Consider the following 72,089-nt stretch of genomic DNA (forward strand, 5'->3'; position numbering starts at 1 on the left):
CGAAATCTAAAGTTGGTTTCAAAATATTACCTGCGGAGATTCTGAAGGTGTTTGATTCCGAATTTTGGATATATCTTATATTTTAAAGTTTAATTTCTAAAAAATCAAATGGCTCATATTTTTGACGTTCTCACATTGAGATATATATCTCCTACCATAAAGGTACAAAGATGATGAACAATATTATCCTCAAAGAAAAATAAGGATGTATCTCCAAATACAGAGAATTTCGAGACATGAACGCCAATGACGTTTAAAAGAAAGCCAAGTTCTATTATGGGGACATCAATACATCATGATAAGCAAAGAACTATTTATATTGAACCGCAAAGGAAAAAAGGGACATTAATGAAAACGCATGATATAAAGTAAAACGGATAGAGTTTTCATTTCTAAGAATAGTCGCTAGTTAATCAAATACAAAAAAAAAAGAGGCAAATAAAATACTCTATATAGACTAATCTAAACACAAATTGTAATTGACCAAGTTTTTAAGGGTTGCCTATATGTGTTGTTTCTTCATCTCCACGTCTGCCAAGTAATCAGCAGTTGCCAAGGAAACATGAGAACATCTATGGTACTGCTCTTCAGCAGATGAGACTCTAGATTCAATCTCTTCAACCTTTTTCTTGGCAACACCTCGAAGAACTCTTAACTGTTTCACCTTCTCCTTGGCCTCTTTGAGAGACTGATTGGTGGCAGACAATTTCTTGACCTTCTCCCCTTTCTCAATCAAGACAAGATCAAGATGTTCCTTGGCGTTTAAAAATGACTCTGATTTTTCAACATCCACAACCTTGTCAGAAAGAGTTGATCGTTGTTGACATCCAATTTTATCCCTCCATTCTTCTAATTAATTTCCTTAAGCTTCTAAGTAATTAATACATCAAAAAAATAGTATTTTTCAATACTATTTTCCATTTACTACTACTACTACTATCATTGTTATTATTATTTTAGTACTACTGCTACTATTAATACTATTTATTAGTAGTGCTAGTAACATTATTATTAATATTATCATTAATAATATAATTATTTATTGAGTTAGTCACTTATTTAATATGTAGTATTATATATGCTCAAAGTATTTTTATTGAGTACAACTTATTAAAATATGGGAGCCTAAAAAAATTAATTAGAAGAAGGAAAAGGGAGCAGACCGTAATTTTCGGCCCAAACAAATCATTCCTAACAGCCCAAAATGCAAAGATCCAGCCCAATCGATCTCCCAACTCATTTCCAGCAGCCCCAAATATTATTTTCTAAAACTAATTTCCTCACAAGCAGCTGCCCCCACCTCTTTCCTCTCTTGAACAAAAACCCATTCTCTCTCCAGCCATGGCAGAAGCTTGCCTTCCCAATTTGGAGTAAGCTTCTTATCTCTCTTACTTTTATCTATTCAAGAATTGGTCAACACAAGGGGCCAAAGTACTTTTAGATTTTGATTTTCTATGGCAGGGACTTAATTTTCAAACGGCTCTTTTGAAGACCAAAATCCCAACCCGTGACTCCTCTGATTTTGGATTTGAATTTCAAATCAAAACCCTAGTTGTTTCACCTATAAATATACCTCTATAAGTCTCATCCGTATCCATCTGGGAATTCCAAAAACAAAACTCAGTTCATATCATACTCTGCTTTTCTTTATAATCTCAAGCTTTACAATCTGTGGAAAACCTTTTAGTCTCCATTTTTACATTCTCGACAACTAAAGAGTGGTAGGTCTGAGCCCTCAAAGTCCCAGTTTCACTGCCCAACAAGAGGTAAAATCTGATCTATCTTATTTTAGTCTTTCGCTTAAAGACATTGTGTTCCTTTGAAAAATCATGTATTAGGTTCTCTGCTTTATTAGTTGTATTAAAGAATGCGTTAGTGATATTTCGATACTGGCGTGATATGAGAAAATTCATGTTTACAGTCTGTTTTATTCGGATATGTCTAGTTAAAATTTCATGACTAAATCAGTCAAATGTTACCTGTTAATCGTGATGATCTTTTGTGCTTTACCCACTTGAGTACTATTTAAACTTTCTGTTAAAACATTGTTGTAATGAAAGGATAGCCCTAGAAATGTTTAAACATCATGTGTACAGTATTCAAAATGCATATTTTTTTTTTTTTTATAGAATGAGTTGACAGAAATGTCGTTTGAGAACCTGATTAACCATATGCTTTCATACTCGCATGAACACCGGAGCCGAAGAGTCTCACTTTGAGACTCAACGACGCCATAACACTGCAAGGAGACTGCACATCCCCGAGTCCCTTTTCCAGCTTTTACCGTGTTTAGACATCAAAAAATGCCGAAGATAAAATCTTCCGTGGGGCTTGGACATGGCTTCAGATCGCTTCACTTATCTTACTTACCTGCTATTCTGACTAACTTATATTTCAGTTATATGTGTTTACTCTTGAACGTATAATTGTTACATAATGATTGAACTGTAATTAACCATTTAGAGTCTTCGCTTTATGATATCTAGTTCTAGGACCAATAACTTAATGATTTCTCACGTATCAATATTCTTAGGATAATGAATCTTTATGACACTTTAACATTTTGGGGGCATTACTAAGTCACAATCTGGAAAGTTTTCTCTAAGTATTAATTGGTTCTTTACAATGAAGAAAGTATTTTGGGATCTCGGGTCATTTTTTTTTTTTTTTAAAGTCCAGCTCTTTAAAGTTCAAAAGTTAGATTTTCTGCTAAGTGTATTCGACTATTTTCAAGAACGTAGCTTCACTTTCTTTATTTTCACTCTTGAAGATCACGTTATAAATCTTATACAGCCTCAATCACTTTAATCAGTTAGGTTCCCATTTTGATTTAGCTAATGGGTATTTATCTTAAACTACTTGTCTTCTATAGTTTGTATTTTAAACACACGCATCTACACCCAACATTTAGCCTTAATTAACTTAAGTTTTGCCGGTTAACCGTAATTGACAGATCATATAGGGTGCTTTAATAACCTTCCCCGTAGGATTAGCTAGAACCCTTACCCATAATCTTAAGGTTAAATAGACCATATAAACAGAGTTAACTTTGGCATTAATTAGATAAAAGATGGTGTCGTAATTCATCTTAAAATAATTAGGTGGCGACTCTGTTAAAATTAATTAAACCTCAAAATTATCAATATGTTATACTCTAATTTGACTCGGTTAAAATGGGGTATAACAATCGTGTCTGGTCATATGAAGTGGCAAGCTCAAAGAAAGACGCCAATAGGTCTTTTAGAGGGAAATTATCCACACCCTTTCCGTCCATCTCCTCGAGAATCACTTGGATCTCGAATTGAAGAGAAGAAGCATTGTCTGCGGTAAGGTCCTTGAGTTTGTCATGAATTTTAACCCATGCATTCAAAATGAAATCCTTGAGAAGAGTCAAGACAACCTTTCTTCCATCAAAGATAGACATCGTTGGTGTTGATCATTGGTGAAAATTAGGCCCCGATATTTCTCCAAGACTAGGAATGGAAGTCGCCTCTAGGTATGACTTAGGTATTGGAAGTGATTTCCTCAAGTTTGGCTCCGCCACGGATTCACTACTACCTTGTGGCTTGCTTTGTGTGACGCCATTTAAATCTGAACACCATTTGGCTGCATAGATAAGGATATACGGTAAGTTAAATTACTTGGATATTATAAGATAATATGAAAGTTTTAATCATTACCTCTTTGATAGCTGTCAAAGTCCTTGAAGCATTGCCGATGCTGTCAGTAATCTCGACTACACCCAAATTAGCATCTCCTTATTTATTTGAATATGGCTTCACCCGCTTGAAATTTTGATCTCCTTGACTACTATCACTCTCGTTTTGGGACAGACATTTTTTGGAGGTAGGAACAACGGTGCCTAATGGAAAGGAACCCCCATTGGCTTGATGAGCCTGAACATTTCCCTTCTTTTTTTGAACTTCTTTATATGGAGGTCCCTTGACGTCGCATGGTACAACCGCTTTGGATTTTAAAGTAGGAGGCTTGTCCTCCTTGTCATGCTCTTGAGGCGTGATCTCTAAAGACGTAGCAGTAACTTGCCCAATGGTATTCACCAAAGATTGCAAGTGGTTTTCAAGGAAGTCTCCATGCACTCTTTCCCACCAAGACTTATAATCAGACGAGACATACTTCTTCATCTTGGGCATAATAGGGGGAAGTGTGGCCTTTGACCTACTTTTAGACAAAACACAAATTCGTAAAAGTTCCAATTGACGACTGAGGATGTCTTGATAAAAATCGAATTGACGACTGAAGCGATGAGGGCTATCAGGCTCCAAGATGAAGGTCGATCCATTTCTCAAAGGAAGGTAATTCGAGCGAATACTCATAAAATAATTTGACTTGGACTCTTCCTCATTGCCATCATCACGATAATAATACGGTTGAGAATTACTTGGCATTGTGGAAGTCCATGCGTCACTTTCTCCTCCATGAATATGCTTTCTTGCGTCTTCATTCCCAAAGTATCTCGCTGTTCCCTCACCTGAATATATGGCCATCAGAGCAGTAGCTGGCCTATTTGTTAGAGAAAAATGAGTCTTGAAGTAACAGGACAATCAACCATACACATAATGAATTGGGAAGTAAACTCTAGAAGGATCGAGTGGTGAGCCATTTGAAATTGTATTTAATTCCCTGTAGATGCTAGCTAAGACTGGAACGACGAGGTTAATTCTTTGCCCACGCGCTAGAAAGCCTACAATCTTGAAAGTCTCAGTCCGAATGAAGTCGCCTTCTTCTTAATAAAAAAGCAACCAAGTATACTTCGTCTTAATAGTGCATCTTCAACTTCCGACCAATTGACCATTTTATCTATGGCTCCAGTAGGGTTGTGTGTTGATTTGGGACGAGATGACTTTTTTTCTTTTCTCGCTGGAGGTTGTTCATACTTTAAAACTTTTTTGCACCAAAACTCTATCCATCTTCTCACATGGACGTCATGATTTTTAGTGTCCCTCTCGAAGTTGGTGATATGCATCAAATAATTGCTGACAGGCTTGTGGAAGGAACATTTTATCCTTGTCGTAAGCACCTGTAAATACTCGAGTATTTGGAATAACTTCCTCATAAGGAGACCCCATTAAAGGCAGACCCCCAATAGTGCAGTAGTCCCAAAGGTATATGGATAACTCTCCAACTGAGTTAAGCAAAGTGTTTATAAGAGGAAACCAAGCCTCACAAAAGGCTTGCATGATACTTGTAGAATGATCATAAATAAACAATGAGGCATAGACAATATCATAAATATTGGTGGCCCTCAATGTTCGATGGTTCATACTAAGGATATCTGTAACGACCCGGCCGGTCGTTTTGAGTGTATTAGCCCCGATCCCCTATTTACTGTTTTTCCCGTATATATTTCTACTTATGTGACTTATCGGGAGGTCTTGTTTTTGGTTTCGGAGTGATTTGGGACACTTAGTCCCTAAAACGAAAGTTTAAGTCTTAGAATTTTTACCGTAGTCAGAATATTATGTGAAGACAACTCTGGAATGGAGTTCCGTCAGTTCCGTTAGCCCCGTTGGGTGATTTTGGGGTTAGGAGCGTGTATGGACTGTGAATTTGAGGTCTGTAGCTAATTTAGGCTTGAAATGGCAAAAGACGAATTTTTGGGAAGTTTAACCGGGGAGGTTGACTTTTTGATATCGGGGTCGGATTTCGATTCGAAAGTTGGAGTAGGTCTGTAATGTTGAATATGACTTGTGTGCAAAATTTGAGGTCAATCAGACGTGGTTTGGTAGGTTTCGGCGTCGTTTGTGAAATTTGAAAGTTTAGAAGTTCATTAGGCTTGAAACCGAGTGTAATTCATGTTTTTGTTGTTGTTTGACGTATTTTGAGGGCTCGACTAAGTTCGTATAGTGTTTTAGGACTTGTTGGTATATTTGGTTGAGGTCCCGGGAGCCTCGGGTGTGTTTCAGATTCTTAACGGATCGGAATTTGGACTTGTGCAATTACTGAGTTTCTGGTGTTTCGCACCTGCGAGTGGGGAACCGCAGGTGCGGACACGCACGTGCGTTAGGCCAAGCGCAGAAGCGGGGGTTGAGGAGATAGTCAGGGTTCGCAGGTGCGAGGGGATTTCCGCATCTTCGAACCCGCAAATGTGCTTGAGGTTCCGCAGATGCGGAGAGTGAGCTGGAGGGTGAACGCAGAAGCGAACCATTGTCCGCAGGCGCGCACACGCAGGTGAGGCCCCTTCATCGCAGATGCGGACCCAGCCCTTTAAGTCATTTTTCCACCTATGAGGAAAATTTCGCAGGTGCGACGTCGCAGGTACGACATCACAGGTGCGACAGTGTGTCCGCAGATGCGGAAGAACTACGTAGAAAATGGGATTTCGATGGTTTGGTTTCCATTTCGATTTTGGGATTTTGAGAGCTCGGTGTGAGGCGATCTTTTGAGGTTCTTCAAAAGATTATTGGGGTAAGTGATTCTAACTCGGATTGGACTATATTTCAGGAATCTATTGCTATTTTCATCATCTAATTAAGGATTTGAGTTGTAAATTTGGGAAAAACTGGTAGAAACTTCATAGGCTAAAATTTTGAGTTTTGGAAGGTGATTTGAGGTTGGATTCGAGTAATTCTTGTATGGTTGGACTCGTGAGTGGATGAGTGTTCATATTTTGTCACTTTTGTCGGATTTCGAAACGTGGGCCCGGGGGTCGGTTTGAGCCTATTTCGGATTTTGGCTTATAGTTTCATGTTTTTCTTGTGGAATTGATTCTTTTAGCTTATATTAATTATATCGTACTGCTTGTGGCTAGATTCAGAGCGTTTGGAGATTGATTCGAGGGGAAAAGGCATTGCAGAATAGGTGTTTGTGCTGGTTGAGGTAAGTAACAGTTTAAAATCTGGTCCTGAGGGTATGAAACCCCTAATTTTTTGTATAATGTGACTATTTTGGAGGTGACGCACATGCTAGGTGACGGACGTGTAGGCGTTCACCGTGAGGGATTGTGACTTGGTCCGTCCCGTGAGACTTTAAAGTCGAATAGTCTATTGTTCATTACTTGTTCTCTCTGTGTTATAGAAATTCGACTGCAAATCATGTTAGAAATCATGCTTAAGCTATGTGATAGTACTGTTGGGAGCCTCAGAGGTCGCAGACTTGTTGAAGTATTTGCTAATTGTTGTCTTGTACTCGGTCATGGTTTTACTTACGTATCATATCTCAGTCTCTTCTTGATTCTTGTTGATACACTATGTTATTTTTGTTTGGGCTGATCTTTATGATTTCTGAGAGCTCGAGACCCTAGAGAGGTTGGTGGCTGAGTTAGGGCCTGAGTACCGAGCTGTAAGCTATATGTATGTATATGGATCGGTTTGCACGCCGCAACGAGCCTTAGGGTTGTATATGGATCGGGTTACACGCCGCAACGAGCCTTATGGCTATTTATATGGGATCGGGCTGCACGCTGCAGTGATATAGCGCTTGGGCTGAAGGAGTCCCTCCGGAGTCTGCACACCCCCAGTGAGCGCAGATACCTATTGAGTGTGAGTACTGAGGGCTGAGAGCCGAGTGATAGAGCTGTTGTGACGAGTTGAGTGACTATTATCCTGAGAGGCTGTACTTGTTTTTTCATTTGTTGATGCACTTAGTGGCTATCTGTCATTGTCGTGAAATTTCTGAAAGATTCTATATCCGGATCTACCCGCACTTTAACTGTATAAAACTGATTTGATTTGAACTGTCGGATTTGAAAGCAAGTCTATTCTTTGCTGAAATTATTGAAAATGAACTGTATTGTATAGCTCATCATACCTTCTTAGTTCCTTATTTATTTATGTTATTTGATGAGTTGGTTGTACTCATGCTATACCCTGCACTTCATGTGCAGATCCATGTGTGTTTGATCATGGAGGCCATTAAGTTCGTGCGCGATCGAGTACCAGAGACTACGAGGTAGCTGCCGGCGTCCTTAGACCTTGTCTCTCCTTCTATATTTTCTTTCTTTTCTCTACTGCTACTTAGACATTGTTTGTATTAGATTGGATATCTAGATGCTCATGACTCAGTGACACCCCGATGTCGGGCTATGTTTTCGCACTTATGCTTTAGGTTTTATCCCGTTTTTATGAAAGACTTCGGTTATTTTAAATATATTAATTCATTTATGTTAAATGTTGAAAGTGTTTGGGAGATGTCGGCTTGCCTAGTATCACGATAGGCGCCATTACGACGGGTTAGGTTTTGGGTCGTGATAAGTTGGTATCAGAGCATAGGTTACATAGATTTCACAAGTCATGAGCAGGTTTGGTAGCGTCTTGCGGATCTGTATGGAGACGTCTGTACTTATCTTCGAGAGGTTGCCGAACCCTTAGGAAAGAATTCACATTCTTGAATTCTTGTCGTGCGAATCTGTTGATTCTGGTGACTAAACATCTATTGTTTCATTCTCTCACAGATGGTGAGGAATCATACTACGGGGCAGGACGGACAACCACCAATACCTCCAGCCAGGGCCGCGAGAGGCCGAGGTCGCGGTAGAGACCGCGGTAGGGGCAAAGGTGCAGCCTCCACAACAGCTGGGGCAGTACCTGCAGATCTACCAGTTGCCCTAGTTCAGGAGCAGGCACCAGTTGTGGATGAGCCTGTGGGACCAGATCAGGCACCACCTATGCCTATTGTGATTCCACGCCTTCAGGAGGCCTTAGCTCAGATTCTGACCGCGAGTACTAGTCTTGCTCAGGCGGTCTCTATTTCGGCCGTAGCAGCCACTTCTCAGGCCGGGGAAGGCGTTTAGACTCCCGCTGCCCGCACACCAAAGCAGGTGGTACAGGTATTCCAGACAACGGGGCACCACTAGCCCAGCCGGTTGCCGCTGCTTAGGATTATATGGTTCCTGCTATGCCCGAGGGTGAGCAGCGTAGATTGGAGAGGTTTGGGAGGCTCCAGCTTCCATCTTTCAGTGGTGCAGAGGGAGAGGATGCACACGATTTCTTAGACAGGTGTCAGAGGATACTATGTACGACAGGTATTCTGGAGACCACTGGGGTCTTTCACTACCTTTCAGTTCTCTCGGGCTGCCTTCAGTTGGTGGGAGGCTTACGAGAGGCGTAGGCCGGCTGGCGCAACATGGCAGCAATTCTCTGTTCTTTTCCTGGAGAAGTTCGTGCCTCAGTCCCGCAGAGAGGAGTTGCGCAGGCAGTTCGAGCAGCTTCGTCAGGGTGATATGTCCGTGATGCAGTATGAGATGATATTTTCTGAGTTGGCCCGACATACTATCTGGTTGGTTCCCACAGATAGAGAGAGGATCAGGAGGTTCATATATGGCCTCACTTTTCAGCTGCGATTGCTTATGACTAGGGAGAGAGAGTGTCTGGTGCTACTTTTGATGAGGTTGTCGACATTGCTTATTAGATTGAGATGGTTCGCAACCAGGAGCCGGTTGAGAGAGAGGCCAAGAGGCCTCGTGGACAAGGTGGATTTAGCGGTGTTCCTTTTGGGGGGCAGTTCCACCAAGGTAGGGGTCGTCCTTTCAGACATGCTCAGACGGCTAGCCCAGTTCGCCGTGGTGCATCATCTGGCTATGGTTCGTACAATTATCAGCATGGTCGTTCATCTCTCAGTGCCCTCCCAGCTCAGAGTTCATCCCGTGCTCCATCGGGTCAGGGCTCGTCTATGTCAGGTCCTTCTACCAGTTATCCCGGTGCTCGAGGCTCCCTTTAGCCCCCAGCACCAGCACCGGGAAGTAGCTATGAGTGTGGAGAGTTTAGCCACATCACGAGACATTGTCCCCGCCTTACGGGAGGTCCGGCTCAGTAGAGGAGCCAATCTATGACATAAACACCAGTTTCTTCACCACCCGCTCAGTCAGCTCGGGGTGAAGCCCAGTCAATTAGGGGTCGCCCGAGAGGGGGAGGCCGATTAGGGGGCGGCCAGGACCGTATCTATGCTCTTCCTGCCAGACCAGATGCCATTACTTCAGATGCTGTGATTACAAGTATTGTCTCAGTTTGCCATAGAGATGCCTTTGTATTATTTGACCCTGGTTCCACTTATTCATATGTGTCCTCGTATTTCGCTCATTATCTAGTTATGCCTCGTGAGTCTCTAGTTATATTTGTTCGTGTATCCACTCCAGTGGGTGTACTATCATTGTGGACCGTGTATATCGGTCATGTGTGGTGACTATTGGGAGTATGAAGACTAGAGTGGATCTCTTGTTGCTTATTATGGTCGATTTTGACGTGATTTTGGGTATGGATTGGTTGTCTCCATGTCATGCCATTCTAGATTATCACGCTAAGACCGTGACATTGGCGATGCCGGGGTTGACGAGGGTTGGGTGGAGCTGCTCCATAGACTATGTTCCAGTACAGTGATTTCATACTTGAAAGCTCAGCGGATGGTTGAGAAGGGTTGTCTATCTTATCTGGCCTTTGTGAGGGATGTTAGTGCATAGGTCCCTGCTATTGATTATGTTCCGGTGGTGCGAGATTTCCCGGATGTGTTTCTTGCAGACCTGCGGGGCATGCCGCCCAACAGGGATATTGATTTCGGTAATGATTTGGTGCCGGGCACTTAGCCCATTTCTATTCCACCGTACCGTATGGCATCAACTGATTTGAAGGAGTTGAAGGAGAAGCTTCAGGAATTCCTTGATAAGGGGTTTATTCGGCCTAGCATGTCACCTTGGGGTGCACCAGTTCTATTTGTGAAGAAGAAGGATGGTACTATGAGAATGTGAATTGATTACAGACAGTTGAACAAGGTCACAATCAAGAACAAGTATCCTTTGCCGCGTATTGATGATTTGTTTGACCAGCTTCAGGGAGAGATGGTGTTCTCCAAAATTGATTTGATGTCAGGGTATCACCAGATAAAGATTCAGGGCTCAGATATTCTTAAGACAGCTTTCAGGACCCGATATGGCCATTATGAGTTCCTTGTGATGTCTTTTGGGCTAACCAACGCCCCATCAACGTTCATGCATCTGATGAACAGTATGTTTCAGCCTTATATTGACTCGTTCGTTATTATATTCATTGATGACATCCTGGTGTACTCTCGTAGCCAGGAGGAGCATGCCTAGCATCTGAGGAATGTGTTACAACGGTTGAGGGATGAGAAGCTTTATGCAAAGATCTCCAAGTGTAAGTTTTGGCTCAATTCAATGGCGTTCTTGGGGCACGTGGTGTCCAGTGAGGGTATTCAGGTAGACCCGAAGAAGATAGAGGTGGTTCAGAGTTGGCCCAGACTGTCCTCAGCCATGGAGATTCAGAGTTTTCTCGATTTGGCTGGTTATTACCGTCCTTTTATGGAGGTCTTCTCATCCATTGCACCGCTTTTTGACTAAATTAACCCAAAAGGGTGCTCCTTTCAGGTGGTCGGAGGAGTGCGAGGAGAGCTTTCAGAAGCTCAAGAATGCTTTGACCACGGCTCCAGTTCTAGTTCTACCATCAGCTTCTGGTTCTTACACAGTGTATTGTGATGCCTCGCGGATCAGCATTGGGTGTGTTTTGATGCTGGAGAGTAGAGTGATTGCTTATGCTTCGCACCAGTTGAAGCCCCATGAGAATAACTATCTTGTCCACGACCTTGAGTTAGTTGCTATTGTTCACTCCTTGAAGATTTGGCGGCACTATTTGCACGGGGTCCATTGTGAGATTTACACTGATCATCGGAGTTTTCAGCATCTGTACAAACAGAAGGATCTTAACTTGCGTCAGCGGAGGTGGTTGGAGCTTCTTAAGGACTATGATATCACCATTTTGTACAATCCCGGGAAGGCCAATGTAGTCGTCGATGCCTTAAGTCGCCGGGCGGAGAGTTTGGGGAGCTTAGCATATCTTCCAACAGCAGAGAGGCGATTGGCATTGGATGAGCCAGTTTGTTAGATTGGATATTTCTGAGTCGAGTCGAGTATTGGCTTGTGTGGTCTCTCGGTCTTCTCTTTATGATCGTATAAGGGAGCGTCAGTATGATGACCCCCATTTGCTTATTCTTAAGGACACGGTCCAGCATGACGATGCTAAGAATATCACTATTGTGGATGATAGTGCATAGAGGATGCAGGGCAATCTATGTGTGCCCAATGTAGATGGGTTGCGTGAGCTGATTCTCCAGGAGGCTCATAGTTTGCGGTATTCTATTCATCCGAGTGCCGCGAAGATATATCAGGACTTGAGGCAGCATTACTGGTAGAGGAGGATGAAGAAGGACATAGTGGAGTATGTAGCTCGGTGCCTAAATTGCCAGTAGGTGAAGTATGAGCATCAGCGATCAGGTGGGTTGCTTTAGAAGTTAGAGATTCCGGAGTGGAAATGGGAGCGGATCACTATGGATTTCGTTGTTGGGCTTCCACGGACTCAGCGAAAGTTTGATGCAGTTTGGGTGATTGCGGACTGGCTGACCAAGTTAGCTCATTTCATTCGTGTGATGACTATATATTCTTCCGAGCAGCTGGCTCGAGTGTATATCCGCGAGATCGTCAGGCTTCATGACGTACCAGTATCTATCATTTCTGACCGGGGTACGCAGTTTACATCACAGTTCTGGAGAGCCGTACAACATGAGTTGGGTACTCGAGTGGAATTGAGCACATAATTTCACCCTCAGACGGACGGACAGTTCGGGCGCACTATTCAGATATTAGAGGATATGCTTCATGCGTGTGTGATGGAGTTTGGGGGTTCGTGGGATCAATTCTTGCCTCTAGCAGAGTTTGCTTAAAATAATAGTTACCAGTCGAGCATCCAAATGGCGCCGTATGAGGCTCTGTATGGTAGGCAGTGTAGGTCTCCAGTGGGTTGCTTCGAGCCAGGCGAGGCTAGATTATTGGGTACAGACGTGGTTCATGATGCTCTGAAGAAGGGTAGGGTGATTCAGGATAGACTACATATAGTCCAGTCCAGACAGAAGAGTTATGCGGATTGGAAGGTTCGGGATGTTGCATTCATGGATGGAGAGCGGGTCTTGCTCCGGGTGTCACCCATGAAAGGTGTTATGAGGTTCATAAAGAAGGGCAAGCTGAGCCCGAGGTTTATCGGTCCATTTGAGGTATTGCGACGTGTTGGGGAGGTTGCTTATGAGCTTGCCTTGCCTCCCAGTCTAGCAGGAGTTCATCCAGTATTCCATGTTTCTATGCTCCGAAAGTATCACGGCGATCCGTCTCACGTATTGGATTTCAGCAGGTGGCGATCTTATGTTGAGGAGCCGGTGGCGATCTTAGATAGGCAGGTTCGAAAGCTGAGGTTGAAGAATATTGCTTCTGTGAAGGTTCAGTGGAGGGGTCAGCCGGCCGAGGAGGTGACTTGGGATACCTAACATGATATGCGCAGCCGTTGTCCTCATCTTTTCACCACTTCAGGTATGTCTCTATGCTCGTTCGAGGACGAACGATTATTTTAAGAAGGGGAGGATGTAACAGCCCGGCCGGTTGTTTTGAGTGTATTAGCCCCGATCCCCTATTTACTATTTTCCCCGTATCTGTTTCTGCTTATGTGACTTGTCGAGAGGTCTTGTTTTTGGTTTCGGAGTGATTTGGGACACTTAGTCCCTAAAACAGAAGCTTAAGTCTTAGGATTTTGATCGTAGTCGAAATATTGTGTGAAGAGGACTCCGGAATGGAGTTTCGTCGGTTCCGTTAGCTCAGTTGGGTAATTTTGGGCTTAAGAGCGTGTCCGAACTGTGAATTTGAGGTCTGTAGCTAGTTTAGGCTTGAAATGGCTAAAGTCGAATTTTTGGGAAGTTTGACCGGAGGTTGACTTTTTGATATCGGGGTCGGATTTCGATTTCGGAAGTTGGAGTAGGTCCGTAATGTTGAATATGACTTGTGTACAAAATTTGAGGTCAATCGGACGCGGTTTGATAGGTTTCGGCGTCGTTTGTGGAATTTGAAAGTTTACAAGTTCATATGGTGTTTTAGGGCTTGTTGGTATATGTGGTTGAGGTTACGGGGGCCTCGGGTGTGTTTTGGATGCTTAACGGATCGCACCTGTGAGTGGGGAACCGCAGGTGCGAGGGGATTTCCGCATCTGCGAACCCACATATACGCTTGAGGTTCCGCGGATGCGGAGAGTGAGCTGGAGGGGTGAACGCAGAAGTGGACCATTGTCCGCAGGCGCGCACACGCAGGTGCAGCCCCTTCATCGCAGATGCGGACCCAGCCCTTTAAGTCATTCTGCACCTGCGAGGGAAATTTTGTAGGTGCGGCGTCGCAGGTGCGACAGTGTGTTCGCAGATGCGGAAAAACTGGGCAGAAAATGGGATTTCGAGGGTTTGGTTTCCATTTCGATTTTGGGACTTTGAGAGCTCGGTGTGAGGCGATTTTTTGAGGTTCCTAAAAGAAGATTGTTGGGGTAAGTAATTCTAACTCGGATTGGACTATATTTCACGAATCTATGGTTATTTTCATCATCTAATTAGGGATTTGAGTTGTAAATTTGGGAAAAATGGTAGAAACTTCATAGGCTAAAATTTCGAGTTTTGGAAGGTGATTTGAGGTTGGATTTGAGTAATTCTTGTATGCTTGGACTCGTGAGTGGATGGGTGTTCATCTTTTGTGACTTTTTTTGGATTTCGAGACGTGGGCCTGGGGGCCAATTTGAGCCTATTTCGGATTTTAGCTTATAGTTTCGTGTTTTTCTTGTGGAATTGATTCTTTTAGCCTATATTAATTATATCGTACTGCTTGTGGCTAGATTTGGGTGGTTAGAGATTGATTCGAGGAGCAAAGGCATTGCGGAGTAGGATTTTGTGCAGGTTGAGGTAAGTAACAGTTTTAAATCTGGTCCTGAGGGTATGAAACCCCGGATATTGGTATGATGTAACTATTTTGGAGGTGACGCACATGCTAGGTGACGGGCGTGCACCGTGGGAAATTGTGACTTGGTCCGTCACAATTTGACTATTGTTAATTACCTGTTCTCTTTGTGTTAAAGAAATTTGACTACAAATCATGTTAGAAATCATGCTTAGGCTATGTGATGGTACTGTTGGGACCCGCAAAGATCGCGTACTTATTGAAGTATTTGCTAATTACTTTCTTGTACTCAGTCATGGTTTTACTTGCGTATCATATCTCAGTCTCTTCTTGATTCTTGTTGATACACTATGTTATTTTTGGGCTAATCTTTATGATTTCTTAGAGCCCAAGAGACTAGAGAGGTTGGTGACAGTTAGGGCTTGAGTGCCGAGCTGTGAGCTATATGCATGTATATGGATTGGGTTGCATGCCGCAATAAGCCTTAGGGCTGTATATGGATTGGGTTGCACGATGCAATGAGCCTTAGGGCTGTATATATGGATCGGGTTGCACGCCGCAACGAGCCTCATGGCTGTATATATATATGAATCGGGTTGCACGCCGCAACGAGCCTTATGGCTATTTATATGGGATCGGGTTGCACGCCGCAGCGATATAGAGCTTGGGCTGAAGGAGCCCCTCCGGAGTCTGCATACCCCCAGTGAGCGCAGGTACCTATTGAGTGTGAGTACTGAGGCCTGAGAGAAGAGTGATTGAGCTGTTGTGACGAGTTGCGTGACTGTTGCCTTGAGAGGTTGTACTTGCTTTTTCATTTGTTGATGCACTTATTGGCTATCTGTCATTGTCGTAAAATTTATGAAAGATTCATTATCCGGATCTACCCAAACTTTAACTGTATAAAACTGATTTGATTTGAACTGTCGGATTTGAAAGCATGTCTATTATTTGCTGGAATTATTGAAAATGAACTGTATTGTATAGCTCATCACTACCTTCTCAGTTCCTTAATTATTTCTGTTACTTGCTGAGTTGGTTGTACTCATGCTACACCCTGCACTTCATGTGCAGATCCAGGTGTGTTTGATCACGGAGGTCGTTGAGTTCATGCGCGATTGAGTACCGTAGACTACGAGGTAGTTGCCGGCGTCCGCAGACCTTGTCTTTCCTTCTATGTTTTCTTTCTTTTCTGTACTGATACTTTGACACTGTTTGTATTAGATTGGATATCTAGATGCTCATGACTCAGTGACACCCCAATGTCGGGCTATTTTTCCGCACTTATGCTTTGAGTTTTACCCCGTTTTTATGAAAGACTCCGGTTATTTTAAATATATTAATTTATTTATGTTAAATATTGCAAGTGTTTTGGAGATGTCAGCTTGCCTAGTATCACGATAGGCGCCATCACGACGGGTTAGGTTTTGGGTCGTGACAGTATCTTCGGTCCACTCCCAATAGCAGGGAATATAATGAAATTCGCCACCAAAAGTTAAGGAATCACCCCCAGTGTACTTCTCCTTTGAGGATTCATCGTCCTAAGCATGGGAGGGAACTTGCCACATTCTTAACGTTTTGATTATGGGAACAAAGAGTCCATGTCTTGAATTTATGTTTGGTGTTTTCAAAGGTCCAATCTACCAAACGAAATAGATTTTGTAAGGATAGCCACGAAGCTGCATATAATCCGATCAGTGGTATATCAACTAGCAATCTGGTCTTCGTTTTACTATCCATGTGCTCTGAGATTATAAGATACTTGGACGTGAAGGAAGAGGATGCAAAGTCTCTAGAGTAAATCATGTTCAAGCTGCATAAAATAAAAATATATTTGTTAGTACCTAAGTCAAAAGGGAAAAGTAAAATCGCAATCTTGAAAGAGAGCATGGATAAGTAAAAAATTTCGCCTTAGACGTAAAAAAAAAAAAAGGAATGTCTGTGTCGGACTTGTTTTAAAAGTTTTCGTTGCGAACTTTTAAAGGTGTTTGTCTCGAACTTTTAAAGGCATTCGAATTTTTTAAAGGTTTTTGTTGCGAACTTTTAAAGGAATTTGGATTTTTAAGGTTTTCGTCCGAACTTTTTAAAGGCGTATGTTTTGAACTTTTAAAGGTGCGTGTCTTGAACTTTTGAAGGTACTCGTGGCGAACTTTAAAGAGTCCCCACTGCCTACTCTTAACGATTTATACCACGGACTTTATAGATCTTCGCCACAAATTTTAAAGATCTTCACCGTGAACTTTTAAAGATCTTGACCACGAGCTTTTAAGGATCTTTAGGTGAGCTTTTATAGGTCTTCGCCACAACTTTTAAAGGACTTCACCACTTTTAAAGGTTTTCACCACGATCTTTTAAAGGTATTCACTGTGAGCTTTTAAAGATCATGACCACAAATTTTTAAGGATCTTTACACGAACTTTTATCGGTTTTCGCCACAAATTTTAAAAGTATTCATCGCAAATTTTTAAAGGTTTTTATCTCGAACTTTTAAAGTACTTCGTAGGTTGATGAAGTTACTTCTAAAAAAGAGACAACAAAGTACAAAAAGAAAAGGAAGGAAGAAAGCACAATAAAAGAAGAAATTATATTCGCGTTAATGCTTCCGAATCGTCAAAGGTAGAGCAGATGTTGCAAACACAACAATTGATGCCAACTGAATGAAAGGCGTGACCTATTTATAGGTGCAGTGATGCGGCTCTTATTATGACTAATAACGATGTGGGATTGCTAATTGTTAGAGTCCAAGAAGAATTGGATATCTTAATTCGGGTGGAAAGGAAAAGTCCTAGGCGGCGAAAGTCTTCTATTCATAATGGGAAAAGTTGGTGTGATTTCATTAAATCACGTGAGCATGCAACAACATATATTGGGACTGTTGCTTATGTCAGCAACCAATTCCTTGAAGTATACATATAGGGGACCGGGCAGTCCTGGTCGAAAAAAATAGTGACAGGCCGGTCACTAATCCGGGCCGGATATCGGATTTAACAAATCGGGTTTAACGGGTTCGGGTCCATCCGGTCAAAAATTGAACCGGAATGGTTCCAGGCCTAAGGGGTCGGGCCGGGCCAGGTTTATATATTTTTTTTTTGTATTTTATATAACTATAGTAATTTATATTAATAAATAACAACAACATATCCAGTATAATCCCACAAGTGGTGTCTGGGGAGGGTAGTGTATACGCAGACCTTACCCCTACCTGGCGAGATAGAGATGATGTTTCCAATAGACCCCCGACTAAAGAAAAGGTGAAAAGAAAAAAAAGGAAGAAGACGAAGAAGAAAGGGGAAGAAGAAAGAAAGAATATGGGGACAAAGGAGGATAAGGAAAAGGGGATATATATTAATATAAAGTAAAAAGAGTCTTTGAATAAAGGATGCAAATACTTTAAAATTCTAATATTTGAATATTTCAATACAATGAAGATGGAAAAAAATTACACTTATAATTTGCAAGTTCTTTTTTTATTTCAAACTTGCAAATTAAAGTTTACATTTAACAATAACTAAATTAACGAAAAAAGAGTAAATTCAAAGTTTAATTATTAAATATAAATCTAGACATATTGTGAAAATTTAATTAAAAACTCTTTTTGCAGCATTAAACATATTGTGAAAATTTAACTACTAACAAAAATTAAATATGCAAATAAAATAGTAAATAAGAGAAATGGTTAGAGGGAGTGCACCGAATTCCGCAATAAATTGAACACTTGATGATTTTCGCAGCTCCAATGTTACCACGAAGAAACGTCAATTGTTCAAAGTTCAAACTTCAAACTTTAAATAATACGATAAATTAAATTTCAAGAAAAATGAGAGCCAAATAGTTGATTGCAATTTAGGTGAAGAATGAGAGAATGACAATTGAGATTTGAGAAATGATAGATGAGTGAAGAAATGAAGAAGATAGAGGGTTTATTTATAGTTTTTCAAAGGGCTAAATCAGTAATTACTAAATATATATTTTTTTTTAAAAATTACCCAAAAAGTTCATTCTTGCAAAATTTTCGTTGGACAACAGTCAAATTGGAAGCTGACCGTTGCCAACGGTCAAATACATTTATAAAGAAAATTCAAAAAATAGCCGTTAAACCGGTCCAGTTAACCGATAAAAAAATTGTATACGGACCAACCTCCCTAACCCCCTAACCCAGCCCTACCCGACCCCCTACAACCGATCTGGGTTACTACCGGTTTGGGCCAATCCGAAACCGATCAACCCGGCCCGTTAAACAAGTTTAAGTATACATATGGTAAAGCTATTGATTTTGAAGTCTTTCAAAATGGAAAGCCACGTAATAGTGTGCAGTAGTAATTTTGGGAATTAAAATTTAATAGCTTTTACATTTCATGTGATTGAGGCACGTGATTTTGAAATTTAAAGTTCGAATACTTTAACATTTCATATGATTTAAGTCAAAGCCAATTCAAGTGTACTAATATGAATACTTCAAGTCTAGTCTTCAAAAGTCAAAAGATCTTGACAAGTCTTAAAGTAGGGGTATTTGTAGGCATATAAAATTTATTGAAATTAAATTTGTAAAATAATTTGAACTATATTTTAAATTCAAGATATATTAGTTCAAATAAACTTATTGAGCTAATATAATTGGATTAGTTATATAAGTCCAACATATATGGATTAAATAAATAAGTCTTAATCCATTGGGCTAACCCATTTAATTGGGCTAAAATGATGAGCCCACTTCATTAAGCCCAAGATATCATCTTCTTAAAGGCCCAGTTTGATGCCACGTGTCAAATGACGTGGTGTGCCAAATCAAACGGAAGAGCCAATAGAATTGTGGCATGTGTCAAATAACAAGGCATGTCAAGTCAAATTATTAAAGGGCCAATGAAACCGCGCCACATAGGCAAGTGACATGTTCTAGCAAATCAAATGCGGCCTTGTCACACTTCAATTTGATTGGTCGGAGAGAGTTTATTTTTATCATAACTCTTCCCTCCCACAACTATAAATAGGGGTCTTCATAACTCAAAAAAGACACCAGAAGTTATAACAAGAAGCAAGAGGCACTACAAGAAATTTAATTTTTAACGACCACTTCTTAACGAAGGGACATAAATCCGGTCGTTATAAGTGTACTTGTAGCAACCAAATTTTCCTCCGGTCGTTGAAACTAATTATTAGCTCAATATTAACGAGGGGATAATATTCCGCCCTTAAAATATAACATAGCCCGTCGTTAAACTATCAATTAATAAAAAAAAATGGCGCTAATATTTCCCTCTTTTTCCCAAACCCACACCTGGATCGCCAACCACCCCCAAAAAAGAAGGAAAAAACCCTAAACTTATTTTGGTAAACGTGCTATTTGTCCTGTCGTATTTCTCCTGTTGTGAACACTAATTTTGGTCACCTCCATTAAAACAACTTCTCAATTTCGAGTTTCTTCTCATCAAGCTAAGGTTCGAAATTGTACCCTTTTTATGTTAATTTTAGTTTAGATGAAACCTCAGTTCCAAACCATGGCTGTTCGAATTCAATTTTTAATTTTGAACAGAAAATGTGAGTGAAAAGCTAGGGTTTTAAGGGCAAAATTCTTCTCTACTCTTGAGTTTTCTTCTTAGATTTTATGTTCGCGTTTCGAATTTCAGAAAAAAAATACAAAAACAGATATACAAAGATTTAAGTTTTCTTCTCTGATTTTCGGCTATTACACCTCTAATTTTGGGGTTAGGTTTCTTTCATATACATAGATATAAAACTAATATATATATATAGTTGATCTTCATTCACGGATCTTGCTTAAGTTTGGTTGGTGTTTCGCGGGTTCGGATGTGACTGTTCGACGTTCACGGTTCCGAGTTCAATTAGTCATTTTTTCCTTACTTGAATTTTGGAGTCAAAATCTGTATAATTGCTGATTTTTCAATTGCTATTAAGGAAAGTTTTGGCTTAACAGGTCTATTTGTATCACTTCCTTTCTATTTTATCTAATTAATTGTGAATCGAGCTTCAAATTGAGTCGTTAAAGGATAAGTCGAGTTTGGGGTATAAATTGTTTGGTTAGATAATTGATTTCTTTATGAATTCATTCATTTAAAATTAAGTAAAACGTTGTTGCTGATTCTCTGAATTTGTTTTAGAGTTGCCCTTTAAGAGAATATCTTGATAAGGAATTAGTTGGAAAGTCTTTGTTCACTAAAACAATATGTTGTTGGATTGCGCTTTTGATTAGATCCACCTTGGGTGCTTCTGCTTTGGTACTGGAATAGCATTTTGTTAGCTAGTTCAAGGAGGTAAATTTTTATGGATTAACTGTTGGTTCTAATTCCTGACAGTTCAATGATAGTTGACGTTGCTGTGTAGCTATGAAGTCATATTCCTATGTAGTTATATTTTGTAGAATGTTAAACGTATTAACACGAAATGAAAAGTGACTGCATGTGCTTTGTGATAATGTTGCTGCATACGGTGTTTATGAACTACTAAGTTGTATTAATTAATATTTGTTGGTTCGGAGATTATTACACCTAGTTTTGTAACTTCCTATACCGACGTGGTACTGCAATTCTTTTATCCGTGATTACATGTACATTATTGACAAAATAAAGTTATTTGTTGTCCTTATTTTCAGAAACTCTGAATTTTAGTTACAAGCACCGTCAACCTAAAAAGGTAAGTTATGCTATTTTACTTAACGCAATCAATTTGCATAAACTATTATTATGTACATGATTGATAAAAGAAAGTATTATTTTGTATCTGTCATTAGTATGAGTGAAGTGTTCTTTGTGTCAATTGTTAAGTTATTTGTGTTCTTGGCATTAATAATTTCATGATATAATTTATGTCGTTTGTGTTTACTTTGATGTGCACACTTTGAATGAGGAAGCTCTGCTTTTCGTTGTCTCTATTTGGGATCTGATGTTAGAAAAAAAAAACAGTGAAACAAAAGCCTTTCTGATAAATTTGTCAATCAATGTAGCTGTTGAACTTAGCTCTATTAAGGTAAGAGTATCAATATTCTAAAAACAGAAGTTATGAAATGAAACTAAGATGACTTGAGACTTACAGACTTTGTCTTTTTGAACATTCTATTATTAATGATAAAATGATACCTGCATCGTCCTTCTAAAGTCATAAGAGACTCATTTTTCCTCTTGAAAGAGGTTCTATTCTCGACATAGTCTATAACACGATGATTAATTGTGATTGTGTGCACAATTTTCTACGCTTCTGCCTCTGTTCAGCTCTGCTAATTGACTTAATTAGACAAGTTCTTCAGATAAGAGCTTAAATTACAATGCAAAAATAAATACCCACGATTGTTAATTTACTTGAGTACACCCGATGATAGCTAAAAATTGAATAGTCGCATAAGTGACTATTGTACTGTCCTAAATCTAGGGCAACCTACCCACTTCGTTCTTGGACATATGGATGTACTCCTCCATCACCTTTATAAGGCATCATCATTAGTAGCAGGGTCCAATAGAAATTGTTTCTCCTTTTGTCCAGTAACTAGGTTATGAAAATGATATAGACTGAGTACTTTTAGTAGTTGGAATAGGTTCAGTTAGTAATTTTTAGTTTTGTTTTATGTTTAAAGGGTAAACTATTTCTTTGTTCCTTTTCTGTTTACCAAACTTGAACTAGACTTTCGTTTTTCATTCACCTTGTAATTTTTCTAATAACCTGCGCAATGATTAGACTTGTCCAAATTAGAGCCTTACCCATGTTTGAAGTTTTATATTTCCTTGAGACGAGTTGGGAATATTTGTTGTACTACCATTTAGGAATTTTGATATGCTTGATGTGTTTCTTTAACTATTAGTCTGATTGGCAGTTTGAGATTCAGGTTATGATTGCGGGAACATCGTTCATTCACAACAAATGCAACAGTTGAATTTTGTTTTGCTGTAGAATTTTTGTGGTATCACTATCAGTATAGTGTAGATAATGAAGGACAATCATGATTTAAATATTATGGTGACAGATTAATTTGTGAGAATGAGATCCTAATCGGTTTGATATTACACCATCCAATTGCTATATGAATTCTCTTTCTACCATGACTGCAAACCACTTGTCCTTCCAAAACTTGATATGTTGACCATTCCCTACTACAAAGTGTTTATTCACTAAGAATTCTTCCCGTAGCTTACAAATGTTCTTCCAGATTCCAAATTCATTGGGTGCTCTTGATAATTTAGTGCAAAAATGATTCAGGACTCCATGTTTGGCGTTGACAACTTCCTTCCAAAGACATTGCTCATCCTGTGTGTACCTAATATGAACATTAATATAATATATTTTTATTAGGTGCTAGTTTAAATATGTATTGTCTGTTTGCTAAATCCAAATGCTAGTGTAGCAACCTGTGAGCAACTTAACTGGGTCGAGTATTTCCTTATCTTCCCTGCTAGATTTCTTCCACCTCTAAATTTGGAGTTGTGAAATCTTTGTGAGCTTATCATGCTTTAGTCTCTTCATTCACTGTGCCCGTGTGTTTCATGTCATTTAAATGTCTTGATATGCCCCTGTAAAAACTGTTCCTGAATGTGTTGTATTCTACTAGTGTTAATTGCGTAAGAGTGCTCATATAACTAAAGCAATACCCTTTGCTTTGAAGTTAGTGTCAGTACTACAGTGCAGGTGGAACGCAGGAGGTAGGAGTGTTCATGTTAGGCTCTTAGTTTCTTAGAGGAAAACTAAATGAAGTACTGAATAGAGGTTGAGTATCATACCATTGGAATTCTTGTCAAATATTGAAAGCAAAAGGATCAGCACTAATAATGATTAACAGTTCTTGAACTCCTGGATCTTGAGTAACTGACTGAAAAAACTCTTGGGCCTTGTATTTGAAACATATACAATGCTGGGACTGACCGATCCTAAAAGTTGTTTATCTTTCCCTTTTAACACAATGATTCTCAATTTTAACATGCAATTCCAAAACTTGAAGCAAAAAGATCATACTATTACTCAATACTTACATAACTCTAACATCCATATGATGTGTTAGACAGTAAATATGCACAACTTGCAAGTGCAGTGTTTGATCAGCCTTCATCGCCATCTTCAATTGAGCAGTAGATTGAATCATTTAACAGGTTAGTAGCTTGAAATCCTATTGTATTCTGTGATAAAATTATTGCAGTTTATTCATGTATCGAAACAGACAGCCGAAGTGATAAATGTTGTTGTTTACCGGCTGAACCATGAAACTAAATCATTTCATTCAGTAGACTGCTGATTGAACATGAACTTGTAGGACATGAAAATATTGGTTCAAATTCATATGCCTTTTAACTAGATTTAACCCTGAAGAACTATTTATGGTGTCAGCAGATGAAAAATGTGAATTATATCTGGCTAGGCAGAGAAGATATTGTGATTCATAGAAACTTCTACAACATTTTCAGTAACTTGGGTTGGTATGTTGCCAAATTGCTGTAGAAGTCTCCGAGGAGAAGTCTTAAATAGAAACTAAAAAGGCAATTCAGCAATAAACTCTGGTCGTGACATCACCTATAGATGCGACCACATCCCTCTTCCTTCTTTGCACAGGGTAGAGGAAATAAGAATTGCTCCACCAAAATTCAGCAACCTGGATCAACATTTGGGGAGATTAAGAAAATAAACTTACAATAAAGTTAAGGTACATAAAGATAAGATTAAGTGTTGGAGGATATAAAAGAAGCAGAGGATTTCCTATTAAAGCTGAAAAGATATAAAATTAAAGTTGTACTTTCACTTGATTGAAACACCTTCCCTTCAAGGAAATAACTCGTGTTTTCTTTTATCAAAGCAAAGTCAGCAACTCTTCTAATGTCTCAGTTTTTTGATCATTGTACATAGACATAGAAAATTTAAAGCATCATTTTCTGCTACGATATTGTCCATTGTTATGTCATCTAATCTTTGTATTATTTAAATTTCAAGTTTATGGCCATCAATGTAGCCTTTAATAGAATTAGTAAACATATAGCCATCTGTTGGAGGTTGCCAATGTTAAGCATAATTTGGGAAAATGATAAGAATTGAGGATAAAGATGAGTTGTTGGAGTTTGCCAATGCTAATGCCGATGCATGAGCTAGTGTTGTTATATCATGTCTCTCTGCCCAGCTCTGACTACTTCAAACAGCTTACTCTTTCTTTTTTATGTATAAACTGTTCATTAATTCAAGAATCAACGAGGTAGGGTATGAACGATACTGAACGGGAAATAGAAAACCTTTATGTGTTGTTACTTTTGCTGTATTGCTTTCTTCTTGTAAGATATGAATTTTATGTGGTTTGTATGTTCACAAGGTTGAATGTCGAGACACAGTCGTTTAGTCTTTCCTGAAATTGGAAAGAAAATGGTGAAACCATGCTACAGATTAGTTTTTACATTAATCGTTTTCCAAAATATGTGAATATGAGGTGATTCTGTAGTGTGCTAGGTGGATAATATGTCATTGTTTGTCAACTGTTTGGCATTTACTCAGTGAGCTAGTTTCTCCCACACACCATTTATGTATCATTCTGATTTGGGTTTCAATTGGAAGTTGCCTCTATTTAAGTGTGCACTTGTTATGAAAAATAATTTAATTTGTTATGTTAACAGCTAGATATGATCTTTCTTTATTAAATTGGCATACATCTGATTTTGTTTCTTTAGTTTTTTATTTTTTGTTACTAAACTGGCACACATTTGTTATGTTAACAGATCAAACATTTGAAGTCCGAAGACCTATCCTTGATGAAAGTATAGAGCAAGTTGAAGTACAAGTAGTTTATGTTTTGTTAGGGATGATTTAAAGACACTGTACATATGCTGCAATTTTATGTTTCTCTTTTAGGAATTATTAAAAATGATGTCATACGATTCAGATTGGTTTCTGTTAAATATGATATTTTAGTTCTTTGTATTAACAAATATATAAAGTATTTGGTTTATTTTCAAGTATTGTTGGGTGTGTATGAAATCATATAAATATTTATTTCTATTTATCAAATTTAAAAATTTAAATTTTCGTAATTTAAATTTGGTTCTTAAAAGTAGTATAACTAACAAAGGGAATAACAGTCACATGTTTCATACACACCCAACAATACTTGAAAATAAACCAAATACTTTATATCTTTGTTAATACAAAGAACTAAAGTATCATATTTAACATAAACTAATCTGAATCGTATGACATCATTTTTAATAATTCCTAAAAGAGAAACATAAAATTGCAGCATATGTACAATGTCTTTAAATCATCCCTAACAAAACATAAACCTCTTGTACTTCAACTTGCTCTACACTTTCATCAAGGATAGGTCTTCGGAATTCAAATGTTTGATCTGTTAACATAATAAATGTGTGCCAGTTTAGTAACAAAAAATAAAAAAACTAAAGAAAAAAATCAGATGTATGCCAATTTAATAAAGAAAGATCATATCTAGCTGTTAACATAACAAATTAAATTATTTTTCATAACAAGTACACACTTAAATAGAGGCAACTTCCAATTGAAACCCAAATCAGAATGATACATAAATGGTGCGTGGGAGAAACTAGCTCATTGAGTAAATGCCAAACAGTTGACAAACAATGACATATTATCCACCTAGCACACTACAGAATCACCTCATATCCACATATTTTGGAAAACGATTAATGTAAAAACTAATCTGTAGCATGGTTTCACCATTTTCTTTCCAATTTCAGGAAAGACTAAACGATTGTGTCTCGACATTCAACCTTGTGAACATACAAACCACATAAAATTCATATCTTAGAAGAAGAAAGCAATACAGCAAAAGTAACAACACATGAAGGTTTTCTATTTCCCGTTCAGTATCGTTCATACCCTAACTCGTTGATTTTTGAATTAATGAACAGTTTATACATAAAAAAGAAAGAGTTAAGTTGTTTGAAGTAGTCAGAGCTGGGCAGAGAAACATGATATAACAATACTAGCTCATGCATCGGCATTAGCATTGGCAAACTCCAACAGCTCATCTTTATCCTCAATTCTTATCATTTTCCCCAATTATGCTTAACATTGGCAACCTCCAACAGATGGCTATATGTTTACTAATTCTATTAAAGGCTACATTGATGGCCATAAACTTAAAATTTAAATAATACAAAGATTAGATGACATAACAATGGACAATATCGTAGCAAAAAAATGATGCTTTAAATTTTCTATGTCTATGTACAATGATCAGAAAACTGAGACATTAGAAGAGTTGCTGACTTTGCTTTGATAAAAGGAGACACGAGTTATTTCCTTGAAGGGAAGGTGTTTCAATCAAGTGAAAGTACAACTTTAATTTGATATCTTTTCAGCTTAAATAGGAAATCCTCTGCTTCTTTTACATCCTCCAACACTTAATCTTATCTTTATGTACCTTAACTTTATTGTAAGTTTATTTTCTTAATCTCCCCAAATGTTGATCCAGGTTGCTGAATTTTGGTGGAGCAATTCTTGTTTCCTCTACCCTGTGCAAAGAAGGAAGAGGGATGTGGTCGCATCTATAGGTGATGTCACGACCAGAGTTTATTGCTGAATTGTCTTTTTAGTTTCTATTTAATACTTTTATTTTATTTTGCCCACGTATTTAACTACAGTAATTGGTAACATTTTAGCTGTCTTCAGACTTAACATACTGACAAGGAATATAATGCAAATTGAATAAATTATTACTTTAGGATTTGTGGTAGCCATATTGTTCTATACTTTAACTGTCTTTTCCCCTTTTATCTTTGGTTGTTCCCCTAGATTTGCTTGAAATTTCTTGCCCTTTTAACCCTTTTCTAGGAAACTACGAGTGCTATCTCCACTCTGGGATGAGATACAACCAGAGTCTGTGTGCGACAGATGACTTCTCCTCGGAGACTTCTACAGCAATTTGGCAACATACCAACCCAAGTTACTGAAAATGTTGTAGAAGTTTCTATGAATCACAATATCTTCTCTGCCTAGCCAGATATAATTCACATTTTTCATCTGCTGACACCATAAATAGTTCTTCAGGGTTAAATCTAGTTAAAAGGCATATGAATTTGAACCAATATTTTCATGTCCTACAAGTTCATGTTCAATCAGCAGTCTACTGAATGAAATGATTTAGTTTCATGGTTCAGCCGGTAAACAACAACATTTATCACTTCGGCTGTCTGTTTCGATACATGAATAAACTGCAATAATTTTATCACAGAATACAATAGGATTTCAAGCTACTAACCTGTTAAATGATTCAATCTACTGCTCAATTGAAGATGGCGATGAAGGCTGATCAAACACTGCACTTGCAAGTTGTGCATATTTACTGTCTAACACATCATATGGATGTTAGAGTTATGTAAGTATTGAGTAATAGTATGATCTTTTTGCTTCAAGTTTTGGAATTGCATGTTAAAATTGAGAATCATTGTGTTAAAAGGGAAAGATAAACAACTTTTAGGATCGGTCAGTCCCAGCATTGTATATGTTTCAAATACAAGGCCCAAGAGTTTTTTCAGTCAGTTACTCAAGATCCAGGAGTTCAAGAACTGTTAATCATTATTAGTGCTGATCATTTTGCTTTCAATATTTGACAAGAATTCCAATGGTATGATACTCAACCTCTATTCAGTACTTCATTTAGTTTTCCTCTAAGAAACTAAGAGCCTAACATGAACACTCCTACCTCCTGCGTTCCACCTGCACTGTAGTACTGACACTAACTTCAAAGCAAAGGGTATTGCTTTAGTTATATGAGCACTCTTACGCAATTAACACTAGTAGAATACAACACATTCAGGAACAGTTTTTACAGGGGCATATCAAGACATTTAAATGACATGAAACACACGGGCACAGTGAATGAAGAGACTAAAGCATGATAAGCTCACAAAGATTTCACAACTCCAAATTTAGAGGTGGAAGAAATCTAGCAGGGAAGATAAGGAAATACTCGACCCAGTTAAGTTGCTCATAGGTTACTACACTAACATTTGGATTTAGCAAACAGATAATACATATTTACACTAGCACCTAATAAAAATATATTATATTAATGTTCATATTAGGTACACACAGGATGAGCAATGTCTTTGGAAGGAAGTTGTCAACGCCAAACATGGAGTCCTGAATCATTTTTGCACTAAATTATCAAGAGCACCCAATGAATTTGGAGTCTGGAAGAACATTTGTAAGCTACGGGAAGAATTCTTAGTGAATAAACACTTTGTAGTAGGGAATGGTCAACATAAAGTTTTGGAAGGACAAGTGGTTTGCAGTCATGGTAGAAAGAGAATTCATATAGCAATTGGATGGGGTAATATCAAACCGATTAGGATCTCATTCTCACAAATTAATCTGTCACCATAAAGTTGAATCATGATTGTCCTTCATTATCTACACTATACTGATAGTGATACCACAAAAATTCTACAGCAAAACAAAATTCAACTGTTGCATTTGTTGTGAATGAACGATGTTCCCGCAATCATAACCTGAATCTCAAACTGCCAATCAGACTAATAGTTAAAGAAACACATCAAGCATATCAAAATTCCTAAATGGTAGTACAACAAATATTCCCAACTTGTCTCAAGGAAATATAAAACTTCAAACATGGGTAAGGCTCTAATTTGGACAAGTCTAATCATTGCGCAGGTTATTAGAAAAATTACAAGGTGAATGAAAAAGGAAAGTCTAGTTCAAGTTTGGTAAACAGAAAAGGAACAAAGAAATAGTTTACCCTTTAAACATAAAACAAAATTAAAAATTACTAACTGAACCTATTCCAACTACTAAAAGTACTCAGTCTATATCATTTTCATAACCTAGTTACCGGAGAAAAGGAGAAACAATTTCTATTGGACCCTGCTACTAATGATGATGCCTTATAAAGGCGATGGAGGAGTACATCCATATGTCAAAGAACGAAGTGGGTAGGTTGCCCTAGATTTAGGACAGTACAATAGTCACTTATGCGACTATTCAATTTTCAGCTATCATCGGGTGTACTCAAGTAAATTAACAATAGTTGGTATTTATTTTTGCATTGTAATTTAAGCTCTTATCTGAAGAACTTGTCTAATTAAGTCAAGTAACAGAGCTGAACAGAGGCAGAAGCGTAGGAAATTGTGCACACAATCACAATTAATCATCGTGTTATAGACTATGTCGAGAATAGAAGTGGTACTTTAAACCTCTTTCAAGAGGGAAAATGAGTCTCTTATGACTTTAGAAGGACGATGCAGGTATCATTTTATCATTAATAATAGAATGTTCAAAAAGACGAAATCTGTAAGTCTCAAGTCATCTTAGTTTCATTTCATAACTTCTGTTTTCAGAATATTGATACTCTTACCTTAATAAAGCTAAGTTCAACAGCTACATTGATTGACAAATTTATCAGAAAGGCTTTTGTTTCACTATTTTTTTTTTCTAACATCAGATCCCAAATAGAGACAACGAAAAGCAGAGCTTCCTCATTCAAAGTGTGCACAGCAAAGTAAACACAAACGACATAAATTATATCATGAAATTATTAACGCCAAGAGCACAAATAACTTAACAATTGACACAAAGAACACTTCACTCATACTAATGACAGATACAAAATAATACTATCTTTTATCAATCATGTACAAAATAATAGTTTATGCAAATTGATTGCGTTAAGTAAAATAGCATAACTTACCTTTTTAGGTTGACGGTGCTTGTAACTAAAATTCAGAGTTTCTGAAAATAAGGACAACAAATAACTTTATTTTGTCAATAATGTACATGTAATCACGGATAAAAGAATTGCAGTACCACGTCGGTATAGGAAGTTACAAAACTAGGTGTAATAATCTCCGAACCAACAAATATTAATTAATACAACTTAGTAGTTCATAAACACCGTATGCAGCAACATTATCACAAAGCACATGCAGTCACTTTTCATTTCGTGTTAATACGTTTAACATTCTACAAAATATAACTACATAGGAATATGACTTCATAGCTACACAGCAACGTCAACTATCATTGAACTGTCAGGAATTAGAACCAACAGTTAATCCATAAAAATTTACCTCCTTGAACTAGCTAACAAAATGCTATTCCAGTACCAAAGCAGAAGCACCCAAGGTGGATCTAATCAAAAGCGCAATCCAACAACATATTGTTTTAGTGAACAAAGACTTTCCAACTAATTCCTTATCAAGATATTCTCTTAAAGGGCAACTCTAAAACAAATTCAGAGAATCAGCAACAACGTTTTACTTAATTTTAAATGAATGAATTCTTAAAGAAATCAATTATCTAACCAAACAATTTATACCCCAAACTCGACTTATCCTTTAATGACTCAATTTGAAGCTCGATTCACAATTAATTAGATAAAATAGAAAGGGAGTGACACAAATAGACCTGTTAAGCCAAAACTTTCCTTAATAGCAATTGAAAAATCAGCAATTATACAGATTTTGACTCCAAAATTCAAGTAAGGAAAAAATGACTAATTGAACTCGGAACCGTGAACGTCGTCCTCGAACAGTCACATCCGAACCCGCGAAACACCAACCAAACTTAAGCAAGATCCGTGAATGAAGATCAACTCTCTCTCTCTCTCTCTCTCTCTCTCTCTATATATATATATATATATATATATATATATATATATATATATATATATATAGTTTTATATCTATGTATATGAAAGAAACTTAACCCCAAAATTAGAGGAGTAATAGCCGAAAATCAGAGAAGAAAATTTAAATCTTTGTATATCTGTTTTTGTATTTTTTTTTTCTGAAATTCGAAACGCGAACATAAAATCTAAGAAGAAAACTCAAGAGCAGAGAAGAATTTTGCCCTTAAAACCCTAGCTTTTCACTCACTTTTTCAGTTCAAAATTAAAAATTGAATTCGAACAGCCATGGTTTGGAACTGAGGTTTCATCTAAACTAAAATTAACATAAAAAGGGTACAATTTCGAACCTTAGCTTGATGAGAAGAAACTCGAAATTGAGAAGTTGTTTTAATGGAGGTGACCAAAATTAGTGTTCACAACAGGAGAAATAGCACGTTTACCAAAATAATTTAGGGTTTTTTCCTTCTTTTTTGGGGGTGGTTGGCGATCCAGGTGTGGGTTTGGGAAAAAGAGGGAAATATTAGCGCCATTTTTTTATTAATTGATTGTTTAACGACGGGCTATGTTATATTTTAAGGGCGGAATATTATCCCCTCGTTAATATTGAGCTAATAATTAGTTTCAACGACCGGAGGAAAATTTGGTTGCTACAAGTACACTTATAACGATCGGATTTATGTCTCTTCGTTAAGAAGTGGTCGTTAAAAATTAAATTTCTTGTAGTGGTACAAAGGGGCAAATATTAAAAGGCAAGGAATTAAGATGGAGGTAGAATTTCTCTGTAGAGGCCCATATAAATAGTGGCACCTAATTTGTGAAGCGAAGTGAGCAAAATACTGTACATCAACTAGCTAGAGATCAAGTCTCTCTATTTCTCTCTTTTCTGGGAAAAAACAACAAAATACTCTCAAAAATGGCTGGTGCCAAATTGCTCACATCTGCTTTCTGCTTCATTGTTTTTCTAATCGCTGGTAAATTAATTTTATAGTTAGTATATATATATATATATATATATATATATATATATATATATATATATATCGATATAATATTGAGTTTAAGTTATATATATTGCAAATGCAAAGTATTGTTTACACCATCAGGTCATCAAAGTATCTACATATAAGCCTCTTTAAAATGAGGGAATTGTAATTGTGAAAAATAAGAAATGGTTGCTGCAACATGTAAATGTGATCTAATAATGTAAAAATTTCTTACACTACCAGTATATATAACTTAAACTATAGTATAATACATCACGCGCTTGCTATATTCAACTTGATTCAGTGCAACTCGATTGTCCTGAAACACAAATAATGGTAAATTAATTTTTATTGTATTTATGTTTTCTCCTTTAATTTTCTTGCATTAGTTAGTTCTTTTTGTTGTTTAATTATTGCATACAAAAGATATTACTCCTATAATATAAAACGCGCAGTTCAATTAAAAAATTGATTTGTAATATATGTATTTTTGGAAATGCAGTTCAATTGACTTATTCTTCTCAAAAAACACATGTAATGGCTGCGCGAGGACTGGCATTAGAACTGAAGGGTTGGTTTGATGTTCACTGTGGTAGACTGTGTCTACCATTCGCAATGCATTGATTCAGGATGTGGGATGTGTGATCGGGATGATGGTTTTATTAATGGTGGTGTATTTGGCACATACATAGATCCAACTAATAGATTTCCCGAGATAAAGAACTGAATATATATAATATTGTGTTAGTTTCTATTTTGAATTTCAATAATCCAACAGCCAATATAACATGTTGGCACGTGGGTGTTTTTTTTTTCCTTTATTTGAAGTTGTGTCAAAGTCCAACACTCTAGCTATAGCTGTCCGTACATATATAAGATTGTAGTGTTATGCTTTGTAATTGTATGTTACCTATATCAAAAAGTTATTAGTAATACTAGATGTGGATGCCCGTGCATGATAGAATGTGTTATTATTCACTTAATTTATATGCTAGTTTTACAAGATAAAATATTTTCAATGTATGCCATTTACCAAAAAGGAACTAAATGAAGGTTAGCATATATCAAAATTGTATATTCTGCCATCTTATTGACAATTTTTATGGCATTTGTATCAAATGGAAAAATCGGTCAAAAAACTTGCCTACCTCTCAAGCCAATATTAACCATTAAAAAGATAAACGTCTCTGCATTTGTCAGCTAATCCATCATAAGGATTATGATGCTAACTCCATAAAACAACAAAGTTATTATAAAGGTATGGTTCAGCCGTAGTTACAACAATTGACAAGCAAAACAAAAAGTGCAATACTATTGTCAAATTATAGATGTATACGGTCGAAATAGATTTCGGCTTTCGTACGTTTGATCGAGTTCGAATGGTAAGCGACCGAAGTGAGACTTCGAGACGAGATCCGAAGATAGTGTAAGATTGCATATAGATGTTCATAACACGCAGCGGAAGACAATAACAATCCTAGGCAGAACTTTTCTTGTTTAAAATTTATTTATATGTCAAAGATCGGATCTAAGACGTACCTGGTGAAGAGAGTCTTGTTTTAAATTTCTTCGATAGTGCGAAGACTCTATGCGTATCCACACCGAGACTGATCCTTACTATCAACTCTTTGATCAATGAAATCCCGCGAATAAATTGAATAAAAATATTGTGTTGAAATTTTTTTCAAAAATCTCAACTCAAAGGTAGAAGAACAAGAAATAATTTTGTTATACTAGTATTTTCTATCTTGGCTTTGTATTGCACTATTACTTTCTCAAAGCAATTTTCTTCTCAAGAATAACTCTCTTGGTTTTTACAATATGTATAAGATCTATATCACCCTAATTCTTAATTAGGACTCACACACATATATATATATACACACACGCATAATTCCCATTGAAAAATACAAATCACATACTTTATGGTAAATATTTTAAAAATATTTAACTAATTTATGGAATTCAATTCTAAATTGAATTCTACAACTTAGTCATACTTTTAAAATAAAAATATGTAACTCATTTATGGAATTCAATTCTAAATTGAATTCTACAAATTAGTCAACATTTTAAAATAAAAACATGTAACTCATTTATGAAATTCAATTCTAAATTGAAGTCTACAACTTAGTCATACTTTTAAAATAAAAACATGTAACTTATTTATAGAATTCAATTCTAAATTAAATTCTATAAATATTAATTATAATTACCAAGTGCATATATATATATATATATATATATATATATATATATATATATATATATATATATATATATATATATGTAATTTAATTTTCTTATTTAAAATAAAAAATTTCAACTTGTCCACAATATTAATTATATCTTCTGTGCTAGCAAAGAATATAATAATATTTTATTTGGACTAATAACTAAATTTATTTGACTAATTAAATTCTTTAATTTAATTATCAAATAATAAAGTAATTAATACTTTAGCAAAGATCAGGACACTCGTTAGTGTGCGACCCCATAGGTTCAATACTAAACCGGTAGTAAATTGATCACATCAATATACTAATCAAGGGTGGCGTCTAGCAACACTCCTTAACGACTGGATAGCATGAAGTATATAATTTACTCTCAAGAACCTGTAGAAGAATAATGTATTAATTCCTTCTGTCTTTATAGCTCTGGGTCACCCTAGGATATGGTTCAACTATCAAATCCTAATAGGCGACCGACTATGTGTTCATGTCAAAAATAATCGACCATTGAATGACTTAAGAAACTCTTTTCTTCTTTCATTCAATCGCCCTGGCCAAGGTCTTAATTTGGTCTGTTATAATTTATGACAACATGGAGCTTAAACTCATTACCAAGAGTTGGCGGATTCTATTTTGATCAATCACTAATTCTACAAGTATTTAATCGTACCCAATATCCTTTCAACTATCGCCCTAGGGCCATAGGTATCTAGTATCAAAGTACAATAAATAACTTGTCAATTACTATGATGATATCATGTCAAATGAAACTCTTACATCACATTCTTCAAGAGAATATCCTATTGACAGTTTATGGTAATTCTAACCATTAGGAATTATCCAATGAATCGGTTCAATGATCATATCTCTATATGCATCATCTATTTATGTTATTTAGTTAATGAGATCAACTAATCTTTATTCCATAAAGACGCTCACATAAATATTGATCTAACCGGATTACTAATGTCCAAATTAATAATCCTACGATCAAGAACAAAATTTAGATTAAATTGTAAGAGACTTTACTCTCATTATCATGATCTCCATCATGATGACAAGTCTCAAAATTTAATCAAAGACCTTATTAAATTAATCAAGCAATTAATAATAACTATGGTAAACGAATATCAAATGCCATATATTTTTATATCAAATAACATTTACAAAAATATGTTCAAATCATCAAATATGAGATTGGATCTAGGGCATATCTAATATATCCCTAACAGATAGTACAAACAAGCTTCGAGATCCAAGACCGACCGAGGAATCGGCTCGGTATCATTATCGAGGCCATGACCAAATCGAACCGCAAGGCAACGTGAAGGATGTCGGAGACGCATAGACCGATTGGCACTCACCCCGAATGTCGAACTCAAACCAAGGCCGAGGGCTCGACCCAATACCGAGCTCGAGCCAGTGTTGAGCTCGCAGACAAGAGCCGTTGCAACCGCACTAGGGGAGAGAATCTTGGCGGAAATTGAGTAAGAGACAAGTCATCATGGGTTCTCCACTATATAATTTTTTTTTATAAATAAAGTAAGATCCCTCTACTATAAAGGGAGAAATCGTTGTAAGCACAAGGCAGGTGGACACATTGTAAGAAAAGACTATTTCTCTTATTGAAGAATAAATCTCTTGAGCTTGTTTTACTCACCATACTCACTCCTCTTGTTCAATAATTTATATCCCATTTTTATAGCCAGGAATCTAAACATTTTCACTTCTACATACGATTTATGTTAAATTATATCACATACCCTTAGAACTACTTATAAATTTAATTATATCCGACTTTCCGAGTAAACAATAGACAAAGCAAATGTTTATCGATTAAGCAAGAGTCAAGAATACCTAAATGTAAACAATTAAATGCTCCCAAAACACTTAATACATTAGGAACAATCTTTAAAGAAATCAGTTCGCCCTTCTAAAAAGATCTCCCTAAGAAATAAAAAAGGACTACAAAGGTACTTAGCTGTAGTTATTTGGAGCAATAACCAAAAGAACATAATAATTGTGAAAAATTGCAGGTTCACATAGTTTTCGATTTTGACATGAGAAGGTTTCTCGTCAATACGCAGTAATTCGAGCTTCAAACTCTTCTGCAACATTAAAAGGGAGAAAGATTAAAGGTTAAAAAATATTTTTTTAATTAAAAGTACCACCGGATTTTGTACCCATCACTTTTGGATCCTCACCTTAATTTCCATTTGTTATGAACGAAAGGCTTTATCCTAGTGTTAACGTATCTTTCTTGAAGATTACCATCTGTGCATAGATATTTTCTTGTCCAATGATACAAAAACATTGATAAAAATATTAGAGAATCCTGGTGTTTACCTTTAAAATTGGATAACAGTTAAACTTATAATGTGGTTTTAAGGACACGTGATTTCACTTAATACCAATTGATAAATATGAAGATTAATAACAGAAATAAACTATAAAGTAAAGCAAACCAGTGTTAGAATGGAACTCAGCCCTCAAGTTTGGATACCCTCCAACTGGTTGATGTAAGAACAATCAAAATATAACAAGCCGATGTACAATAATATAAACGAGAAAGAGAATTATATAGCTTTGATATCTGTGAACAATGTGTCTTACAAATGATTAGAACCCTCCTTTAAATAGTAGAGGAATTTCACTTATTGTATAATTCTAATTACAGAAGAAAATCCCATGATTAGCTAATTAACCGTTCCTGATTTGATATGTTTTGAGATTTACGCCATGATCCTCGACCGGTCATGGATATCTCGCCTTTCTATTATTGTGCAATCTTCGATCTTGCTTGATGTCTGTTGCATTTGGTTTCGATCGCTACTACCCACGATCTCGATAGGTACCTCGATTCTGAACTCGGTACCTTATCCTCTTGATTTAGTCTGTTCCGTTACGAGGCCATCCTTCGATGCAACCTCCCTGTCTCGGTCAAGTAGTAGAATCGGGTGGGCCCAGTTTTAACCGTATACAGATAATCTCCTCGTTTTTTGGAGTGAAATGACAAGAAACGAATTGAGTCTTCGATTGACATCATCCTCGTGACGTAAGCGACGGGAGTGACAGAAACGTCCCGTCGGTACAGTTTTCCAAGTCATTAATGAGTGTCAGTTGGTGGTCGGCCACTAGTGCCTTTGAACCGTCACCGTGAATCCAATAAATAGACCCCTTCCTCATTGATTCAAACTTTACTTTCACTTCCTTCTAGTCTCCAAAGCTTTTACATCTCTTAAGTTCTTTCCTTTTACAAATCTTCAGGTTTTGTTGTTAATCCTTTCTCAAACGCCAAATCCTATTATCTTCCTCTCCTTTAAACTTACACAAAAATGGCAAAAAACATCGAAAACGGTACCACAAAAAGAAGCTGCTTCATCTTCTCAACCGGCTGGCGGAAAAACGCTGGTGGAACCCCGTCTTGAGGAATGCTTGGGGGGTGCACGCTAAACTCCGATTTCAAGACCGATAAAGCCTCGTCGATTCCTGGTCAATGCGAACCAGTGTCGAGGTATATATGCTCGATAACTGAGGGATACCTTAAGCAGGTAAAGAAAGACTACAACTGGGAGGGCAAAGAGGTGATGATCCCGACCCCCAAAGAAGACATCACCACCCATGTGGAAGGGTTTCTAAGTGTTTACACTTACCCTTTTACACTAGGCCCCCTCGACTCCGTCATCGTTGATATTTTCCATCAATATCGAATAACCCTAGGCCAAATCCATCCTTCCTTTTGGCGAATTAATATTCTGCTCTGATTCTTCGTGAGCAAAATCGAGGGGCTCCATTTCACCCTCGATCACCTCATCAGATTGTATAGCCCCCGCCTCTATCGAGGTGGGTGTCACGACCCAACTTTCCCTCCGTTGGGTATCATGATGGCACCTAGTCTTAGGGACTAGGTAAGCCTAACAATAATTAAAACAACAATATTATTTAAATAGAATCTCTTAAAATTCTCAAAACCGGTAGTACAAGTCATAAGCTCTACAGAGTGTTTGCTAGAAAACTTCTAAATACAACTGTCCAGAAATAAGAATAAACAGTGCAAAATGAAAAGGTTGAAGGTGACTCCGAAGCCTGCAAACGCAGCAGCAGGTTTACCTTGAGTTTCCACAGCAACAGTCTACACAGCTAGCTAACGAACAAGTACCTGGATCTGCACAAAAATGTGCAGAAGAGTAGCATGAGCACACCACAACGGTGCCCAGTAAGTATCAAGACTAACCTCGGTGGAGTAGTGACGAGGAACAGTCAAGACACCCACTGGTCTAATAAATCGAACAGATATAAGTACATGAATAACAAAAGTATGATGTCTACATAAAGACTATGCAATATGGCTCACAATACAGTAATGGCATTAAAGCGAGAAGCAACAAGTATTAGCGGAACATCATGTAAATGACCCAGACAAAGCGAATGGAACACAACCTAAATCCGGAATCATGAATGCAGCAAGGACAAGTAATAACTCAGTACAACCGCTTTTACCTCAGGTTTTAGTCAACAACTCCACGAGGTACCAAACCTTGGACAATCTACAGCTCACGGGTCTCAAGAAAAGAAATGATAATACAACTTCTTTTATACAAGAATTTCCCAAGGATTGGTAGTACAAATCATGACCTTCTAAGATTTAGAGTTTACAAAGCTAGTATGAAATAAATATATCATCTGTCCGAATATATATATAAACAGATTTTCATAAGTCTAGGGATACCATGAACAAGAGGCAGTTGTAACTCGAACGCAGGTACGTCTTCAATGCTAGATCCCATCATACACAACAACGTCAGCATCCAGATCTGCACGCAAGGTGCATAAGTGTAGTATGAGTACAACCGACCCCATGTACTCAATAAGTAACAAACCTAACATTAGGTTGAAAGTAGTGACGAGCTGGAACAGAGGTCGGAGTCTAACACCAATAGCCAACTATAGTTCATAACAAAATAATAATGATACAGGAAACATACTCAGATTAAGATGCTCAACGCGTTCACAGTTTCGGAAAAATAGGCATGCTTTTCAAGTATATCAGCGAAAACCCAAATTCATTTACCAAAATCACTAAAATATGAGTAGGTTTGTAAAACTGTGATTTCTCCCAAAACTTTTCAACAACAAACAAGACCTTTCATTATCAAATGTCGCGAGGAAAATACATCTCTACGCCTACATGTCAATGTATATGAGAAGTCATGAATGACGTGATACCGTACAGCATTAGGAAAAATGCATCTCTATGCATGTAAGTCAAGTGTGCATGTAAAATGCGATGCAACTCAGTGATAAACAATATGCATACTCTTAGAGTATCAATTCACTCAGTCCTCCCAGTCACTCAGTCCTCACAGTCACTCAATCCTCCCAGTCGCTCGGCACTAGCACTAGCACTCAGCACTGGCACTGGCACTCAGTAGACACCTGCGCTCACTGGGGGTGTGTACAGACTCAGGAGGGACTCCTTCAGCCTAAGCGCTATAACAAGTCAATTATGGCATAAGTCAATAAAACATGTTTCGGCGTGCAGCCTGATCCCATCATAATCCTCACCATCAGGCCCTCGGCCTCACTCAGTTATCAATCTCTCCAGTCTCTCGAGCTCACAATGTTATGAAAAATCAGCCCAAAATGATGATGTGATGTATCAATAAATGATAACAGAGACTGAGATATGATATGCAGATGAATGCGTATGATCGAGTATGTAATTGCAATGTAAGCAAATAACTCAACATCAGAAATGACCTCTGTGGGTCCCAATAGGATAAGCATATAGCCTAGACATGGTTTCTAACATGGATTACAGCTCAATTACTATAGCACATAGAGAATTCATAGATACAGATAAAATTAGGTAATTACACTGTACCATAGAAATAACCGGCTCATAATTCACACGGTGCACACCCACAGGCCCGTCACCTAGCATGAACGTCACCTCAACATCAATCACATAACACGTAATTCAGGGTTTCATACCCTCATCACCAAGTTTAAAAGTGTTACTTACCTCGAACAAGCCAAATCCAATACCGAGCAAGCCAAATGATCCTCCAAAAATACCATCTAGCTCGTACCGACCTCCGAATGGCCCGAAACTTACCAAAAGCAACTCAAATACATCAAATAAAGCCCAACGGAACAATTTCAAATAATAAAGGTCGAATCTTTAATCAAAAGTTCAAAGTCAACCAAAAAGTCAAACCTGGGCCCGTGCTACGGAACTCGATGAACCTTATAAAATCCGACAATCCATTCAATTATGAGTCCAACTATACTAGTTTCACTCAAATCCGACTCCAAATCGATGTTCAAAATTCAAAAATTCACTTTGTGAAATTTTAGACAAAACCCTCCAAATTTCACTTTTGAAATCATCAACCAATTGCCAAAAACGAAGATAGATTCATAAAATGAAATAAAACCCTTGATTTACCCCAATCTATATGGTGAAAATTACTTCAAAAATCGTCCAAATCCGAGCTCTCCAACTCAAAATATGTCCAAATAAACAAAACCCTTGATTTATATGCTTCTGCCCAGTTATTCTTCCTCATTTCTTATGGCAAACGATCCTGAAACTCACTTTTGATACCTCCAATGGATTCCTTGTAATATTTCAGTCAGGGTAGGCTTTTGAATCACTCCATTTGACCTTATAATGAAGGAGATCTGTTGGTTTTAATATTTGCAAATAGTGCAGATTTTACAATACGAATTCAGTGGCAATTTCGTAAGTAATCTGAAAAAATCTGGCAACTCAATTCTTAGTAAAATGACTATAAATTCCTCATACGATGTCGAAACGTGATGATTTCAATTTCTATAGTTCCAAAATTACGATACGGATCTAATGCTTTAATCAAAATAAAAATTGGAGCTCATTTGCTTAATGTGGTACCATTTATGCTTGAAGAAAACGACGTCGTAACATAAAATAAAAAAGAGCGCAACACAACCCAAACCTATCTTAAACTCACCCGAGCCTCTCGGGACCCCGTCCGAACATACCAACAAGTCTCATAATATAACATAGACTTACTCGAGGCCTCAAATCACACATAACAACATCGAAATGGCGAATCGCACCTCAATTCGAACTTAACTGAACTTTGGACTTTCAACTTCCAAAACTCGCGCCGAAACATATCAAATCAACCCGGAATGAACCTAAATTTTGCATACAAGTCCCAAATGACATAACGAAGCTATTCCAATTCCCGGAACTACAATTCGAATCTTCTAATCATAAAAGTCAACTCTCGGTCAAACTTATGAACTTTCCAAACCTTCAAATTTTCAACTTTCGCCAATTTGCGCTGAAATCTTCTAGAAACATCCAAATGCAAATTCGGTCATATGCCCGAGTCGAAAATTACCATTCAGATCTAACTGAACCATCAAAACTCCAATCCAAGGTCAAATACCAAAAAAGTCAAACTTGGTCAACTCTTCTAACTTAAAGCTTCAATCATGAAATTCATTCTTCCAAATCGATTCTGAATAACCTGAAAACCAAAACCGACGATTCACACAAGTCATAATATATCATACGGAGCTACTCATGTCCTCAAACTACCGAGCGAAGTGCAAATGCTCAGAACGACCAGTTAGGTAGTTACAAGATCTGTTTTTATGTTGATGTTAAATCATAAATACAGGGAAATGGATATTAACTATTCGCAAAATAATCAAAATCCAATACTACAATTTACCCAAATCAAACAATGCAATTGAAAGAAACAGAATCTCATTAATCAAAAAATAATTATTAAGAATAAGATAAGGAGATAAAAAAACGGAATTACGGATGGATAACACTGACAAATCTCATACCAACTTTTCAATCAGCCAAATCAAAAAGACAAAGGAAGTAACATGGAGATACAATGACATAGTAAGCAAACTATGAATAGAAAAAGTGAGCCAAAACTTCATAAACCAAGACGAACATTAGAAGATAACCGGTGAAGTCACGCCCATAATTTTGAGGGACTGAAAGGATACTTGAGATGTAAAGGCGTTTACTCGAAAATCGGATAGAGTTGAATTTGTACGTGGTTCTAAAGATATGTGGTATAGCTTAGTACAAATCATAAGGATAAATAAAATCTTAAATTCGGATAATAAATAAACAAGGTTGGAAAGAAGATAATTTTTAGGAATAAACAAGATGAATCAATGTATGAAGCTTAAAGGAACAACTCTTAAGTATTATGATGTTTTAGTTACCATGTAAGCCAAGCAAAATTTTCCCTTACAGAAATAATAGCCATCCCATTTATAGTAGTGAGATCTTACTTTAGATACAATTAAAAATACATAGTAGGAGACCCATGATAAATCAACTTTTCCATAATTCCTGCCAAGACTCTCTCCTCTAGTGGGATTGCAACGGTTCTTATCTATGAGCTCGATATTGACTCGAGTTTTCGGTCTTGACTTTGGCTCGATTCTGACTCGGATTCTTGAATTGATTCGGGGTCAATGTTGGTCGGTCTCTGAATCGTAAGCTCGATAACCTTTCTTTGCATCGTTGTTCGATTTGAATTCGAGCTTGATAATGATATCGAGCTCGACATCGATCGGTCCCTTGGGCTTTGAAACTTGTTTGCACCATCTCCGGACCCATCTCGAATTTTTAGTAGTCGATCCATTATGTTTTGACATCGATCGATCGAACTAAGGCCGAAATCTATTTTGACCGTATACAGATAGTCCCCGTGTTTCTCAGGACGGATGTGATGAGAAACGATATAATTTTTCAATGACTCGATCAGATTATAGGCTGGCGTTTCAACGACTCGATCGGATTATAAGCTTACGTTTATACTGGGCTCGACCATGACGCACGTGATAGTTGTGCCGTCGATTTAGTCCTTCAAGGCATTTAATGTATGTTAGACGGTGGTCGGCCACCGTTGATACTGAATCGCCATTGTTTTAACCTATAAATAACCCTTCCTTTTATCATTTACCACTTTTACATCTTCAATCTTCCAAATTTCCCAAGTCCTTTTTCGTATTCTCTGACTTACACCCAAATCTGTGATTTCTCTATGCAAAAAGCCCCTTTTCAAATTTACCAAATCTTTGTCACTTTCTTCTATTCCTGACCTTTGAATTCAAAAATGGCGAAAACATCGCAAACCATTCCTCAGAAAGAGAAAGCTTCATCTTCACAGTGTGCCGCCGATGAGACACCGACAGAAGCACGGCCTGAGGAGTGTGTTCCCGGGGCATGTGTTCTTACTTCTGATTTTAAGGTCGATATAGGCTCATCGGTCCCTGGCCGATGTGAGCTAGTATCGAGGTACATGTTTTTGATAACCGAGAAGCACCTCAAACAGCTAAAGAAAGATTGCAATTGGGAGAAAAAAGAAATAATAATCCCTTCTTCTGACGAAGTTATCGCCACTTACGTGAAAGGGTTTTTGAATGTGTATACTTACCCTCGACTCTATTATTATTGACTTCTGTCGTCAATACCAAATAACCCTAGGCCAGATCCATCCTTATTTTTGGCGGATCGTTATTTTGATCTGATACTTTATGAACAAAATCGAGGGGATGCCGTTCACCCTTGACCATCTCATCCGATTGTATCGTCCTCGACTTTTTCGAGGGGGGTTAATAAAACTTCAGTGTCGGGCCACCAAGGCTCTATTCTCGAGCATTGACGAGGATAGAGATCGGGGCTGGATGGGCAGGTTCATTCGAGTGAAGACTTCGGACCTGATTCCAACCGAAAAGATGCCCTTTCCCGAGGAGTGGAATATGAAACGTAAGTGTGATTCTGCTGTTACTTCCTTCTATTTTGTTCTTTGATTTTTTTTCTCATCGATACTCTTCTTTTTATGATGCAGCGGTTCCTTGGATGCCCGGAGTCGTTCTCGATCTCAAGAACTGGGTACGAGCTCTTGTTTCGACCTCCACATACGCCGAGCGCTCATGGCATGATTTGTCAAAGGGTCGATGGGAGGCCAAAAATCATGGTAAGCCCCTTTCTCGTACTCTTTGGTAATTCAAACGAGATGCTTTCCAAATATTTTAATAAAATTTCCCATATGTAGGTTTGGGAAAAGATGCAGTTCTGAGGCCCTTGTCCAACGAGGAAGAAACTTTGGCCTCTGTCCCAAAGCCGGTGAAAGAGAATAAAAGTAAAAGAGCCTCTGTTCCTGAAGATCCAAAACCGAAGAAGAGGACGACTCGTAAGCCGAACAAGAATGACATTCCTTTGACCGTAGAATCAGTTCTGTGTCTAAGGGATAAAGACGACGAAGAAGAAAATGATAGGTTCGCGCTAGCAGCCCAAACGAAGAGAACCACTGATGTCCCATCGGCAGCTAGATCGATGATGCTTCATAAGGCTCCGCCTCGAACTGAGGGTATATCAGAGAAAGATTCGGGTGGAGTCCCTGAGTTATCGGAGATCGAAGATGCATCCCATCGGAGCCAACAGATGGGGGATATGTCTGAAGGGGCTCTTCTTGAATCCCTTCGAACCGAAGAGAATGTTTCAAGTGATTCATTTGGGGCAGCAGCAATCGAAGACTCGCCCACCTTCCCCGCTTTTTCCGTAGGGGTGATTCGGGAAGCCCAAGCTTTGGGGGCCCTCGAACTAGACATGACTCATGATGGAGAGGATCCTTTTCGTGACCTTTTTACTGGTAACGAGGACGTTGCCGATACTAGTGATGCATCAGCTCTTTTTCACGGGCTGCAGCAGGCTTTGAATCAGGTAAGCCTTAATTATTTTGTCGGTACTACCTTTATGTTTACTTTTCGTTTCTAACTTCATTTCTTGTTTCTTTGCAGGCAGCGGCAGTTCATCGAGAAGCATGTTCTCGGTCCCAAAATGAGTTGCGTCAATACGAGGCTAACCTTCAACGGGTTACAGAAGAGAGGAACTCCCTTAAACTTATCTTAGGGGAAAAGGGGAGAGGAAATAAAAGACCTCTGAGCTGAGTTGGCCAAGGCTTACCGAGATCAGACCGATCTTTCCGAGCAGGTAATGATACATTTAAAAGACTATGGGCTTGATACCGGAACGATGGCTAATTTTTCGATCTCACAGTTGCAGCAAAAAATTAAGATGATCGGGAAGCTCCGTGAGGAGGTCGACGTGATAAAAACGGAGTCTTTGTAGTGGAAAGAAGGTATGGACCGCTTTGCTATAGAGAAAGAAACTGCTCGAGCCCAGTTATCATCGGCCGAAACCCAACTTCAAAGAATGAAGGAAAAGGGCTTGGTTCAAGCAAGAAGAATAGAGGAGCTCGAGGCTCGGTTGGCCTCCGAACTTGCCAAGGCTGAATCTGATGCCGAAAAGGCAAAGGCCGATGCGGATGCACTCGTGGTTATCTATCGGGCCGATGTTGAAGCTACCTAGATAGAGGCAAGAGAGGCAGCCGAAACTGCCGACACTCGAGCACATTGGGTCACTGAACTTGCTAAGTGTCGATCTCGGAGGGAGACCCCCGAGGAGATCCATGCTCGAGGTTTCGATCTTACTGAAGAGATAAAAAGGGCCAAAGAACTCGAAGCTGATGCTGAAGCCTTGGCTTCTGATGGTGACGATGAAGATGATGATGATGACGACAGTAGTAAGAGCGGGTCTGAGAATGGGGGAGAGCCCGGTGGAGAAGAGACCGCTCCCGGTGATAACCCAGAAGATTAGCCCTTAGTTTCTATGTTGCAATCAATCATGTAAACAATCTTTGTATATATATACAAATATATTTTCTTTTACTGGCTTGCTTCCATTTTGGTTCTTGCGTTGTAAAGATTTTATTCATGCCTTGCGAATGTTTTCATAAGGATTTAGGCAATTTGATTGAATTTGGACTTAGTAGCCTTTATGACCGAGTGAGTGTTTGCTCAAACTCGAAAACGTAGCCCGTAGGCTTAGTAGTCGAGTGAATGTTTCGAACTCGAAGTAATGTAGCCCGAAGGCTTAATGGTCGAGTGAATATTTTGAACTCGAAGTAATGTAGCCCATAGGCGTAGTGGTCGAGTGATCGTTTCGAACTTGAAATAAAAGTAGCTCGTGGGCTTAGTAGTCGAGTGAATGTTTCGAACTCGAAGTAATGTAGCCCGTAGGCTTAATGGTCGAGTGAATGTTTCGAACTCAAAATAAAAGTAGCCCGTAGGCTTAGTAGTCGAGTGAATGTTTCGAACTCGAAGTAATGTAGCCCGTAGGCTTAATGGTCGAGTGAATGTTTCGAACTCGAAGTAATTTAGCCCATAGGCATATTGGTCGAGTGATCATTTCGAACTCGAAATAAAAGTGGCCCGTAGGCTTAGTAGTCGAGTGAATGTTTCGAACTCGAAGTAATGTAGCCCATAGGCTTAATGGTCGAGTGAATATTTCGAACTCGAAGTAATGTAGCCCATAAGCTTAATGGTTGAGTGATTGTTTCGAACTCGAAGTAATGTAGCCCGTAGGCATAGTGGTCGAGTGATCATTTCGAACTTGAAATAAAAGTAGCTCGTGGGCTTAGTAGTCGAGTGAATGTTTCGAACTTGAAGTAATGTAGCCCGTAGGCTTAATGGTCGAGTGAATGTTTCCAACTCAAAATAAAAGTAGCCCAAAGGCTTAGTAGTAGAGTGAATGTTTCGAACTCGAAGTAATGTAGCCCGTAGGCTTAATGGTCGAGTGAATGTTTCGAACTCGAAGTAATGTAGCCCGTAGGCATATTGGTCGAGTAATCATTTCGAACTCGAAATAAAAGTGGCCCGTAGGCTTAGTAGTCAAGTAAATGTTTTGAACTCGAAGTAATGTAGCCCATAGGCTTAATGGTCGAGTGAGTGCTTGCTCGAACTCAAAATAAAAGTAGCTCGTAGGCTTAGTAGTCGAGTGAATGTTTCGAACTCGAAGTAATGTAGCTCGTAGGCGTAGTGGTCGAGTGAGTGCTTGCTCGAACTCGAAATAAAACTAGCCCGTAGGCTTAGTACTCGAGTGAATGTTTCGAACTCGAAGTAATGTAGCCCGTAGACGTGATGGTTGAGTGAGTGCTTGTTCGAACTCGGAGATTTATCTCAATCCTATTTGTGCAATAAACCTCGAAATAGAGGAAGTTTTCTTGGATATAATATATGGGTAAAAAAAAACTTTCTTTGCAAGTCGTTATACATGTGTTCATGTTTTGCGTCAGGGCTCGGGCCAACTACATGAGCATGGTTCGTTTTGACCGTTTGACTCTTTACAACTTTTCCTATTGGAACCCTGTTGTTATGAAGTAACTTTCTTGCATCAGAACTTGATATATTTGAGGGCTAATGCCCCCCTAGTATTCGAGGTCGATTGTAAAGAGGCTTCGGATACTGTCGAATTGTTTCTAAGTTTAGCACGATCAATAGTTGCCTCATTAAAAACCTTGCTGAAAAACCCATTTGGGATAAAACCGGTCTAAGGGAAAAAGAGTGCAACGCGCGCTTTCATATCTAGGGCTTCGTCTTGAAGGATCCATCCTTGCTCCTGATCGGGCTTCTGCAAGGGTTAATTTCGAAATATAAATGAATATGGGAGGGTCGTACCTTAGCAGTAGTATCGTTTTAGGTACGACATGTTCCAATTGCTTGATAGTTGTTTGTCGTTTATAATACCGAGCTTGTAGGATCCTTTTCTAACATTTTCGAGAACCTGATACGGTCCTTCCCAGTTTGGTCCTAGTTTTCCTTCATTTTGGTTTCAGGTATTGAGGGTGACTTTCCTTAGCACTAAGTCCCCGAGTTTAAAATGGCGAAGCTTGGTTCTTCGATTATAGTATCTTTCGATTCACTGCTTTTGGGTGGCCAATTGGACGAGGGCAACTTCTCATTTTTTATCCGATAATTTGAGGCTAGTGTTCATAGCCTCGTTATTTAACTCTTCTATTGTATACCGAAACCTGGCACTGGGTTTTCCGACTTCGACTGAGATCAAGGGTTCAGAGCCATATACTAAGGAAAACGGGGTCGCCCCCGTACTAGATTTTGACGTTATTCGATATGCCCAAAGAACTTCGGGTAGTATTTCTCTCTATTTCCCCTTAGTGTCGTTTAGCCTCTTCCTTAGGTTTTGAATGATAGTTTTGTTTGTTGATTCGGCATGTCCGTTCCCACTAGGATGATACGGTGTTGATAATATCCTCTTTATTTTATGGTCTTCAAGGAATTTCGTCACTTTGCTGCCGACAAACTGTTTTCCATTGTCACACACTATTTCGGCGGGAATCCCGAATCGACATACGATATGATCCCAGATAAAGTCTATAACCTCTTTATCTTTTACTTTCACGAAATCCCGTGCTTCAACCCATTTAGAGAAATAGTCAGTCGTAAATAAAATGAATTTAGATTTACCTGGGGTCGATGTCAGAGGGCCGACGATATCCATTTCCCATTTCATGAATGGCCATGTGGATAGGTATGAGTGAAGTTGCTCCCTGGGTTGATGGATCATTGGTGCAAACCTTTGACATTTGTCATATTTTCGAACAAACTCCTTTGCATCTTTGTCCATATTGATCCAATAATACCCTGCCCTGATTAGTTTTCGGACTAATGAATCGGCACCGGAGTGATTTCCACAAGTGCCCTCATGCACCTCACGCAGGACGTAGTCAGTGTCTCCTGGACCTAATCATACTGCCAATGGTCCATCGAATGTCCTTCGGTATAGAGTTCCATCTGCAGTTAATGTGAATCGAGCAGCTTTGGTTCGTAGGCCCCTCGAATTTTTAGGGTCCGATGGGAGATTTCCATTCTTTAAGTATTCAATATACTTATTCCTCCAATCCTAGGTTAAGCTTGTAGAATTTATCTCGGCATGACCTTCTTCGATCACGGATCTCGAGAGTTGAACAACAGTCCCCGAGCCCAACTCACCTTCCTCGACCGATGATCCCAAATTCGCAAATGTATCAGCCTCACTGTTTTGCTCTCGTGGAACAAGCTGTAAAGTCCATTGTTTGAAATGGTGCAAAGTGACCTGCAATTTGTCCAAATACCTTTGCATTCTATCTTCTCGAACTTTGAAAGTTTTGTTTACTTGATTTACCACCAGCAAAGAGTCACACTTGGCTTCAATGACTTCTGCTCCCAAGCTTTTAGCTACCTCGAGACCTGCAATCGTGGCCTCATACTCGGCCTCGTTGTTAGTCAACCTGGTAGTTTTGATAGATTGCCTAATAGTGTTACTCATGGGTGACTTTAAAACTATGCCTAGCCCGGACCCCTTCACGTTCGAAGCCCTGTCCGTAAAAAGGGTCCACACCCTCGATGACGTACCCGATTTCAATAAGAGTTCTTTTTCTACTTCGGGTACGAGGGTTGGCATGAAATCGGCTATGAAGTCTGCTAAAATTTGAGAATTGATGGACGTACGAGGTTGATATTCGATATCATACCCACTGAGTTCGACGGCCCATTTGGCCAATCGGCCTGATAGTTCGGGCTTGTGCAAAATATTTTGAAGAGGGTAAGTGGTTAATACGCATATGGGGTGACATTGAAAGTACGGTCTTAACTTTCTAGAGGCGCTTATCAGTGCAAGTGCTAATTTTTCTAGGTGAGGATATCTAGTTTCTGCTTTTCCTAAGGTCCGACTTATATAATAAACGGGAAATTGCGTACCTTGCTCTTCTCGAACTAGGACACCGCTTACCACGATTTCTGATACTACCAAGTACAAGCAAAGTTTTTCGTCTATTTTTTGAGTATGAAGTAGCGGTGGGCTCGATAGATATCATTTTAATTCCTCTAATGCCTGTTGGCATTTTGGGGTCCAAGCGAAATCGTTCTTCTTTTTGAGTAGAGAGAAAAATTTGTGACTTCGATATGACGATTTTAAAATGAATCGGCCTAAGGCTGCAATCCGTCCCGTTAGCCTTTGTACGGCTTTCACGATGTCTATGATGGTGATGTATTCGATGGCCTTGATTTAATCGGGGTTAATCTCGATCCCCCGATTTGACACCATGAAGCTGAGGAACTTGCCCGAACCGACCTCGAACGTACATTTCTCGGGGTTGAGTTTAATTTTGTATTTCCTTAAAATCTCGAACGTTTCCTACAAATGGGTCAAATGGTCCTCTGTGCGCAGGGACTTAACTAGCATGTCATCAATATAAAATTCCATTAATTTACCTATTTCTTCTCGAATATTTTATTTACTAGGCGTTGGTAAGTAGCTCCTGCGTGTTTTAGCCCGAAGGGCATCACTTTATAATAATATGTTCCATATTTGGTGACAAATGAAGTTTTTTCCTGGTCTTCTGGGTTCATCTGGATTTGATTATACCCGGAATAGGCATCGAGAAAAGTAAGGTTCTCGTGGCCGACCGTGGCATCGATCATGCGATCGATGTTGGGCAGCGGAAAGGAATCTTTGGGGCATGCTTTGTTCAAATCCTTATAATCTATACATATTCTAAGTTTGTTCCCCTTTTTAGGTACTATAACTACATTGGCTAACCATTCGGGAAAATTCACCTCCCGAATGGACCCTATCTTGAGAAGTCTGGTTACCTCGTCCTTTGTATTCGTGCTTTACCTCGGACTGGGGTCTCCTCTTTTGTTTTATCGATCTGAACCTAGGGTCCAAGCTTAGCAGATGCGTCGTTATGTCCGGTGAGATCCCTATTATATCTAAATGGGACCAGGCAAAGCAATCAATGTTATTGATAAGAAATTGAATAAGTTTTTTCCTGAGTTCGGGGGTCAACCCCGTTCCTAGGTATACCTTCCGTTCGGGCCAGTACTCGATTAGTGTGACTTGATCCAATTCCTCAATCGTTGATTTGGTAGCGTCGAAATCTTTGGGGATCACGAAGGATCGAGGGATCCTTTGGTCATCATCTTCGTCGATCTTCTGATTATCTTGTCGGGCTAAAGCCGATGTCTGTGATTGCTATTTGGTATCTCGTTCCCCTTTCGAGCCCGAACCCTTTTGTCGATGAAGGCGATGATATCAAAGTTGTTACCTCAACGAAGAACATTTCCTTTGCGGCCGGTTGTTCCCCATGTACAGTTTTGATTCCCTCTAATGTTGGGAATTTAAGAACTTGGTGCAGGGTCGAAGGTACAACTCTTATGTTGTGGATCCATGGCCTTCCAAAAAGGGCGTTGTACCTCATATCGCCTTCGATCACGTGGAACTTCGTTTCCTGGATGGTCCAGGCCACGTTTATCAGCAGAATTATCTCGCCTTTGGTGGTTTCATATGCCATATTGAATCCGTTTAGAACCAGGGTCGCGGGTATGATCTGGTCCTGTAGACCGAGCTGTTATATGACCTTCAATCTAATGATGTTGGCCGAGCTACCTGGATCAATTAACACACGCTTAACTTTAGTTTTATTCATAAGTGCAAATATAACTAGTGCATTGTTGTGAGGTTGCATGACCCCTTCTGCATCTCCGTCATTGAAGGACAAGGTTCCTATGGGTGTGTAATCCCAAGTTCGAGATCGCTTCTCTCTCATAACTGATGTTTTAGTGTGTTTCAGTACCGACCCCTGAGGAGTATCGACGCCACCGATGATCATGTGGATGACGTGTTGAGGTTCTTCCTGTCCGTTTTGTTTACCAAAATCCTTGTTTTTGAAATGGTTCTTGGCTCTATCGCTTAAAAATTCTCGAAGGTGCCCTTTATTGAATAATCGGGCCACCTCCTCTCTTAGTTACCGACAATCTTCAATTCTGTGCCCATGGGTGCCATGATATTCACATATTTGATTGGGGTTCCTCTGAGCAGGATCGGTCTACATGGGTCGAGGCCATTTAGTGTCCTTGATGCGTCCGATAGCCGACACGATGGCAGATGCATCGATGCTGAAGTTATATTCCGATAGACGTGGTGCTTCCTTAGGTCCGGTATGCCTATGGAACTCATTTCTGTCCATCAGTCCCCGAGACCCTTGGCTTTGAGTATTTCTCTTTTTGCCTCGTACGAGGTTATGTGGAAGTTTGTTACCCCGACGATATTCGTTGTATGGCTGTTATCGATCCTTGCTTGACCTTGAATCTCAATTGGCATCCCCTTTGAAATCGGACCCTGAACCTGACTGATCGTCTTCGACCCTTATTTTAGATTGATACCGATTGTGCACATCGGCCCAAGTAATAGCTGGGTATTCGATCAGGTTATGTTTGAGCCGTCGTGAAGCCATCGAGCTCCGTTCGTTCAGACCTTGAGTGAAAGCTTGAACGGCCCAATCGTCTGTAATTGGTGGTAGATCCATTCGTTCCATTTGGAAACGAGACACAAATTCTCTTAGCATCTCATTATCCTTTTGTCTAACCTTGAATAGGTCCGATTTTCGTGTCTCGACTTTTATGGCCCCGGCGTGTGCTTTTACGAAACAATCTGCAAGCATAGCAAAAGAATCAATAGAATTAGATGGTAAATTATGATACCATATCATTGCCCCCTTTGACAGGGTTTCGCTGAATGTTTTTAATAATATAGATTTGATCGCATCATCTTCTAGATCGTTTCCTTTAATGGCACATGTGTAAGAGGTAACGTGTTCGTTGGGGTCGATTGTCCTATTATACTTAGGAATTTCGGGCATGCAAAACTTCTTAGGGATTGGTTTAGGGGCTACGCTCGGGGGGAAAAGAAAAGCTTCTGTACAATTTTTTTGGAATCTAAGCCTTTCAATATCGGGGGTGCTCCCGGTATTTGATCGACCCTGGAGTTGTATGCTTCCACTTTTTTGTTGTTTTCTTCGATCCGTTTTGATAGTTCATCGAACATCTTAACAACTTCGAGATTAGTCCTCGATGCTTGATCGTTTGACCTTGCTACAACTGGCTCTGTTCTGCGGATGATCTCTCGGGGTGGAGTCAACTCCGGTCTGCTCGGTACCTGTGTTTGACTCTGCAACTAGGCTATTGCTACCTGTTGAGCTTGCAAAATTTCGAAAATCATACGCAAGCTGATTCTATTTTCTTCAATGTTATGGGTGTGTCGAGGTGCAGATCGAGTGCCGCCATGAATGCTATTTTCAGGTACAAAATGTAAGTTCGCCTCAATGGCCACATGCGAGTTGATGTCTATCGGTACTTCGATTCAAGCTCCAACGGTGTTGATCAGGTTGTTATTTTCATCTTGAAGAGCAACTTCGTTGTCGCTAGGTAAGGCCATTTGATTGATAGTTAATCGTTTCTAATCCGAAATCCAATATTCTTTCGAAAATAAGCACAAAATGGCGTATTTTTGCGGATTCGTATCAAATAACCATTGCTATCCCTAGACCCACGGTGGGCGCCAAACTGTTTACTCGAAAATCGGATAGAGTTAAATTTGTACGTGATTCTAAAGATATGTGGTATAGCTTAATACAAATCGTAAGGATAAATAGAATCTTAAATTCGGATACTTAATAAACAAGGTTGGAAAGAAGATAATTTTTAGGAATAAACAAGATAAACCAATGTATGAAGCTTAAAGGAACAACTCTTCAGTATTATGATGTTTTTGTTACCATGTAAGCTAAGAAAAACTTGCCCTTACAGAAATAATAGCCATCTCCTTTATAGTAGTGGGATCTTACTTTAGATACAATTAAAAATACATAGTGGGAGACCCATGATAAATTAACTTTTCCATAATTCCTGCTAAGATTCTCTCCTCTAGTGGGATTGCAATGGTTCTTGTCTATGAGCTCGATATTGACTCGAGTTTTCGGTCTTGACTTGGGCTCGATTCTGACTCGGATCCTTGAATTGATTCGGGGTCAATGTTGGTCGGTCTCTGAATCGTAAGCTCGATAACTTTTCTTTGCATCGTAGTTCGATTTGAATCCGAGCTTGATAATGATATCGAACTCGACATCGATTGGTCCCTTGGGCTTTGAAACTTGTTTGCACCATCTCCGGACCCATCTCGAATTCTTAGTAGTCGATCCATTATGTTTTGACCTTGATCGATCGTACTAAGGTCGAAATCTATTTCGACCGTATACAAAAGGCTTATACAACCATTTTACCCTTGGTCCGTCCAAGGAGCCTTCACTTATTAATAAGTTAAATTAAAAAATAAAACAATCTGACGTGAGAGGCTATGATCAGCGACTCAGCCTGGCAATTAGGATTTAAAATAGTCAAAGTTAGTTTTTCAATAGTAATAATTAGAAGTGATATACTATAATTATCATCTTTGTTAGTTGCTTCTTAATGGGCGCGCCTAGTCAAATATGAATAAATAAACATGGACGAAGGGAGTATAAGATGATCTACATATTACTTTTTCTTTTTTCATATTCCATCAATCATTATATAAATCTTTAAGATTGCGTAAACTAATTTTATGCATCCCGTAGCTAAAGCCAATAGTTCAAAGAGGTCACATCCATGAGGAAAATTGATGAAGATCAAGAAGATGGCAGAACAGAACCTCACTTGGAAAATACAAATGGGCAACAACAATCTATGGTGGGATAACTGGACTAGAAAAGGAGCATTGGCGGAACTAATACCATGTCAGGCAAAGTTTGCTAAAGACAAGATGGAAGATTACATTCTAGGTGGTACATGGAACGTTATGAAGCTAGCAGAGGTTATACCTAAATACATGATAGGTCAAATTACCAAATTAAGGATTGGAGATCAAAATGCATAAAATTATGCTATTTGGGACCCTGTAGCAGATGATCAATTTTCAACCAAATCGGCTTATCACCTTACTATCACGCCAAGACAGAAGATAATTTCAGATATAAGGTTTGGCACCCTAAACTTCCTTTTAAAATATCATTCTTGGCTTGGAGATTGATACAAAGAAAGCTGCCATTTGATGACACCATTGGAATATTTGGAGGCAATATGGTATCAGATTGTGTTTGTTGCAATGATAAAAAGAGAGAGACTCTTCAACATGTATTTCTGGACGGTGATGCTACTAACAAAATGTGAAAACAATTTGGTGGACCTTTGGGCATTGATGACAAGGCCATATCAATTAATAACATGCTAAGGAAATGGTGGAAACTTAGGCCAAAAAATAGGGTACATAAAATGGTGCTACACATCACACCAATTGTGATTGTATAGGAAAATTGGAAGCACAGATGCGCCTGTAGATATGGGGAGCAGAAAAACTTGTGGCACAGAACCCTGGAACACCAGATTTGGTGGATAATTAAGATGACTATGGGGAGGGCTTTCAAAAATTGCGACTTTGGAAACTCATGGATAGAACCATGTGGAATAGTTAAAAGATTTAAACCTACTCCCAAATGAAAGATTGTCGCGTGGTTTAAACCTACTGAACACAAAGTGAAGATCAATAGTGATGGTAGTTTCTCAAAAGGAAAAGCTGGAATTGGTGGGGTTGTTAGATACCATATATGTGGTATGATTATGGCATATGCAATCCCATTTGTATGTTCTAGTAACAATCTGGCAGAAGCACAAGCTGCACTTTTTGGTGTCCAATGGTGCCTGCAACATGATTATGTAAATTGTGACTTGGAAATGGATTCACCGGTAATTGTAGATATGCTAAAAAATAGGCACTTGACTAACTTGAAACTGAAGGACTCAATTGAGGCATTGCTACAACTCTTCTCCAGCTAAATTGCATAGTTTCTCATTGTTTTAGAGAAGCGAACCAGGCTGTTGATAGTTTGTTTACAGTGACTGGCATTGTTTGCCTAGAATTGTAATTGGATCTTACCAGCTAGATAAAATGTAGCAACATAGCATTATGACTAGGCTAACTTTTTTGTAAGCTAAAGTATTATACTGTTCGTATAGGTTAAGGTGGAATGTACCTTGGCCTACTTTTGAGTGTTGGCAGATGCCACACTGTTGTACCCGGTTAGGAGCTAATACATGAACACCCAATGTTCTTGGGTGTTTAAGAGAAAAAATGATCTTCTGTAATCCATTATCTTAATTAATATTTATTTTATTGCCTTCAATTAATATATAGATCAATAGAAGAAAATAAGAAAAAATGCCCCACAAATGACTTCTTGTGGCGACCTTAAGGAGAAAAGTATCGTCCCTAAAACCTAATGGTGGCGACCCTTAATCAAAAGGCACCACAAAAAGTTACAAATGAAGAAGAAAGTTGCCACAAAAGTATTTTCAATTAAGAATTCTTCAAACAAAGCTTTTGAAGCTCAATCACAGCTTCATCTATCTCTTTACCTTCTTCCCTTTTCATCTTCTCACTCAATTCCCTTGATTTCTCTCTTAACTCTTCCCCTTTCTTCTCCACTATTACATTCTTTATAGCTTTTGCTATCTCTTCTGCTTTCACTTTTCCATTTTGATCTCTCTTCACTTCCAAACCAACACCAAGTTCCACCATATATCTTGTAGCTATAAATTGATCAACAAGCACTGGCATAGCAATTATAGGCACCCCAAAATGCAAACTTTCTAATATAGAATTTGATCCACAATGATTTAGAAATCCAACAATATTAGAATGCCTTAGTATTTTTGCTTGAGGTGCCCATTTGGTCACAATCCTTCCCTTTTCTTTCACACGTTCGTTGTATCCTTCTGGAAGAATCTCATCGATACCACTAATCTTCTCATCTAATGAAAAATTAACAACCCATAAGAAATTTACATTACTAAGCTCGAGTCCACGAGCTATTTCTTCGATTTCTTCCTTGTTCACAACACATTCACTACCAAAGGCTACATACAAAGTTGAAGATGGATCCTTTTTGTCTAGCCATTGTATGATATCTTCAGAGTCCTCCACTCTGCTCTCTGTTTTCCCTATTAGCGGACCGACACTAATAACATTTTTCTTAGTTAAAATTGAGAAATATTCCATGTACTTAGTCTCAGTGCACTTCCAATTGTTGATCAAAATGATATCTTGTGACATTGCAACCCCACTACTAGCAAAAATGTCATCTATGAATTTCGTCATGGATGCATTTTCGGAGTATAATTTTTCTAACTCGTAACGAGGTAGAAAAATTTCTGGAAATGGAAAATCTTTCGTGCCATCAAATGCATAAAGATGATAGAAAAATGAAGCTGTTGTTGCTCCAAGAATGATATAGCTAACAGCAGGAATATGTAACGACGAAGCTATTTTTGGTGCCCAATTTTGGAAAATGTCATATATGATCAAATCTGGATTGAGAGTTGGTACTATATTAGAAAAAATTGGACCTGCCGTTTTAAAAGAATTCAAGAGAATTGGAAAAAGATGTCTAGGTAAGCCTTTGGTTGTTTGATATTCTAGGGGAAGTTCAAGTGTAGATGGCAAGTGAAGCTCTATAAGTTGGATTTTTGTGTTTGAATGATTATTTGAGAAGAAATTGGATTGGCTTTTCTTGAGGAAATTAAGGATAATGGGAGTTGAACAAAAGTATACATAGAAATTGCATTTGGATAGTCTTTTGGCAAGTTCAAAAAATGGGGTTGCATGGCCATGTGCTAACCATGGAACCATTAGAACTTTGAGAGAGTTTCTTTGACTTTCCTCCATGAATGGAATATGGAACTTTCTTGATTGTGTTCTTGAAGTATTGGACTATTGGTTCATGATTTATAATTAGTGGGTGTTGAATATAAGAATTGTGAAATTCCGAAAAAAGTGGATTTTTTTTTTCAAGTTGAAAATGATATTTGAAAATTATAGTTGTGTTTGGGTACGGATATAATTTGTAGTTCTTTTTTGAATTTTTATGAATGCTTTGAATTTAAAATTTTGAAAAATAATTTTTTTTGAGTTTTTCAAATTTTGAACGAAATTCAACTTCAAGGGAAATTTGAAATTTTCAACCTCAATCACTAATTCCGAAAAAAATATAAAAATAACTTTTTTATGGCCAAACGGGCCTCCTTAGTTCCGCAACAAATCAGAGTGAAATTTAATTTGAATTTTTCATGTTTTAATGTTTAAATTGATAATGAACCATCCACACCTACCACGTTATCTCTGCGACTCTGACAATTACTTTACATAGCCATAGATGGGAAAGCTACCACGTTTGCTTTAGTTTAGCCATAGATACATTTATAGTAACATATGGCACCCTTGGACCACCATAGATGGGAAAGCTACCACGTTTGCTTTAGTTTAGCCATAGATCCATTTACAGTAACATATGGCTCCCTTGGACCACCACGAAATGTGGTGGAACATACATGATTTTCTCACCGTTAATTAGAGATCTTGAGTTTGAATTTTAGAAATTAGGGGAATAGAGCATAATATATGGGTGCGAGTGAGTTTAATAGCTTTGACTCAAACTCTGTATATACAGTTATATGGATACGATATTTTACCCATAGACGCTTCTCCAGCTCTCGCAAGAATTGTCTTGGAGTGTCCCTCGGAGGGACTTCCCGAATGACCGTACACAGTCACGTGCTGAGCAAAGAGGTATAATATCACACTTATTCACACGCGCAAGGTGCGACATCTGCCAAGAAAATCTATTAAATATGTACGAATATTAAATTTTGAACCTAATTACCGGCACTTGAGGTTGTTGTCCTAGAATCACGAAAACATAAAGTTCAAACTTAGATCCGCCTCTTGAGAAAGGAGTGCTTCTTGGTAAGAACCAGTTTATCCCCACCCCCACCCCCACCCCGTAGCGAGCTCAATCATGGCGAATATAAATTAATTGAATAAGTGAGTTTCAGATACCGAATACGTACGATATACGTTGTTATGTTATCAGGTTAAATAACCTACAACAATAAATTTTATGAAATTATAACATGAAAAATAGAGAAACAACCCATTATACCCAATTAAAGTACACTTGATAAATACGGATAAAGGGTATGGACTACATGCGAGAACAATGGTTAAAGAAGCTAATATAGCTAAGTTAAGAAATAATTAAGCATCTATGACGTTGTTAGGATCTCATATAAACCTTTAGGCCCTTACATGTAAATGGACCTTTATGAGCTTCTAAAATATTTGTGGGATATTGTTTACTTTTATTAGTCATATACATAGATTATATATTCATTATACATAATTATACACATATAATATATATATTATATATATATTATACTTCCACCGATTATTTTTAATTTAAGGATTGAATGGGCGATTATGTAGATTAATTCTTCAATATCTTTTTGTATGTGACCAGTTAATACCCCAATTGGTCCTATACATGTGACTCCAATGGGCCTACATTCAACAAATTAACGAGCAAAATTCATTTATAGCTAGTCGGGCCAAATTTATAATACCTGGTAGCCCAAAATTACAATATACATTTTATAGCCCAAACGTAATTCTAATGGCTAGCCATCGAATTATAGATCTGACTCACGAGCACAAATACAGTTTCAGTAGAGAAATAATTTTCGATCCGAAATGGTTTAGTCGGAAAACTTCACCGGTTGCAGTAGTGGCCGAAAAATTCACGGTCACCGGAAAAGGTATATACCGGCCAGATCTACCGAAATTCCAATTGCAAGCAAATCATCTTTTAGATCTAGATTTTCATAATATCAAAAGCCCCAAAAATAATAAATAAAATGAGAAGAAAGAGTCGCCGGATTTAATGGAGGGTTGTCGGTGTTTGAGTTTTCGTCCAGATCTAAAGCCAAAAAGATCGAGCACAGTGGGTTAGACTGACTGGGTTTTGATTTCGATTTCATGATTTGTGGTGAGGTCGAAGCTGGAGCCTGGGCACCATTAATATTAATACTACAACGACTGAGATTTGACAAATCTTGTATTCAATTCTGGAAACCTTCCATTTCACCATGGAAGTCAACAATGTCTTTTCTGATCATTGCCATTTCCTCTTTGTAATTTGTATACAAAATATATACAAAATAGATTGTCACTATACAAAATATATACTAAATAGAACGTCACTATACAAAAATATACAAAATAGACTGTCGCTATACAAAAGCTATACAAAATAGACTGTCACTATACAAAAATATACAAAGTAAACTATCACTATACAAAAAATATACAAAATAGACAATTTCAGACTATTAGATGTAATATGTTTGGGTCGTAGGGCCATTTGGAAAAATATGAGCTATTAAAACATGGGTCATTTTCTCCAAATTAACGGTGGCGAGAGTGAGCTATATGAATGCAATCATAAAAACATGGTCCACCAGAATCATTTTTGTCATTTTTTCATACATTTCAGGTAAGTTTTTTTTATAAATCCTGATTAAAGTTATTTTTGCGATGTGTGAAGCAAAGTAAAATAATTTTTATATAAATAATACTCCTTCCGGTCCATAATAATTGATTTTTTGGCCTTTGGCACACCCCTTAAGAAATACTAACTCCTAGAAAAAAATAGATATTTTGACTAAATTACCCATAATTAAAATTTATATATTGTTAACTTGACACATTGGGATATGTAAATTAGGGTAAAGTTTTGGAAAAAACTAAGCTAACTCCTTGATTATTTGGACCAAAATAAAAAAGGCAAAAAAATCACTTATTATGGACCGGAGGGAGTAACTTTTAAATAATGAACATAATGTTGAATGACCATCCATAAAATTTACTCGCCAAACATACTATAAAAGCTACAATTACCCCAGTAAAACCTAGGAGACATAGGGTGTGTTTGGTACGAAAGAAAATATTTTTCTAAAAAATATTTTCATGAAAAATGAGTGATTTTATTACTTATTTTTCGTTGTTTGGTTGGTGAGTGGAAAACATTTTTCGAAAAATATTTTTTAGTATTTGGTTGGTGAAAATATTATTTTTGAAAAATAAATTTTTATGCTACTCTCCTCGCCTCCCTACTTCCCCCACTCTAAAAATTCACACAAACCCAAAGAAATAATGTGATGCTTTATTTTTTTACGCAAAAATAATGTTGAAATTTGTGCTCCATAACTAAAAAAAATACTCTTTTTTTGGTTGAAAAAGAAAGTACTCTTTCTAAAACATGAAAATAAAGTACTCATTTTATTGAAATAAAAAAAATATTTTTTCTATATCATGAAAAAAAAATACTCACTTTGTTGAAATGAAAAAAAATACTTTTTTTTACATCATGAAAGAAACTATTTTTTTGTTGAAATAAAAAAAATACTTTTTTACCATGAAGAGAAAGTATTGTTTTTGTTAAAAAAAATAATTTTTTATATCATGAAAAAAAATTTATTTGTTGAAATGAAAAAAAATCTATTTATAACATGAAAAAAAGTATTATTAATAATATTTTTATTTAGAGCGGGGGTGGGGTGGGTTGGTGGGGTTGGGGTGGGGTTAGGGTGGGGTTGGGATGGGTGGGGTGGAGTAAGGGGGTGAGTTAGTGGGGATGGAGAATAGGGTGGGAAAGGGAAAATATTTTCCTCCAATTGAAGGAAAATATTTTCCAAAACATTTAGGCCAACCAAACATGGGAAAATTGGAAAATGTTTTCCTTCATGCCAAACACACACATATTCTTAATTTCAATGACATCACAAAACGTAGTGCTGATATTATCATATACAAATTTTAGGTGTATATAGATTAATGCATATGGGTTCACGTGAGCTCATACTCCTCCTTAAATCATGTATAATAATGTTATATTTCTTCAAAACTACTAAAATATATGTGCGTGCACCCATACTCAAAGAATCCTATGGTGCAATAATTATGTCACGATCCGAAATTCTCACCTTCGGGATCGTGACGGCGACTAATATTTCACTCGCTAGGCAAGCCAACGTTAGTGTAAATCATTTGCCATTTTTAAACATTTGAAGTAATTAAGCCCATTTGAACTGAAATGATGTGCGAAAAGGTAAAACAACCACAAATGTCTAAGTACAATCCCGGATCTGGGATCACAAGTGCACGAGCTACAAGAAGTTCTATAAATAGAGATTGAAATAAATACAATTGTTTCGAGTGAAATATTAGTAAATAAGGAAAGAGGAAGGGGACTTCAAGGTCTGTGAACGCCAGCGTATCTGCCTTGAGTCTCCAAATATGCCAATCCGAGCTAATGCACCTCACGTACAGCTGGGACCAGTATCAAAATCTGCACAAAAAGTGCAGAGTGTAGTATGAGTACAACCGACCCAATATACTCTGTAAGTATCGAGCCTAACCTCGGCGAAGTAGTGACAAGACTATGATATGACACTTATGTAATTTAACTTGTGCAAACATAGATATATGTACCAAAAAACACTAAATAGAGATTTGGTATGGATGGATAGGAGGGAACATGCAAAAGAAAAACAAGATACGATAATTACACCAGGAATGATAACATAAGATGGTCAAATAAATCCTCAACCAACGAAAATGGATAAACATAATGAATAAAAACGGCACGACATCACCCATCGTACTTTTACTCTCAACATCACCATGAAAACAATAATAATAGAACGATATCACCCTTTGTGCTTTTATGCTCAACCTCTCCATGAAACGATAAATACGGCACGGCATCACGCTTCATGCTTTAACTCTCTTCTTCACTATGCATTAATCAATAAATAAAGCAATAAACGACACGGCATCACCCTTCATGCTTTAACACTCTCCCTTACTATGTAATAATGAATATAAATTTTTGGTAGATAGATAATGCAATAATAAACCTTACGTCAATAATGGATCCAAGATGCCAAACCTCAACTTCAAAATATACTCAACCATCACCATTAAATCATAAATGCGAAAAGAACGATCAAATAAGAAATAAACTAATCTAAGCATGAATATCATAAGTAAGGTAGGCAATAAATTACAAGGAAACAAGTCTCACCCGCATGATTTAACTCAACAACAACGCATAAGTACTCATCACCTCACATATATGCCGTACCCAAACATTTATACACGTAGCAAATAGGCAAAAAAGTCATAATCCCTCAAGTCAAGGATAACCACGACACTTATCTTACTTCGCAGTCAACTTAGAACTCTACCGGGGTCGTTCCTCTAGAATCCGCCTCCAAACCAATCGTATCTAACCGCGATCGACTCGATAACGTCAAATAATGCTAAGGGCGTAAATTTTTATACATAAAGTTAGGATTTTTATATTTATTCCAAAAGGTCAAAAAAGGTCAACCCTAGGCCCACTTGGCTAAAACCCGAGGTTCGGAGCAAAACCCATTTACCCATTCACCACTGAGCTCAATTATGTAATTAGTTTCGAAATCCGACCCCATATTGAGGTCTAAATCCCGAATTTGCAAAAACTCCCAATTCTTCCTAAATCCCTAGTTTTCTATCATGGAAGAACAAATATTAAGGCTAGAAATTAATGGGTTATATTGGAAATGGAAGAAAATGAGTTCAAGTATACTAACCTGTGAATTGGTGTTGAAATTTCTCCTCCAAATCGCCTCTAGTCCGAGCTCTAATGGAAAGTTTATGAAATATAGGTGAAATCCCGTCTTTTAGAAATTTAAATGACTGGGCGTCAGGTGTTCATCGTGATCGCGAGACACCTGACTCGTTCGCCAAGGCACTACCCGATTGGCTTACGCAATCGCGGGTTACTCCACGCATTCGCGTAGGCTTAGCCCGCCTCGCTTCCGCATTTGCTAAGAGTAAACTCATCTCCAAGACCCCGCCCTTTTAGAGCTATGTGTTCGCGTTGGTGTGGTCGCGTTCGCAAGGGCAGCCCCTCCCCCCCCCCCCCACTACTCCGCATTCGTGTCCAAAACCTTGCGTTCACACTGAGTAAAACCACCCCTGTCCCAACTAGCCTTCACGTTCGTGGGACTTTCTTCGCAATCGCGAAGAAGAAAATACAAGAAACTAGCAAAATCTAAAAACTAAAATTTTTCTTAGTTCAAAAACATCTGTAGCCTATATGGAACCGGAGCCCTCGGGGCTCCAAACCAAACATGCACCTAAGTCCAAAAATATTATACGAACTCACGCACACGATAAAAATACCAAAATAACACCTAGAACGATGAATCCGACACCTAAACGAATGAAATTTTCAATAAAACTTAGGAACTTTCATTTTAACAATCGGACGTCCGAATTATGTCAAATCAACTCCGTTTCGCATAAAATTTTGCAAAAAAGCCATAAATACAGTATTGGACCTATACCAAATTTCGGAACCAAAATCCGGATTCGGTAGCAATAAAGTCAAACATCGGTCAAATTTATAAATTCTTTAAGCCTTTAAACTTTAAACTTTCAACAAATTGCGTAACTCGAGCTAGGGACCTCCAAATTCGATTATGTGCATAATCCCAAGTCCCAAATCACGATACCAACCCACCAGGACCGTCAAAATATGGATCAAAGTTTATTTGCTCAAAACGTTGACCGAAGTCAACTCAAATGAATATTTAAGGCACGAATTCACATTTTAATCGATTTTCACATAAAAGCCTTCCGGAAAAAGATACGGACTGTGTACGTAAATCGAGGAGGCTAAAAGTAGCTATTTGAGGTTTTAAAACACATAATTATGGGATAAAACTTTAGATGACCTATCGGGTCATCACATTCTCCACATCTAAAACAAACGTTCGTCCTCAAACGGACATAGAAAATTACCTAGACTGGTGAAAAGGTGTAGATATCTACTCCGCATGTACGACTCGGACTCCCAAGTGGATACCTCGATCGGCTAACCTCTCCACTACACTCGAACTGAAGGATAACTCTTTGACCTCAACCGTCAGACCTGCCGGGTTAGAATAGCCACTGGCTCCTCCTCATAAGTCAAATCCTTGTCCAACTGGATTGAGCTGAAATCCAACACATGGGACGGATCACCGTGATACTTCCAGAGCATAGACACATAGAACACCGGATGGACTTTTGATAAACTAGGTGGGAATGCGAGCCTGTAGGCCACCTCATCAACTCTCTCAAGAATCTCAAAAGGCTCGATGTACCTAGGGCTCAACTTGCCCTTCTTTCCAAACCTCATCACACCCTTCATGATGAATCTCGGAGCAACACCCTCTCTCCGACCATGAATGCAACATCACGAACTCTACGGTCGGTATAACTCTTCTGCCTAGACTGAGCTGTGCGAACTCGATCTTGAATAATCTTGACCTTATCCAAGGCATCCTGTACCAAATATGTACCCAATAACCGAGCCTCCCCTGGCTCGAAGCATCCAATTGGCGAACGACATCGCCTTCCATATAACGCCTCATAGGGAGCTATATGAATGCTCGACTGGTAGTTGTTGTTGTAGGCGAACTCCGCAAGTGGCAAGAACTGGTCCCAAGAACCCCCGAAATCCGTGACACAAGCATGAAACATGTCCTCCAATATCTAAATAGTGCGCTCGGACTTTTTGTCTATCTAGGGATGAAATATTGTTCTCAATTCAATCTGTGTGCCCAACTCACATTGTACTGCCCTCCTAAAGTGCGAGGTAAACTGTGTACCTCGATAAAAACTGATAGACATGGGCACACCATGGAGACAGGCGATCTCGCGGATGCAGATATCAACCAACCGCTCTAAAGAATAGGTAAGTGCCGCAGGAATGAAATGTGTTAACTTGGTCAGCCTGTCTACAATGACCCATACCGCATCGAACTTCCTCTGAGTCTGTGGGAGTCCTATAACAAAATCCATAGTGATATGCTCCCACTTCCACTCAGGAATCTCTAACTTCTGAAGCAAACCACCAGGTCTCTCATGTTCGTACTTTACTTGCTGACAATTTAGACACCAATAATGTTGCCATAAGTCCTAATATATCTTGGCGGCACCTGGATGAATAGAATACTGGGAATTATGGGCCTCCTCAAAAATCAACTCACGAAGCCTATCCACATTGGGCACACAAATATGACCCTGCAGCCTCAAAACCCCATCATCTCCAATAGTGACCTGCTTGGCACCACTGTGTCGCACCGTGTCCCTAAGGACATGAAAATAAGGGTCATCATACTGCCGCTCTTTGATGCGCTCATACAAGGAAGATCGAGCGACTGTACAAGCTAGAACACGACTGGGATCTGAAACATCTAACCTCCCGAACTGATTGGCCAAATCCTGAACATCTGATGCAAGCTATCTCTCACTAACTGGGATGTACGCAAGGCTGCCCATACTCACTACCTTTCTACTCAAGGCATTGGCCACCACATTGGCCTTCCCGAGGTAATATAAAATGGTGATATCATAGTCTTTCAACATCTCCAACCACCTCATCTGCCTCAAGTTAAGATCCTTTTGCTTGAACAAATACTGTAGACTCTGATGATCCGTGAATACCTTGCATGACACGCCGTAAAGATAACGCTTCCAAATCTTCAGCGCATGAACAATGGCTGCCAACTCTAAGTCATGAACACGATAATTCTTCTCATGAACCTTCAGCTGCCTCGACGCATATGCGATCACCCTGCCATCCTGCATCAATACTGCATCGATCCCTACATGAGATACATCATAATACACCGTGTAAGATCCTGAACCTGTGGGAAACACCAACACCGATGATGTAGTCAAAGTAGTCTTGAGCTTCTGAAAGTTCAACTCACACTCGTCTGACCATCTGAATGTGGCACCCTTCTGGGTCAATCTGGTCAATGGGGCTACTATAGATAACAAACCCTCCACGAACTGGCAGTAGTAACCCGCCAAACCCAGGAATTCCGGATCTCTATAGATGAAGTGGGTCTAGGCCAGTTCTGAACTGCCTCAACCTTCTTAGGATCCACCTTTATGCCTTCTGCCGATACGACGTGCTCCCAAAAGACGACTGAGTCTAACCAAAACTCGCACTTTGAAAACTTAGCATATAGTTGGTTATCTCCCAGAGTCTGAAGTACAATTGAAGATGCTGCTTGTGCTCCTCTCGACTGTAGGAGTATATCAAGATAACATCAATAAATACAATCACGAAGGAATCCAAGTGGGGCTTGAACACCCGGTACATCAAATCTATAAATGCTACTGGGGCATTTATCAACCCAAATGACATCAGTAGAAACTTATAATGCCCATGCCGAGTACAAAAAACTATCGTTGGGACATCGGATGCCCTAATCTTCCACTGATGGTATCTAGACCTAAAATCATTCTTCTAAAACACCTTGGCACCCCGAAGCTGATCAAATAAGTCATCAATCCTCATCAATGGATACCTGTTCTTGATGGTGACTTTGTTCAATTATCGATAATCTCTGCACATCCTCATCGATCTATCTTTCTTCTTCACAAACAACACGGGCGCAACCCAGTGCGAGACACTAGAAATTGGCTTTGGCGGGGCCATACGGTATGGCAAAATAGAAATCGGCTGAGCGCCCTGAGCCAAATCAATCCAGAAGTCAATATCTCTATCGGGTGGCATCCCTGACAGATCTGTAGGAAGCACTTCTAGAAACTCATGGACAACTAATAGTGAATCCATGGAAGGAACATCCGCACTAGAATCATGGATATAAGCCAAATAAGCTAGACACCCCTTCTCGACCATACGTCGAGCCTTCACATAGGAGATAACCCTGCTGGTAGAATGTCCAGGAGCCCCCCTCCACTTTAATCGAGGCAACCCCAGCAAGGCCAAAGTCACCATCTTGGCGTGACAATCTAATATATCATGATAAGGTGACAACCAATCCATACCCAACATGACATTAAAATCTACCATATCAAGAAGTAAGAGATCTACGCTAGTCTCAAGACTCCCAATAGTAACCACACACGAGTGATAGACACGATATACTATAATAGAATCTCCCATGGGTGTGGACATATACACAGGAGCACTCAAAGCATCATGAGGCACAACCAGATATGAAGCAAAATAGGATGACACATAGGAACAAGTAGATCCCGGATCAAATAGAACTGAAGCATCTCTATGAAAAACTGGAACAATACATGTGATAACAACATCAGATGACTCATCTCAGTTCTAGGTGGGAAAGCATAATATCGGGGATGGGCCCCACCACTCTGAAGCACATCTCTAGGACGACCTCTAACTGGCTGGCCTCTACCTCTAACGTCCTAACCCCCCACCTCTAGTGGCCTGACCTCCACCTCTGGCTGCCTGACCCCTGCGTATAGCTGGCTGAGCAGGCAATGAAGCAACCGGTGCCGGAACCATGGCACGAGAACCTTGTTGTTGTGTGTTGCCTGGTGCCCATGGGCAAAATCTAGCAATGTGCCTCGGATTACCACAAGTATAACAAGACCTCAGCTGCTATGACTGCTGGCCCTAAAACTGACCCATTCGACTTGGGTAAACACCCTGAAAACTCTTGAGCGGAGGTTCACTAATAGGAGTTGGTGGTGTACTATTGGCTAGCTGGTCGGGATGATACACATAAGGGCTGGGACTACCTTACGCACTATGAGATGCCTGGAGCGCTGACTGAAATGGCTTGGGAGGATGGCCTCTACCAAAAGTACCCCTGCCTCCAGACAAAGCACCATTGAACCCACCAAAATGATGAGGCCTCTAATCAGACCCCTGCCCCATCTCCTAAGCAATAACAATCTCGATCCACCTAGAAATATTTGCAGTCGTCTGACATGAAATATCAGTCCCGGTCTTCTTGGCCATTTTTAGTCTGATAGTGTAAGTGAGTCCATCAATAAATCTTCTCAGCCTCTCCCTCTCAGTAGGAAGCAAGATAAAAGCATGACGAGCTAGATCTACAAAATGGGTCCCGTACTGAGTAACAGTCATATTTTCCTTGTTGAGACGCTCAAACTGCCTGCGATAATCCTCTCTCAGTGTGATAGGGACGAACTTCTCTAGAAATAGCTGTGATAACTAATCCTAAGTAAGTGCAGGTGAACCAGCTAGTATGGTCAACATATAATCTCTCCAAGACCTCTTAGCGGAACCCGTCATCTGAAACACAGCAAAATCGACCCCATTGGTCTCAACTATACCCATGTTCCGCAACACCTCATGGCAGCGATCAAAATAATCCCGTGGGTCCTCAGAAGGGGCACCACTGAAGTGAATTGGAAAGAGCTTAGTAAACTGCTCCAATCTCAATAAAGCCTCAAACGATAAGGTGGGCCTATCACCGGCCTGTGCCGCAACAACCTCCTGAACTACCCCAACTGGCGGGGCTGCTGGAGTTTGATACTAGGGATCCATCTACTCTGTGGTGTGAGTAGCGGGAGTCTGTGTTCCTCCCCCAACCTGAGAGACGAGTGGTGCCACTAGAAATGTACCGGCCTGGGCTACAGTTTCCATAAGGGCCACCAAATGGACTAGAGCGTCCTGAAGTACTAGAGTGACGATGAACCCCTCTGGGACTTGAGCTGGTCCAACGGGTACGGTCTGAGCTGGAACCTCCTCATCAAAATCTACCTGAGGCTCCACTACTAGTGTTGCTGCTCGAGCTCTAGGCTGAGCTCTGCCTCTAGAGCGACCTCGACCTCGACCTCTGCCCCTAGTAGGAGCTGCCACTAGGGGCTCCAACTGTTGTCCAGCTGTATATGTAGTACATGTTCTCGGCATCTATGACAGAACAAGAATAGAAGAGTTCAATCACTAATGATAGAATAAAGTTGTACGACAAAGAAGAATAGAATTGAAATTGTTCCAAAATTCTATAGCCTATGGACAAATAAGTACAGACGTCTCCGTACTGATCCTCCAGACTCTACTAAGCCTGCGCGTGACTCGTGAGACCTAGGTAACCTAGTTCTCTAATACCAACTTGTCACGAGCCGGAATTCCCACCTTTAGGACCGTGATGGCGCCTAACATTTCACTCGCTAGGCAAGCTAACTTTAGAGTAAATCATTTGCCATTTTAAACATTTCAAGTAATTAAACCCATTTGAACTGAAATATAGCTGAAATGATGTGCGATAAGGTAAAACAACCAGAAATGTCTAAGTACAATCCTGAATTTGGGGTCACAAGTGCACGAGCTACTAGAAATTCTACAAATAGAGTCTGAAATAAATACAACTGTTCCATTTACTCCCATGTCCCAAATTACGATACCGACCCACCAGGACCGTCAAAACACGGATACGGGTCTGTTTGCTTAAAATATTGACCGAAGTCAACTCAAATGAATGTTTAAGGCACGAATTCATATTTTAGTCGATTTTTCACATAATTGCCTTCCAAAAAAAAGATACGAACTGTGCATGCAAATCAAGGAGGGCTAAAAGGATCTATTTGAGGTTTCGAAACACAGAATGATTGGATAAAACTCTAGATGACCTATCGGGTGTAACGACCCGACTTGTCATTTTGAACATCTACGCTCCTTTAGACAATATGAAGTCTTGAGCGGCTTCGTAATGTGTATTATGACTTGTGTGAATTATCGTCTTTAGTTTTCGGATGATTCAGGATTTAATTGAAAGAACAATCCTTGTTCAGAAGCTTAAATGAAAAGAGTTGACCAAGTTTGACTTTTGTGCAAACAACTCCGGAATAGAGTTTTGATGGTTCCAATAGCTTCGTGTGGTGATTTTGGACTTAGGAGTGTGTCCAGATATTTATTTTGAAGTCTGTAGTTAAATTTGGCTTGAAATGGCGAAAATAGGAAATTAAAAGATTGGAAGTTTGATCGGGAGTTGACTTTTTGATATTGGGGTTGGAATCTGATTCTGGAAATTTAAATAGGTCTTTTATGTGATTTATGACTTATGTGCAAAATTTGAATTGGGGAATGATTCGAGGTTTTAGCGTTGTTTGATATGATTTTAGGCCTCAACTAGGTTTGTATGATATTTTAGGACTTGTTGGTATATTTGGTTGAGGTCTCGAGGGCCTCGGGTGGATTTCGGATGGTTAACGGAATTTAATTTGGATATTTTTATAATGTTTTGACGTTATTTCTTCAAGCATAAGTGGTATCACATTAAGAAAATGAGCTCAAAATTCAATTTTGATTAAAGCATTAGATTTGTACTGAAATTACGGAGCCATAACAAAAAGAATCGTCGAATTCGGACATCGTATGAGAGAGTTATGCCCATTTCCGGACGAAATATAAAATATTTCCCATCGCCAGCGCCCAGGGTAGCGTGGGGCACTGGGAATTTTGATGTTCTGGAAACTGGGCCACAGGTAGCGCCCCACGCCAGATGTGGCGCTCGAACATTAAATCCCTATAAACGGGAGGTTTTGCCATTTTTGACAAAAACAGAGTTGAGGAGCTCGGTTTGGGCGATTTTCAGAGGAAAATTTCACCACACAACTTGGGATAAATGTTCTTGACTCTCTTGTGATTATATTCCATGAATTAATCTTCGTGTTCGGCATTAGATTATTGATTTTTCAAGAAAAATCTGAGGAATTTTCTACAATTCCATAATATGAATTTTCGAGATTTGAACATCGATTCGAAATCGAATTTGAGTAAAATTAGTCTGGTTGGAATCGTAATTGATTGGTTTGTTAGATTTTATGAGTTTCATCGAATTTCGGGATGTGGTCTCCATTGTCGATTTTTCGAGTGGAGTTGGAAATTTTTATAAATTGTTAAATTTTAAGCATTGGAGTATATTTTGATTAATTTGCATGTTGTTTTACATGTTTCAAATTGTTTGGCTTAGAATTGAGGATATAGGAAGGCTTTCAGAGGTTGATACGCACATAGTGGAATTTCTGGAGCATTGTTTAGCTTGCTCGGTATTGGATTTGACATGAGGGTATGAACCCTGAA

The 72,089-nt window shown here is 38.7% G+C and overlaps 1 protein-coding gene and 4 long non-coding RNA genes across 10 annotated transcripts; 3 read left to right on the forward strand and 2 right to left on the reverse strand.

Moving 5' to 3' along the window:
* Positions 1–1,287: 1,287 nt before the first annotated feature.
* On the forward strand, positions 1,288–16,045 carry LOC104121561 (uncharacterized). 5 transcript variants are annotated; one of them, XR_011412800.1, is made up of 5 exons: positions 1,288–1,766; positions 6,770–6,837; positions 7,844–7,908; positions 14,652–14,718; positions 15,785–16,045. It is a non-coding gene; the product is annotated as an uncharacterized lncRNA (long non-coding RNA). The 5 variants fall into 5 exon arrangements; XR_011412798.1 differs by lacking the exon at positions 14,652–14,718; XR_011412801.1 differs by lacking the exons at positions 14,652–14,718; positions 15,785–16,045 and adding an exon at positions 8,411–10,068.
* Positions 16,046–19,897: 3,852 nt separating this feature from the next.
* LOC138903739 (uncharacterized) lies at positions 19,898–25,710 on the forward strand. The gene is made up of 4 exons (XR_011413119.1): positions 19,898–20,145; positions 21,318–21,358; positions 23,713–23,796; positions 25,399–25,710. It is a non-coding gene; the product is annotated as an uncharacterized lncRNA (long non-coding RNA).
* Positions 25,711–25,794: 84 nt separating this feature from the next.
* LOC104100860 (uncharacterized) lies at positions 25,795–31,791 on the reverse strand. 2 transcript variants are annotated; one of them, XR_011413086.1, is made up of 4 exons: positions 31,652–31,791; positions 30,366–30,406; positions 27,918–28,001; positions 25,795–26,024 (listed from the first exon to the last, which is right to left on the reverse strand). It is a non-coding gene; the product is annotated as an uncharacterized lncRNA (long non-coding RNA). The 2 variants fall into 2 exon arrangements; XR_011413087.1 differs by having other exon boundaries at positions 27,918–28,005.
* Positions 31,792–32,180: 389 nt separating this feature from the next.
* LOC117276095 (uncharacterized) lies at positions 32,181–33,243 on the forward strand. Its single transcript, XR_004506315.2, has 2 exons — positions 32,181–32,275; positions 32,790–33,243. It is a non-coding gene; the product is annotated as an uncharacterized lncRNA (long non-coding RNA).
* Positions 33,244–56,410: 23,167 nt separating this feature from the next.
* LOC104086595 (UDP-glucosyltransferase 29-like) lies at positions 56,411–58,088 on the reverse strand. Its single transcript, XM_009590909.4, has one exon. The coding sequence runs from the start codon at positions 57,983–57,985 to the stop codon at positions 56,618–56,620; it is 1,368 nt and encodes a 455-aa protein (XP_009589204.1). The 5' UTR covers positions 57,986–58,088; the 3' UTR covers positions 56,411–56,617.
* Between the last annotated feature and the right edge of the window lie 14,001 nt (positions 58,089–72,089).

Source organism: Nicotiana tomentosiformis, chromosome 12, assembly GCF_000390325.3.
Source record: "Nicotiana tomentosiformis chromosome 12, ASM39032v3, whole genome shotgun sequence".
Lineage (NCBI taxonomy): Eukaryota > Viridiplantae > Streptophyta > Magnoliopsida > Solanales > Solanaceae > Nicotiana > Nicotiana tomentosiformis.

Excerpts from the sequence above, each read along its gene's own strand:
- LOC104086595 (XM_009590909.4), bottom strand. The coding sequence starts at position 57,985 with ATGGAGGAAAGTCAAAGAAACTCTCTCAAAGTTCTAATGGTTCCATGG.